At 43.5% G+C, this 72089-nt stretch overlaps 1 protein-coding gene across 1 annotated transcript; it reads left to right on the top strand.

Moving 5' to 3' along the window:
* The first annotated feature begins 21143 nt into the window (after positions 1-21143).
* Positions 21144-65660, top strand: LOC147895563 (calmodulin-binding transcription activator 3-like). Its single transcript, XM_087383279.1, has 10 exons — positions 21144-21881; positions 31235-31360; positions 31474-31589; positions 31986-32074; positions 33016-33061; positions 33175-33912; positions 53091-53654; positions 62421-63127; positions 63728-64325; positions 64910-65660. The coding sequence occupies exons 1-10, from the start codon at positions 21848-21850 to the stop codon at positions 65234-65236; spliced, it is 3345 nt and encodes a 1114-aa protein (XP_087239405.1). The 5' UTR covers positions 21144-21847; the 3' UTR covers positions 65237-65660.
* Positions 65661-72089: the final 6429 nt, after the last annotated feature.

Here is a 72089-nt window from a genome sequence, read left to right as displayed (position 1 = left end):
ACACAAGTTTTGGTGGGTACAGAACACGCTAATCTTCTTTTTCATTCATTTATATATGTGTTTGAGAGTGCTCTCAATGGAAGCAAGGATGGAAGAGGGAGAGAGAGAAACAGAGAGCCACACAAGTTTTGGTGGGTGCAAAACCACCCTAATCTTCTTTTTCATTCATTCATATATGTGTTTGAGTATTGTACATAGCCGGGTAAAGGCACAGTGACCTTTAACCCCCACAACCTCCCACTTAAAGGACAATGTGCCTTTAAGGGAGAACAATAGTGAGCATACTATCCAATGCCCATCAATACACGACAATACTCAAACCGTTGACTAGGTAGACTCTTCGTCAGCATATCTGCAGGGTTATCATCTATATGGACCTCGACAAGCTCTATGCGCTTGTCCTCAAGTACCTCCCTGAAGAAATGGTACTTGATCTCAATGTGTTTGGTCTTTGCATGAAAGACCGGATTCCGTGCTAGCTGAATAGCACTCATGGAATCACTATGCAATGTCGGTACACTTGTATGAATCCCCAAATCTCCCATAACCGATCAAGCCATATAGCCTCCTTGCAACCCTCTGTGGCTACAACATACTCAGCCTCTGTGGTACACAAAGCAATGCACTTCTATGCGCGAGACATCCACGACAATGCACCACCTGCAAAGGTGAACACATAACCAGAAGTGGATCTCCTACTATCCACATGCCCTGCATAGTCTGAATCTGTGTACCCAAGTACACGTATGTCTCCTCTACCAAAGCAGATGCACATCTCCTTGGTACCCTTCAGGTACCTCATGATGCACTTAATTCCCTCCCAATGCCTCTTTCCTAGATTAGCCATATACCGGCCAACAACTCCCACTACAAATGCAATGTCTAGTCTAGTAGCTATCATAGCATACATAAGACTCCCAACTGCTGATGCATAAGGAACCTTGGCCATCATGGCCCTCTCCTCATTTGATTTGGGACTATCTATATGACTCAGTTTCACATATGGAGGCAATGGAGTACTCACTGCCTTCCCCCCCTCCATATTGAAATGCTGCAATACTTTTGTAACATACTCCTTTTGTGAAAGCTAAAGGAGTTTCCTACTCCGGTCACGCGTGATGCGCATACCAAGAATATGACCTGCAAGTCCCAAATCTTTCCTTTCCCCTTCTTTTATGGGTCTATTTAGTCTACTTCCCATAGAGACAGTGCTCACAAAATTCAAAATCAGAGAAACTCAAATGTGGTACATAACCCAAACGGCATAAGAGTTTCATTCCATTCTGGCTCATGTGCCCCAACCTGCAATGCCACAAAGAAGTGCTTGGCTGCTCGGTTATTGCAACAACATGATCAAATACCCCTAATACATGTAAGGGATACAAACTCCCACACTTGGCACCCCTGGCCAAAAGCATAGAGCCCTTTTGAATTTTCCAACTTTGAAAGCCAAAAGTGGAGTGAAAACCAGCATCATCTAGCTGACCCACTGAAATAATACTCTTGGTCAACTTAGGCACATGTCTCACATGTTTTAAAATAAATACAGACCCATTTGCAAAAGAAAATTTTATGTCACCTACTCCCACTATGTCACATGCATAGTCGTTTCCAAGATGCACACAACCTGTCTTTCCACTATCATAAGTGGAGAACCATTCCCTATGGGGAGTAACATGGAATGAAGCACCAAAATCCAAAATCCAATCCTGGGAATATGCATCATTTGAAGTGATAAGCAACTCTGCAGATAAACTAGACATGAAGAGAACATCATTGTCACTATCCTGTGTGAATGCATTGATCTCCTCGATCTTCACTTTTCCTTTGTCCTCCCTTGGACTCTCTTCCTTTTGATTTGACCCCAATTTGCATTCTTTTTCTTATCCTTTTGCTCTCTTTTCAGCTTGTAGCAATCCTTTTTCATATGGCCCTTCTTGCCACAATGGTAACACTCAATGTTCTGTGCCTTGGATTTGCTACGAGACTTCCCTCTTTCTTGGGACTTCCCCCTGAACTGTGATCTGCCCCTTTGCACATTTAAGGCTGCATCTTGCTTATTGCCGTCCATAGACTTCCGTCTAATCTCCTTGGCCAATAAGCTACCCACAACATCATTAAATTTTAGCACTCCACCAGGTGCAAAGTTACTGACAGCTATACGAAAGGTATCCCATGAGGATGGCAATGAACATATGAGAAATATTGCCTTAGTCTCCACATCAAAATTCATCTTCTGAGCCTGAAGCTGGCTGAAAATAATATTGAATTCATTCAAGTGAGAAGCAATGGAGACCCCTTTCTTCATTTGCAGCTTAAACAACCTCTTCATGAGGTAAACTTTATTAGAGGCAGTTTCCTTTTCATAAGCGGCACACAGTTTCTTCCACAAATCTTCCGTAGTCTGCTCATTTACTACTGTGAAATAAACTGACTCTGCAAGATGAAGTCTAATAGTAGATTTTGCTAATGCATCCAACTCATTCCAATCATCCTCAGACATATTTGCAGGCTTAGCTTCAATCCCTGCCAAGGGTTTAATCTACTTCTTTTGAACAAGCACATCCCTTATTTGTTCTTTCCACAAAGAAAAGTTTGTCCCATCAAAGTTTTTAATGCTAAAAAACTCATTTTCAGACATTGAAGAGTATGCCATGATGCAAATGAAGCAAAAATCCCAAATGCTAGTGCCTACAAGAGAGAATCACACCAAATACCAGGTGCATCCAAATGTGTATGCCACAATAGAGTGAAAATATCACCAAAACTCATGTCTCAAAGCATCTAACTCGTGTGCATATACTATGCATCCATATGAGCAAATCTGGCCCAAAAGAAAATGCTGACTGTAATGGCAATCCAAAATGCCAATAAGTGCCAAATGACTCAAGCATAAACACCATCCACTAGCATATGCATTAATAATATCTCATCCAAGAGAGCATAGCACTAATAGCATCCCACAAGGCAATTTGGGCCTATCAGCACATCTAATAAGGATTGCAATGCATCCAAATGGCCTATAAATCATCCACTACAACCCAATGCACACCACAAATGAGCACACACTGCTCAAACTGCAACCAGAGTGATCTGCATAAGGTATGCTCAAGAAATCATAGTCCCACGATAATGATCGCTACTGAAAATAGAACCTGAGATGCCTCAAAACATGGGCGCCATTGCATAATCAGACTCAGCAAGAAAATCTACAAATATCTCTCCTCTACCAGAACTCCAAAATCCCAACCGATGAGTGAGAAATGGGAGTCAACACTTATCCACTGCCATGTGGCATAAACGTAAGGTTTCAAAACCTTAGAATGAAAAATGCATAACAGAGAGACGAAATTGAATACACAGAATCTATAACTCTAAAAATCCTCCACCAAATCGTGTAAGAACTGACAAGTAGGGGTTTTTGGGCATCCGAAATGCAATGGGACAGACGGTTTTGGAAACCGTGGTCTCAATCACTGGGTCCAACACACAGACTAAAAAACGTTTTTGGAAACAAAGCTATTTGTAAACTCCACCGGAGTGTGAATGATGAGCAACATGGAATTTTAAGACCTCCTGAGTCCACCGAAACTGACAGATCTGCAAATGGTTGCTCCAAACTTGAGTTCCAACACCCGGGCAGAAAAATGCAGAAACTGATACAATGAGTCAGAATTCCAATGAAATGATCCCAAATTAAAGAATGAAGGTGTTTCCAAGCTCCTGAAGTGAAGTGGACACCAAAAGCAAGCAATAGTTGCCTCTACAAGTCAATACGGAGTCTCTGTCATCGAACAGAATAGGGAAAAGCTCAAAAAACGACTTTTTCTTTGAAAACACTTAACAGGCTCTCAAAACCACTTCGCAAAACCAAAGTGACTTTTCCAAAGGTTCCTCCAAGTCTCTACACACTCGGATGCAAGTAAAGTCACCCATAAAGCTTCCCACAGAGCTACTCCTTCCTCCCATAGAGCTCTTGAGCTTTAAGCATTCACGCACGCTCAGCTAGATCACCCAGGCTCTGATACCAGTTGAGAGTGCTCTCAACGGAAGCAAGAATGGAAGAGGGAGAGAGAGAAACAGAGAGCCACACAAGTTTTGGTGGGTGTAGAACCACCCTAATCTTCTTTTTCATTCATTTATATGTGTTTGAGTATTGTACATAACTGAGGTAAAGGCATAGTGACCTTTAACCCCCACAGTACATAACCGGGGTAAAGGCATAGTGACCTTTAATCCCCACACAATCCATGGGTAGATCAGCACAATAAGAAGGGGGGCACATTAACCCCATGGTCTGTTAGATATCAATGCTCCACTCTCGTGTAACTACGCGGGAACCAGTTAACTCTACTTGTAAGCCCACCATATGAGGAGAAGGCATTTGAGTAGCTCAGTTATCCGGTAGGTCTTGGTTTGGACACCAGATGGGGGCCATGTGTGGCTTGATGGCTAGATGGATTAGATAGAGTTGGCACACTACCAACTAGGCTACATGCCAGTGCAAGAAGGCATCCCATGACTGACCGCACTCAGGGTAGGTGGAGCATTTCTCAGGGCAACCCACTCTCGAGTTACGGGGCCTGTTTGGAGCCCAAGATGATCCTGGATGCGAATGGCTACCATAGGTAAGTTGCTCTATTTTGTGCCATGTTCTAACATGTGGTCGGTGCCCTATTTCAGGACCAACCTCCAGTCGGCCATTTTGGGCTGACTGGGTCAGTCTCTTAATTGGGTCTAACCGACTACGATTGGTGGCTATATAAGAGCAAGCCCGTGAAGCCCATCATCATCATTAGCTACAACAACCCTGATTCCTTAGCATCTAGCCTTTGTCCTCTACTGTTTCTAGCATGCCATCGAAGCTTCTCACATAGGAGCGCCGGCTCGGAGGCAGCGCCATCTATTGTATTAGTTTTACAATAATCAAATTTTTTATTCTCCATACTATCTGCTTTTCTCTCTTGCATATGAGATCCTATTATCTGTTGAGCACAGACATTGTATTGTTTTCTTACATGGTATTAGAGCCTGGGCTCTAGCAAGAAGATTTGGTAGTGTGTTTCTGTTTGCGAGCAGATTGTGAGAGATGGCCTAGCCTGCAAGACTGCGAATCCCACCGTTCGGCGAAGCGAAAAATTGGACGGCACTAACTATCCACTCTGGAAGTTCAAGATAAAGACCATCCTAAGCGCATATGAGCTTTGGGATACTGCTACTGGGGTGGATGTGAAGCCGGTTACGAGATCGAATCTAGCTAATGTAGGACAACAGATAGTACCAACTACGGATGAGATTCTCACCTGGACAAGAAGAAATGTAGATGCGTAGTGTTCTATTGTCTGCAGTGTAAGTGATTCTGTCATGTCGTTAATTCAACATGTCACCACAGTGGAGGAGGTCTTGAAAAATCAGTATGAGACCACGAATCATACACGGATTCAAAATCTGGAGACTCAGCTCGCAAATGAGAAACTATCTGAGTCTGAAACGACAGAGAAATTCATCACCAAGGTGAAGAATCTATGCAATCAGATGATGTGATTGGGAAAGGCAGATTTTACATCCATCTGAAGCATGGGCCAACTTTCCTGTGCTGCTAAAGCCAAAACACTGTGAAATAGATCTTCATCTCACAGCTAAAGTTTGCTAGAGAGATACTGAAGGCATTTGGCATGGATGAGTGCAAGACAGTTGGCACCCCTATGGAGGTTGACGTGAAGCTCTCAAACAAGGATTCATCACCATTGGTGGACGAAGTGAAGTACAGAAGGCTTATGGGTAGTTTGATTTACTTGTGCAACACGCGGCCGGACATCAGCTTTGCGACTGGTGTACTAAGCAGGTTTTCCAATAAGCCCCAGGAGAACCATTGGAGAGCAGGGATGCGGGTGTTGAAATACATCAAAGGCACACTTGATTATGGCAGCACCTATACCAAGGGCAACATCTTGATCGGATTCTGTGACTCGGATTGGGTAGGAGATGTGGACAGCAAGAGATCAGTGATAGGTTACTATTTCTCACTTGGATCTGGAGTTGTGTAATGGGTCAGCAAGAAGCAACCTACAGTTGCTCTTTCCTCTACCGAGGCTGAGTACAAATTAGCATGTTTTGCTTCTTGTGAGGCAATGTGGTTGAGGGGGATTTTAGGGGGCATGGGTGCAGTGTCCTATGCAGTTATCATATGACAATCAGAGTTGCATGGCAATTGCAAAGAACCCTGTGTTCCAGGCTCGCACAAAACACATTGAGATTCAATATCACTTTGTACGCGAGCTCATCATGGATGGAGAGGTCGACTTGGTGTACTGTTCGACTACAGAGAATGCTGCAGACATCTTCATGAAGGCTCTTGGAAGAGACTTGCTAGAGAGGCATCTTCATCGACTTGGCATTGGGCCGAAAAAGTAAGTTCACTTTCAAGTGGACATTGAGGGGGGGTGTTAGATATCAATGCTCCACTCTCATGTAACTACGCGGGAACCAGCTAACTCTACTTGTAAGCCCCCCATATGAGGAGAAGGCATTTGAGTAGCTCGATTATCTGGTAGGTCCTGGTTTGGACACCAGATGGGGGCCATGTGTGGCCTGATGGCTGGACGGCTTCAAATAGAGTTGGCACACTGCCAACTAGGCTACATGCAAGTGGGGGAAGGCATCCCATGACTAACCGCGCTGAGGGTAGATGGAGCATTTCCCAGGGCAACCCACTCTCAGGTTGCAGGGCCAGTTTGGAGCCCCAGATGATCCTGGATGGCGAATGGAGACGGTAGGTTAGTTGCTCTATTTTTTGCCACAATTCTAACGTGTGGTCGGTGGCCTATTTCGAGACCGACCTCCAATCGGCCGTTTTGGGCCGACTGGGTCGACGGTCTCCCAATTGGGTCTAACTAACTATGACTGGTCGCTATATAAGAGCAAGCATGTGAAGCCCATCATCATCACTAGCTACAACAACCTAGATTCCTTAGCATCCAGCCTCTGTCCTCTACTGTTTCCAGCATGCCATTGAAGCTTCTCACACAGGAGCACACGGCTGGGAGGCAGTGCCATCTATTGTATCAATTTTACAGTAATCAAATTTTTGATTCTCCATACTATCTGCTTTTCTCTCTTGCATACGAGATCCTGTTATCTATTGAGCATAGACGTTGTATTGTTTTCTTACATGATCCACATCTTGGTATGAGAATTGCTAGTAGAAGAGAGTTGGAGAAGATATGTAAAAACTTCCTTAGCATTCAATGGGTCCAAGAGCTTTTGTAAAGAGAAAGAGAGAGGCTCAAGAGATAGGGTTGGCCCTCCCTTCAAAAGGAGGGCTATATATAAGACCAAAATGTTGACTTTGGTCTTCATTGTGTATTGCAAACTTTTGGGAATACAAGCTCTCTCATTCTCCCATTGTCTTATTGAGTTAATGCTTCTTGCTTTTCCATTTTCTATTGCCTTGTGATTGCAACTCATCCCCTTTCATCTCTCCCTCTCTTCCATACTCCCTCCCCTCCCCTTCTCTTCCTTCCTCCCTCCCTCTCTTGTGGGATCACATTGTCGCAATCTGGTAGGCACTTGCAAGGCACTTGCTTGCACAAGTGCTGCTCTCACAAGGAATTGTTCAAGAGAGTAGTCTTTGATGGCATACCCTCAAGATTCCCACGATGTGTGGAGTCACCCTAGACTACACAACATGCCAAGATCCATCTGCATGGTTGCATTGCAAGCAAGCATGTGCAAGATCTCCTTCTTCCTACCATTAAAATAACCATTATTCACAAATGATGTAATGGTTGCAACATAGCACACAATTACAAATACAAGACTTCATAAAAATATACTTCTTGAAGATATCTTGGCTAAGCCTATCATATTGAGCTTGTCCTCTATCACAATCTTTCCTTCAACTCCTAATTTATGGAGAACAATATGTTAAAGAATCCCTTCCCATTTATTGGGTTGGCAATGGATTGCATGTTATACCCTTTATCCTTCACCTTGTCTTTTTCCTTCTCCAATGCTTAGTATTTCATCTTCTTGCACTCCTCTAGAGCCAAGGATGTGTCCACTTTGTCCATCTCCTCTTTATATTTGCGTTGGTACTCCTTCTGCACAAGAACTATCGACAAGTTCTCTCAAGAGCATGTGGCCTTTACAAAGCATCTCCAAAGATAAATATATCTAAAGCACTTACCCTAAAAACTAATTGTGCAAGAACAACCAGTGACAAGTTGTACCATGTCTTAGTGGACTCACTCCTATCTTTCACAAGCATGGCCTCCGCTACTCTTTTATTGTCATTGGTGAAGTAGTGCATCCATGTATCTCTACTTGCCATGCCAAATTTCTACATCATGAATATGTCATGTGTTATTGTGTGTGGGACATGCAAATAGAAAATCCTACACATGGAGATGCAATGGGTGAGATGATTAATTGAAGTAGACATCAAAATCCAAAGCACAATCATCACATGCAAGTGGAATGATACATGTTTATCTCGGCAAGTGCGAATAGCACCTGTCCCTCCTGTGACCACTCAAACTTCAAGAACTTGCACTGCACTTAAATGTGTCGATGTGGGGAGGTTTCATATACCACAAGCTAGTACATTATAAGTATCCATCGGGGGAGGAAAAACACATGGTAGAAAAGAAATGTCACATACATTTGAAAGAAAAAGAAGGTACCTATGTTGATTTTCCCTAGCTAGGCCTTTAACTATGGTTGCTATCCCAAACAAGAACTTTTAACATTTCAAGTGCACCCACTCTGGTTTGGAATCAAGCTCATCCTCAAATTCCTAGTTCACCATTTTCCATAAGGGGGCGGTGCATTGTTGGTCCTCATTGGTCCATATGGACTCTGGCTCACCCAGACACCCCACATGACACAAGAAAGTCTCCTCGATTGTCTATGCATCCTTGTGAGTTAAACCTTTCCTCTAGAGATCCACCAAGGTGATCAGCAACTATCCTAATGGCCTCATTTATGCAACCGGCTTGCACAAGGGTATGAATGGCATGTTGGATGTTCTTTCACAGACAATTTGTCCATCACCTCCTGTAATAGATCCACCTTGATCTGCTTACCATACCAAGTACCCAGCTCTCTATGAAGGTGAATTTTCCCTGGCACTTTCTTGTGCACATCATGTGTGGCACCACTACTCTCTACTCTGGTTTTTTCATTTCCCTTACCCTAAAAATATGCTTGCACATCAAAGTTCTAGACCATGTCGAGATCTAGGATATCCTCCTCATGTAAAGGGTCCAAAGAAGAAATCTACGATGCAAGCACTTCATTTGAAGTGACCTCCAAAGGGTCAATTAACGTGTCCTACAATGTGGTATCCTTGGATCTGCAATAAGATTGCAAAGGATAGCGAGACCTTGAGCACTCCTCGATACCATCTACAACATAGAAATTGAGAGTGAGAAACATACCAATAATTTTAAAAAAATCTAGGAAAAATATTAAAAAATACCAACCTTATATATAAGAAGGTAATGCTGGTGAGGATAGTTATATATTTTTAATATAAGAAGCCTTCATCCTTCGATTTGTTGATGAGATAGCCCTGTGAAGATGAGTAACTACTAGTCTCAAAGAATGCATCACATCGTTTGGCACTTGCCATCTTCCTAGGGTCGGACCACTACTTCATTCGGAATGCCTTTTCTAGGAGCTCAAAAATAATTCGGACATGGGTGTCATTGATGACAAGGCTATGGTCATCTTCGTCTTATGAATCAAAAATCTCTTTGGCTAGCTCCTCATTGTAGATGGACTTCCATGGTAGTTAAGCAAATTTTAGGATCCAATTTGACGTGAGAATGCCAATGAGGACATCATCTAAGAAGTCTTAGATGGGGTGCAAAGTAGATACACAAGAGTTGTGCTTCCTCTTCTAGTGAGTTTGACGATCCACCATCATGATGAAGATGACTAGGCTAGATACAGGGAAACAAGGCTATGAGGAAAGCTATAGGTGAGGAATAGATTGGCTTGATGACGATAGGAAGCTAAAAGGGGTGAACAAAGGCGTAAGAACCAAAGCGCATAAGGGCTTAGAGGTAGCTATTGGAGACAATGAAGATAATAACTATTGCGTATAGTGAATTTGCAATTGGTATTGGTTTTGATAAGTGGATCTGCTAATCAACTGTAGTAGTTCAGAATTTGTAATTGCAACTCCTATCAAATTAGTGGTTCCATGGATCTCCCTTACTTTAGCATGATGTTTCAACATTAATGATCCCTCAACATTAATCATACCATGTGGAAAAATATCATGCACTTGGATATTAAACAACTAGCTGGCACACTGGCTTGTGAAAAATTCACCAAGGCATTGCCAATCGCATGATTTACTTTCGAGTTTCCTATGTGTGAAGAACTCGCAGCTTGGTATGGCTTGACTTTGCTTCCATTGTACAACTCGAAAAACACATTACCTTCCAAGTCTAGAAGTTGCACTATTCCATTGTCATAAACTTCCACCAACCAATATGGTCCATTCCAACCAAACTTAAAGTTGGTTTTGATAGGTCCCAACTTAACAATATAAAGTAATATAAGCATACTCTTCTTTAAATGCTTAGGCACAATATGCCGATCATGCCAGACTTTTCTACTGCACTGTATCACCATACTCGAAACCACAAATTCCAAAGGTATAATGGCTTCTAGGCCAAAGGCCATAGGAAAAGATGTAAGGTTGGTAGTAACCTTGTAAGCAATTCTATAAGCCCACAAAGTAGTGTAGCTTGATGTCCCACTCACCTTTAGCAGACTGCATTGTCTTTGTGAGGATAAGCTTCAAAGTCTCATTTGTTGACTTGGCTCGAGACTCGGCTTCACCATTACCATGAGCATAATAAGTAGTGGAAACTGTGTTCAAGATCTTGAACTCCTTTTTAAGTAACTACATCGCATCATTGAGAAAATGTGCACCTTGATCTCACTGACAAGTTGTAGAAGACATCCATACCGGCCTATAATATTTGTATAGACAAATTTAGCTGTGCTTCAAGTCGAGTTATCTCAGAGTTCCTCAGCTTCTACTGACTTCATAGCATAGTCAGTGGCCATGAGTATATACTTTTTTTGAGTGAACTTTGTGGGTTTAAAAGGATGAACAAAATCTAAACACCAACATTGAAAGGCATCCCAAGGCTTGGTGGGTTGTAAAGGCATAGATTGGTTAGCCAATAACTATCCAGTATCAACGTTGACACACATCGTAATACGTACACCTTTTGAGCATCTTTGGACAATGTCTCCCACCATAAACATGCTTGGAAGACTTTTTGAGCAGTTAACTCACCTTGAAAGAGCGCTCCTGATGGTGGACTTGAGTGAGCCTCCTGTAATACCACTACCCATTCATGAGGTAACACCCATCGGCAAAGAATTGCATTTGTACACTGTCGATAGAGCTGTCCACCAATCAAAATATATTTCCAAGCCTTAAGAGCTAATTGCCTACGCTTACCTCAAGACATAGTTTTAGGGGATGTGCCTTGAGACAAGTGACCAACTCGCATATTCATTCTCACAATAATCAATTGTGAACAAATAAGCATCTGGTAATTCCATGGTAGCTCCTTGATTTTACTCAAGTACTAATAACTTGGACAAACAATCAGAGCCCACATGGGTCTTACCTAGTTTATGAATAATCTTGAAATTGAACTCCTGTAGCAGAAGCATCCAACGAACAAGCCATCCTTGAATGACAGTCTTGTTAATAAGATAAAGGCTTGATGGTCCATAGGACATAAAGGGATTCACGGTTAAATAATGCCTTAATTTTTGCACATTGAAAACCATTCCCAAAGCTTCTCGCTTGGTGGTGCTATAGTTTGGCTTTGTAGGTGTAAGTAATAGACTAGCATAATATACTAGATAGTCTAACCAACCATCATGTTGCATTAGAATAACACTCAATGCATAACCAAAGCATCCACATGCACATGAAAAATGACATCCCATCTTGGTTGTCTGAGAATTGGAGTAGCCATTGATCGGTTTTTCATATCATTAAAAACTATAGTAAACTCAACCTTCCACTCAAACTTAGCATCCTTTTTTGTTAATTCATACAAAGGCATTGCAATCATAGCAAACTCCTTGATGAGCTTGTGATAGAAATTCATAAACCCCACAAAAGAACATAATTTAGTTAAGTTTAGAGGTTCAGACATCTATTGGATGACTTTGATTTTACCTAGCTCAGTTCTGATTCCATCCTTAGAAATAAGACGACCAAGTAGAATACCAACTCAGACACAGAACACACTCTTAGCAAGATTCAAAGAGAAACCCACTTGTCTGCACCTTAGAAAAACCTTCTCAAGATATCCCAAGTGATCAATATCTGAGGGATACACACAAAAGTCATTAAGTAAATTCCAATGAGTTTAGTGAGGTAATCTCTAAAGGTTTCCACCATAAACTTTTGAAAAGTGGATGGGGCATTTCTCAATCCAAAAGGCATCACTTTGGTAACATAAGTATCCCACTATGTGATAATTGACCTTTAGGAGCCACTGTAATCTGACTATACCCACTATAGCCACCCATAAATGAGTACATCTCATGGCCTACAGCTTGATCTAAAATTCCATTAGTAAAAGGTATGGGAAATGGATTTGGAATAGTCTGAGTATTTAATTTCCAATAATCCACATAGACTTGGAAATTGCAATTTTTCTTAGGCACAACTACAATAGGAAAAATCCAATCACTTCGGTCAATGGCATATATAAATCCAGCTTGTGAAAGTTGATCCAACTTATCTTTGACTTGCTTGGCATAATTGGGATTCATTTTATACCTGTTTTGCTGGATTGGCTTAGCATCTGGAGCTAAAAGTATCTTATGCTGACATAGTTCAAGAGAAACTCCACTCAAATATTTATAATTCCATGCAAACACATCCTTATATCTGACAAAATAGATCCCTTGTTTGTCCAACTTGCTCGCTAGACATGTTGGCACTTACCACTACCATGGATGGGTGCTCATGTGTTCCCACATTCAACTCTTATGTAGTGGAACTAATTGTTCACTTTTGAGATGCATGATTGTTATTGGTACTTCAACAACCTCTCTTTCTCCCTTAACGTCCTCTATAAAAATGCTGGAAAAAGATCCTTCTATTTAGCAATCTGTTCATCTCTCAACTTCTCCTTGATGTCTATAGCTACTTGAAAAATGTCTATCTCACCCACCACAGGAAGGATATGCAACTTCATTAACTAGGATTCACCATCTTGTGGAAATGGATCTTTGACTTCTAAATTCTTGGGGTGACAGCAACTCAAAACCTTCCAAGGATTGGTCGGTATACACATATCTTGACCTTTTGTCTTAATAGTCATCTCCTCTATACCCCAATCATGGAGCACTTTTGCACTTTTCAGCGAAGATCTCCCCAATAAAATTGGGTAGGCATGCTGCTCCATAGCGATCACAATAAAATTGATTGTATAATAGATGTCACCTATCGAGATGACTGCATCTTGTAGCATACCCTTATGATTAATTGGTCATTGATCTACCATACACACTTGAAATGGTGATGGTTTATATGAATTAAACTTCAACGTCTTCCAAATTTCTTTAGAAATGATGTTCACTCCTGATCCTCCATCCACTATTACACTTGGTATAGTTTGCTTCTTAATCTTGATAGTGAATGCTGGAACTTCTTTGTCCACAACTAGTGTACCAATCACAGGCATGGTGGCTTTGGGTTTGCTTGGTGGATTCCTTAATCTATTGAGGAAAGAAGTCACAACAACAGTATGGAGCTATTTGCATCAGCTCGGCAAAAGTTAGAATTATTCTTGAATGTTTTCCATGCTCAAGCTAGCTCTGCACCAGTTTCCTGTGGCATAACAGATTCTGCTTCTTTAGAGCTAGAGCTCAAGTATTCTCCTTGCTTAGTAATAGAGTGTTGCAATAGCTCAGACATTTCAACTACTGGTGCTTTTCCTTTCAAATCCCTTGTGATATTAGTTGCCAACTCCTTTTGTGCCTTCCAATTGATGTCCTTACCCAAAGTGTTAGTGTCTTCGACTATTGTCACTACCCCTTTTGACCAAGTACTTACTTGAGCATCAGTGTCACTCTCAGCATCCTTCTTCTTCACTTTTTTTTCCAAACCCTCACTTTTGACCAAAGCAATAGCTCAATTTAGTAGATCATCATAGGTTCTGGTCGGATTGACTATCTTTGGCTTGCGCAATCGACCTGGGTAAGACAACCTGCTTTTTTTTTTTTTGAGTTCATCTAACTCAAGAAGCACATCGGGTATAATACATGGCCCGAGTCATCATGGCGGTGGAGGACTAGCTCCATGTGGACCGATTTACAATTTTTGTAAAGGATTTTGAGAACCAGCTCTGAGCCATCAACACGGGGCAAATCCATTGCAAGCTCATCCCCCACCTTTGTATTCTCCATCACAGGTTAATGTAAGGGTGAGTGCCGTGGCCCAACGCACTTCCATCAAGAGGAGTGGGGACCTCGAGAGTAGGTGGGCAAGATAAGGAACATGAGGAACAGGACGAGCAGAAGAAAGAAGAGAATGACCAAGAGGGATAGGATAAAGAGAAGAGAGTTGAAGGCCAAATAATAGCAAGATGAATAGGGAGAAGAAACACAAGAGGAGTAGAAGTAGGATAAAGGCCTAAAGCATGAGCAGCAGAATCGCTAGGCAGGTGAAAAATAGGGTGATGAGAAGCTAAAGGGGAACAATGACGAGGACACCTCTAAGCAAAACAATGAGGGGGGGAATAGCAAGGAGGGAACTGCTAAGGATCAAGAGCAATTGGAGGGGAACAGCCACAACAAGGCACCTCCAATACAAAGGAAAATGATAATGGGGACAAGACGGGGACACGATGGATCAGGAACCACCAAAAGAGGCCATGAGCCTATGCACAGAGCCTAGCAGCAAGGGATTAGCTTAGGACTCAGTCCTCTTACCTTACCTCCACCACTTCTTGATCCCCTCCAGGGTGGAAGGTGGCTATCGAGTGTAAGTCTCTACAAGAGCAACTCAAGGGTGTAAGGGCAGTTCACAATGAGCTCCTTAAGGCACATGTTCAATTGCAATAGATGCACACCATGCTCCAGACCGATCATAACAACCTGCAATGTGAGTTGGAATGCCAGAAGGACCTCACAAACAAGGCCCAGGGCACTGTGATGTCCATTGCTACAAAAAAAGTGAACATGTAGCAAGCCATATAGAAGCTACAGCAATAGGTTGCAGTAGCAACAAGTAGGCAGCATCAAATGGACCATAGCAGAGTTGAGGCACTAGAACCAATGAGGGATGAAGTAGCACAAGGGCAAACACTATGCGAGGAGAATGAGCAGCTCCAAGCGAAGCTAGAGAAGTACCAGCAACTCCAGCAACTTATCAGCCTCCTCCAAGTGCCCAAAGAACATTGCAGCCTACCTTGTAGATAGCCACCCAATCATGATGGAGGTAATGGACAAATAGGTGGCCTCCAACAGTCAATTACAAGTGAGCACGTAGGAACCTCGAGCCAACATTCCTTGGCGAAGGGAGGGACTTCACAAACAAAAGGGTCAGAAGGGGTCATGGCCCAAACACTAATGATGTTGCATTCTAGTCAAGAGACACATATTGAGCAAGCAGTACAAACGGACTTAAGTTTTCATGTATCAGCGCAGATCTAAGTTTTGGTAGAGGTAGCAAAAAGGAGGGGCAAACCAAGTAGCTTGTAGATGCCAAACCAGTTTTTCCGTATGAAGGTTTCCCAATTGTGTAGCTACCACGAAAGTTTTGTAGCATGTTTTGAGTAGGGAGAAGATGCCCGTTCCATTATAGGGTTTATCGTCGATAGCTAGTAGCAGATGAAGTGTTTACTGTATCCTCCATGCACCAAGAAATTTTGGAGCTTGTACAACCTATTATCTCCGTTTATGACAAGGCCATTCAAGACTTCAACCATTTTGTAGAGGAGCACGCTAAGTGGAAACACAACATATTCAAAGCCAAGCACAGGTTGATTCTCGTACAAGTGTGGTAGCTACCTAAGCCTACCATGGCTGAGTTACCCGTCTACTTACGATAAGCTTTTACAAGAACTCAAACAACTAAGTGGTAGTCATGTAATAGGAGCACAGTCTATGTGTGATAATATACATGATTTATGTAAGGAGATGGGGATCAAGTGGACCGCAGGTCATCAGCCAGGTGAAGTGGTATCACACAAATTTTGAGACATCTAAAGACTTAGTCTCGCGGAAGCCTGGACCCTAGACTAGATTGATAAACCTAAGTGACCACCAATGGACATCAGTAGTGTCTATCCCTGGCCACCAAGGGGCAACATTTTGAGCCACCGCGTTCCCCTCCTCGACCACCACCTACAAATGAAGCTAGGCCATGTCCACAACCTATTCATTTCTGACATCCCATCGGACTATGGCACTAATGACCCCATGGGTTCAATCAGTGAGCATCCACCTTCAAGCAACATCTAGTCCCTGCCAATCCGTGAGGACACGAGCAAGGATAAACCAAGGTAAGATGTTAGCTCGAAGTTAGGCTAACTTGTGCGTGGTCACCGGGCATTGACCTAGGTTGGGGAAAAGAAGCAATGGAGGTGGTCAAGACTCATTTTGCAGCAAGAGGTGCAGTTGATTCTGGCAAATTGACCTATCTCTTAGTAGCGATTGGTGCACCGAGTGCAGACTCAATTAGAAGGCAATTTTTTAGGTAGAAAATTTGTAACAAGCGAGGAAGAGAACAAGAGAATAGTGTTCCGAGTTCTCTTCCTCCTAGCTGAGTTGATAGGTTAGGGAGTGTTGATTGCAAGCCGATGTGTATCAAGTTCTAAAGATGGCATAAGGGCCTCTGAGCCAGGTAAGATCAAAGCTATACAACAAATGCATGAGCCTTAGAATCTAACTCAATTTCATTCTTTTTTGGGGTTTATTAGCTTCTATCGAAGGTTCATCAAAGACTTTGCTAGGATTGCAGCACCTTTGTATGAGTTGACAAAGAAAGATGATAAGTTTGAGTGGAATGCCGAGTTGACTGTCGTTTTCCATGAGTTGAAGAGCTGAGCAATGGCTACTCCTATTCTAAGGCAACCAAGGTGGGATTGATATTTCATGTGCATGTAGATGCTTCCAAATATGCCGTAGGTATTATTCTGGCTCAGCCAGATGGTCAATTGGACTATCTAGTATATTATGCCAGTTGGTTATTGACACCTACTGAGTCCAATTATAGCACCACCAAGAGAAGCTTTGGGAATGGTATTCAATGTGCAAAAACTAAGGCATTATCTACTCGTAACTCCTTTTGTGTTCTATGTGGATCATTAAGCCTTATTTTATCTTATCAACAAGACTGTCATTCAAGGACACGATGCTCCTACTTTAGGAGTTTAACTTTAAAATCATTCCTAAACTAGGCAAGAGCCATGTAGGAGTTAATAGTTTGCCCAGGCTACTAGCACCTAAGGATAGCCAAGGAGTTAATATGGAACTGTCAAATGTTGAACTCTTTGCAATGGAATATTATGAGAATGAGTATGCCGAGTTGATTTTATATTTATCTAAGTTTCTTGACACAATTCCTTGGGATAAGGCTCAAGCAAATAGGCTTGAAGGCTTCACTTGGATCCATTAGGAGGACATTTTCAAGGTGAGTTAACTACCAAAAAAGTCTTGCATGCAAGTGTATGGTAGTGGGAAACCTTGTTCAAGGATGCTCAAACTAAGTGCACACAGTGTGATGTCTGTCAATGCACTGGATGCCTATTGACTAATCATTCTATGGCCTTGCAACCCACTCATCCATGGGAAGCTTGTCAAGTCTTTTTTGGTCCCTTCAAACCAGCCAAGTTTACTCAAAATAAATACATCATTGTCACCATACTAACTATGATACTAAGTGGGAAGAAGCTAAGGCACTCCAAGACAACTCAACTTGGAGCAATGCTACGTTCATTTTTGAGAATATCATACACAGGTATGGATGCCCTTTGCAACTTGTCAGTGATGACCAAGGTACACATTTACTTAATGATGTGGTGCAGTGTCTTAGGAAATAATTTAAAATCATGCATATGGTCTCCACTACCTACTATCCTCGTGGAAATGGTGAAGCCAAGTCCACAAACAATAAACTTAAGCTCATCCTCACTAAGATAGTACAATCAACTAAGGGTGAATGGGATACAAAGCTACATTCTACTTTGTGGGTGTATAGGACTGCTTACAAGGTGACTACCAATCTTACACCCTTTCAAATGGCCTTTGGCTTGGAAGTAGTTGTTCCCTTAGATTTTATTCTTTCGAGTCTCTACATTGCCATTGAGCATCACTTAGATGAGTCAGAAGCAATCAAGGGGCGATTGCAACAGCTCTGCCATCTGGATGAGTTATGTCTCTGAGCAGCCTAGTCACAATTGGTTATCCAATGTAGGAGAAAGGCCTACATGATAGACACATTGTGCCTAAGCATTTGAAGAAGGATATGCTCGTGTTACTCTAAAATGCTAAGTTGGGGCCTATCAAAAAAAATTTCAAGATGGGTTGGAATGGACCCTACTGGCTAGTTGAAGTCTTTGACAATGGATTTACAAGGCATGCATTCTCCAAGTTGTACAATGGAAGCAAAGTAAAGCCATACCAAGCAGCAAGTTCCTCAGACAGACAGAACTCAGACATGGACCACTTGGTTGATAGTGCCTTAGTGAATTTCATGGAAGACAGAATGCTAGTTAGCTGTTTGGTCATAGTAGAGGAAATGCATCATATGCCACCACATGGTAGTATTAACATTGAAGGCACGTTAATGCAAAATCATCATGCTAAAGAAAGGGAGTCTCATGCAACCATTGATCTGACGGATGCCTAGTTGCAAATTCTGTTTGACTACATCTGGTTAGGGACTCTAGTTTTATTATTGTCAATTACTCTCTCAGTATACTATTGCCCTTACCTCTTTGTCGTTATCTTCATCATCATCTATGGTAGCTACCTCTTTGTACTTGCTTACAATAGCCTCAAGATTTTTGTCGCCCTTCCTACTCCATTTGCTACTGTGCCAGCTCACTTCCTTTGCTACCCAACCTTTCTACTAGTCGTCTCTTTCCACACTAATGCCTACATTGTCTTCCAGAGAGCTGAGCACACCCATTGACAAAAGAGAAGGAGAAGATCTTGCATATTGCCTCCACCCAATGATGTTCTCACAGGATTCCTACAGGCAAATGGGTTGCTAAAGTTTGCCAGCCTGTCATGGAAAGAAGTTTGGGATGAGGAGCTGGTGGACAAAATCTTGGACTTCTATGATGAGGAAGACCACAGCCTCATCATCAACAACACTAATGTTAGGATTAGTTCAAAGCTACTCAAGAAAGCCTTTAAGCAAAAGCATCAACACACACACACACACACACACACACACACACACACACACGCACACGCACGCACGCACGCACGCACGCACATGCACATGCATGCACACACATTACACACAGGCAACAAGGCCATAGGGAAGGCTTATTTTTATTTGTTTATGCTTTTTCATGTGAACTATCAATCAAGTATTTGGAAGGCTCTAAAAATTTCTCAAAGTTTGAGATTATAAGTAAAATCTTCCCAACTTTGAGACCCAACATAGCGGGTCTCTAACCCATTGTAGATAGGTCATGGTACTGGTAGTATTTAAATGCCAGAGAAAGGCAAGAGATGTAGTCACTAAAAAAATTGTAACATTAAGACAAAGAGGAAAGAGATGTAATCACTAATAAAGTTGTAAAATACTGCTCGTACAATCTACACTCATAGTGAAGAGAGAGGAAAGAGACACCAATCTATTGGCTACATATGCACTTCCTTCTATCAACAAAAAGAACATGATACAATATATACTAAACCCTAATGTGGTTTCCCTAAGACCATGAGGACTATTTAGGCTTAGATTTAGGTCCCTCCAAGAGTTCTTTATATCCCTCATTATCTAAGTCATACATACAACATGTACATATATGTCCTACTATCTGTACATAGATGATGACCATGCCATAACACATACTTAAGACTCCCCATTAGTGGATGGTCTCTATAACAGATTGAGATAGATAGTTTTTTAAAATTCCAAATTCTCATGAACGAAGGATTTAGTGAGCCAATTTATTTATAGCTTGATCCTTGTAGAAATAGTGAACTTGATAGATACTTTCTTCTTCCACGTGATGTCATGTGAAATGATGGTAGCAGATCTTGATATTCTTTGAATAGGTCCATCACTTTCATCAGGTACCAAGTTGACCCTTGCTTTGATACTATGTTAAATGTGAACACACAACTCACACACTCTATACAAATAGTGAAGATGGGGAAGAGACAATAAACAACAGTCTGTACAAATGTACACTTTCTTCTACTAACAAAGAGAAGCATAATACAATATACATTGAACCTATTGTGGGTTTACTTAAGTCCTAAGGACTATTCACTTTCATAATTAGGTCCCTTTTGCAAAAGTCTCTATATTCCTAACCACCTACCCTAATGTATAGAAACATATACACATATGGCCCATGATACGTACACAGATGATGATGAGCATGGTAGATGTGCTTTGAATGCGATGGCACTCTAGAAATCCCAAAAGATCATTTGAGACTCCCCAAGAAGAGCCAACGCAGCCAAACTTGCACACTGAAAATGCGATAGTTGCTTCTTATTGGAGTCATCTCGTCTTGAAAGGTTTCAGGATTCTAGTTTTGCCATTGCTTCCTTGAATATATTTTGATTGCCCGATCTTTGGACTTTGGAAGTTGCGTATTCAAGGGTTGTGCCAAAACGCGCCACGTGTGAGGAAATGAGGCCTGCTGCCAAAAGTAGGATTCGGCAGATGTTTCCAAAGTGGCGATTGCTCCTCCTAAATTTGGCTGCCACAAAACGTTAGTCTTTTGTTTTTGGCAAGAAGAAAAAGTACCCTGCTGCAAATGCGTTTGAGAGGCTGCCCAATCCAATTACAATAGCTGATTTGTCAAACACTTCCACCTGCGCCATAAACTTTCATCCTGTAAGCTCAAAAAAAAGTCAAGGCTGGGTGGGCGGTGACTGTGACCTTCCTTCGATGATCTCACTGTCGCGATTCGGTTTGTCCCTTGTAGTTTCGTCTCTTGCTTAGTACGCGGAGCAGAGGAAATTAATCCCTGGAGAGAAAGCGTGACAATTTTGAAAATTGAAACGCCACTGCCTAACATATCTCAAATTGGGTCCCTCTAATTGTTCCAGATCGCGCAACCTGGTGGGTGGGTCTCTTGGTTCACAGAAAGAGGAGATCCCAGCGGGGATTTGTGGGCATGTTTTCTATTTCTCACCTTCAATCGTCTCACTTCTCATAGTTTGTTTCCCACTGCCATCCGCTCTGTCCTGTCTCCGCAAGCGCCTACAGCAAGCCCGTTAAAAGATTGATAACAATCATTAGCCTGGGGCCGGCTCACTAAAAAACTAGCACTTGCCTCTCGCTTGGCTTACCTGGGTTCTTGAATACTTCAACTCTTTTCCCTCCGCCGTTGTCGCTTTTGGACCGCAACCACTCCATTTGCTGCGCCCTCTGTTTGCAGAAATTGAGATCGAGGATGTCCTAGCTTAAGCTTCTGCTTTATCAATGTGGGATTACGGGTGAAGTGTCATTGATTCGTCCTTCGTTGCAACATTTCACTTGGTGCCTTTGACAGTCCACCCAGAGAACAGATCAGCTTCAAGAATTCCACTCAAAGAATCGCATCACACAAATCAGGCCTCAGATTATCAATTACACTACGAAATGAGCCATTACGGCGTGCTTCCGGGCCATCCTGGTGAGTGTCAAGCTGTTGTTAAAATTGCGAAGCACAGAGCATGTTTTCAACAACAAGGACCACGAGTATGTGGAGTTTTTGAGATACAGTTTATGTCATGGGCTGACGTTGGAGCATGCGTCAATGCGATCGATTGCACGTCCGCACGGAAGTAAAATACTTGTTTTTCCTTATTTGTAAAGACTGACTATCGATTTCCAGAATATACAGATTCCATTATCTAAATTTGAAACCAATAGTGAGAAAACCGAAAGAGACACAGCCCCCTCCAGTAAAGGCTGAGAAGAGAGCTGCATCTTCTGTTTCGGAAGGTTCCTTAACACTACTCCTGTATGAATAACTAAATGAATCCAGTAACATGCCCAAACTCATCCTCTAAAAACACAACACACAGTGCAGGGTTAAGTCATTGTTGTACAAGTCTTTAGGTGCGTAGCATTCGAGGTGCATTAGGTGCGAGCTTCGGAAGAATTTTACTTTTGAAATTTTAAGGTGCGAACTTTGGAAAAACTTATTTTTGAAATTCAAAAAAAAAAACAGGAGGGAAAATATTTACGTGACATGTAGAGAAGCATAAGGCATACCTAGATGACCTGCGACATTTACATACAGAATGGTCATGAGAGAATCTCATAACCAGGCACTGAAATGGCGCTAAGAGAGGGGCTAAGAAATTGAGAGAAGGCTAGGTGGTAAAGAGAGGGCTGAGAGAGATCTGAGATGTGGAAGCAGATATGGAACGCCAGGAGGAAGGAGCTACGGTGGCATCACGTAAGTTTTGTCTCTTTTTAAAGGTGCCTGATGGAAGCATCTTATGATTAGGTGCGTTTCAAAAGGCATGGAATGCATTGAACGGCACCTTACGATAAGGTGCACGCTTTGCATCAACCGTGGTTGAAGTATGCATAAGTTCCGCTGGAAGACGTGAGACTTGATCAATACTGAGACTATATTTGATAGCCAATGAGTAGATCATGTTGTGTAGAGACAACTGAAGAAAGAAATGGAGTTTATGGTTTTTAACCTTGTGACTATCATGAGAATGAAACTGCACTATTTCTGGTGTTTTCAAAGGATTAGTTTGGGCATACTACTAAAATCATCTAGATATATGTTCCCATTGGATTAGCAGACATGCTGTTGGAAAATAGAGGATAGAATCACTCACACCTCAATTCCTATCTAGCTCATACAACACTCTGAAAAACTGAAAGAGAGATAGGACAGAAACTCAGATATATTCCTCCACAAAAGTGTGAAGCTCAAGGATGAGCATGTACAAACAGCCCGAGATGCTGTCAATGATGCTCAGCCTATTCCTCTCCCTATGCGCTTGCGTGTGTGCAAGGCAGTCTGTGCCGGTGATGAGGAATGAGGAGGGAATGAGGGCTTTTTATAGGACCCCCTCAAACTGGCCGACCAGGGAGTTGGCTCCTTGCCCAATGCACCGACCTGCCAGCCCACCAACCGACCAGGCTGGTTGGCCTTTACTGGCTGATCTGGCCGGCTTGGGCCAGGCCTATATAAGGGCCCATGAGCCCTGCTCATGGGCTGCTGTTGCAGCCAAACGCTGCCCGTATACAGGTCCAGGAGGCACCTAGGATGCCATGCCATCCTTTGCTGCTGCGCGGGTTCCCTACCAGGTAGGTCTGCTGTCTTTTACCTTCCCCTACCCCCTATGGTCTTCTGCCCCCTTGTCCCCTGAAATCGGGGGCTCACAGGTGGGGTAGTGACCTTCTAACACCCTCTCTCAATGACACAACTGTGGGCCGATCCCCATGCGTAGAATGGCTCCCTGGGAAGCGCCTTCGTGAAGACATCTGAGATGTTGTCGTTGGTCGGATAGTATATCAACTCTATGACTTCTTCGTCAATGAGTTCTCGAACAAAGTGGTAGTGTGCTTCGTCCGTGCGTGAAACATGGGGTTGTTGGCGATCACTATGCAACTCTGGTTGTCGCACATAACTTTGGTTGTCCTCCAAGATCCACCTGAGCCACAATGCTTAACATGTCGCTATACATGCAGCCTTGTACTCCGTCTCTGTAGATGAAAGGGCAACAGTAGGTTGTTTCTTACTTAGCCATGACACGGCTCCTGAAGAGGGTAAGAAACAATATCCAGAGGTCGAACTCTGGGTATCAATGTCACCTGCCCAATCACTATCACAGAAACCTCCCAACTCAATGCCCCTGGTATAAGTGATGCCATAGGTGCGGGGTACCCTTCAAGTACCTTAGCACCCTATCTGCGTCCCAATGAGCCTTCTTGGGTGTGGCAGAGAACTGATAGAGCAATCCAACTGCGAAGGAAATATCTGGTCGGGTATTGGTGAGGTAAAGCAAACTCCTCACCAAGTGTCGATACATGTTGGAGCATCAGAATTCGAGATGTATTGTCCGTTTTATACAAATCCTTTAGGATAGCCCACACCTCTACAGACGTCTTGGCTATCTGGATGTGCGGAAGAACAAAGTCCGCCGTGGTCCCAATGATTAATTCTAGGGAGTGGGCATCTCTCTCTTCCCAATTCTCATGCTCTTCACCATCCACTGGAATGAGAATCTTCCCCTTGTCCAATAAGTCTTCCGGTTTTGCCTCCACCCCGTTGTTAGCTTCCACAACTTCTGGGCCACAAGATGGCTTCATATTTTCATCTTCCAGATTGGGTAGTTTGACCCGTCTAGCTTCCCTGACTCTCCGAAGTGCGGGATTGTGAATGAGAGGAATCTAGAGGAGGAGGAAGGAAGAGAAGGGGCTGAAGAGGCAACAATAGAATCTTTGTCCTCCATCCTTGCTGTAATAAAGAACAGTAAACTGAATTTATAGCGGAGAACTTGACCACACGGCAAACCTGATTGTCGATTGGAGTCGCCTTCTTGTAGAGGTACTCCGATCTACAGCTGTGAACCTAGCTCTAATACCATGTTGGAAAATAGAGGATACTGTCACGGGGGCGTGAAATTCTAAGTACTTTAATGTACTACAAGACGGTGACAACTTTGGTTTTAAAAGTCCAAGCGTGGGCTTAATAATGTGTAATTAAACGCGGCATGGTGCCTAGCACATAAGCGTAATTAATCCCTAGGCCCAAAGGCATTCCAAGGAATTAAAAGAGTGGTTGTTGGGAAATGATGATGTGGCATTTTTAATGGGCCCCCTAGAGGGCCATGTACCTTCAGTGGCCCCCTAGAGTTCCAGGTGGCTCTAGTGCCTTCTACATGCTCCTTTGCCATTCCTGGACCTTCCTGGGCCTTCTAAACTTCACATGTGTGGTTTTTTCTCTCATCTTATCCCTTTGTTGAGATTTTGGACTGGTTTTTCAGCCTCCTTCAGCTGAATTCCGTTTTTCTTCATAACTCCTCACCCGTTTGGATTCCTCGACTGCCGTTTGGCCCGATGGCTTCTCCTCTACCTCCCCTTCATAGTGATATGCTTTTCCCTCCGTGCGTTTGGTAGAACGGGCAGAGCTGAGCACTTCTTTTGCTGGTCGAATTTGCAAAAGTGGCTTTTTTTGGACCTTTTTGCTTCTACCGCCTCCTGGGCCTCTCCTCTTGCAAAGCTACAACTTTCTGTTGAATTTCGAGTGGTCCCACGCGCTGGTTGACTGGCTTTTCTCAGTTTTGGAGGACTTTCCAGCGATGAAACTTCTCCAAAACCTTCTCAATGCATTCCTCTCTGAAGCATGCTTCTTTTGAGCCCAAGAACTCCCACTTCTTCGCGACAGAAGTGCTTCTTTTCGCATTTTTCAGTGGAATTCTTGTTGGTCGGCTCTTGTAAATGCTTTCTTCATGCCTTTGCACTCCTCTTTCGCTGAGAATGCAATTGGGCATTGGCTACTATGTCCTCTTGGCGATTGAGGACTTGGTTCGAGTTTTCAGGGCTTGGTGAGTTGTGATTTTGCTACTGCAATTTCTTTTTGCCATAAGCTATTGGTTGGCCTCGTGTGCCGCCTCTTTCTTGGCTCACAGGTGCCCAGGCAGTGCTACATGAGTCATTCTTTGGTTGGGTACTTTGCTGATTTTATTTTGGAGCTTTGAAAAGCTTTGTGAATGCCATCTACTCAAAGAGAGTGCAGCTGGGGTGCAGTGTGATTGCATCTGGACAGCCAATGGAATTGCACTTGGAAAAGAGAATGCCTTTGCGTTGAGCCTGTGGGTTAAGTGCACTTATGTGATGGTGTTCTATGCTTGAAAGCCTTGCGAAGGCTTAGTGAATTGGGGCTGCGTGCTCAGTTGCAGGGAAGGTCTCCCAGATATAACTTGTAATCATTTCACTGTGAAAATGGAGTACATGACAGGTACAAAGCCCTCACATTCCTTCAACTGTTTGATGCTGCATTTCTTGGGGGTTTGTTTACAGAAGCAAGTAAGATGAGGAAGGTTGCCACATTTTTGAAAGGCAATGCACTTAAGCGGTACACCAACCTTATGCTTCATGGAGATGCACCTGCTACTTGGTTGGAATTTAAGCAAGTGTTCTCTTCTACTTGGCTTACTCCAACTTTTGAAGTTGAAGTACTTTCACACTGGCATGACTTGTCATACAAACTTTGCAAGAATCTTGATGATTACACCTAGAGGTTTTGGGATGTTTTGCTGCCATTGAGCTCTTACAGGCATGTTTCTTTGAAAGAGCAAATAGAGAGGTACTGTTGTGGATTGCCTAGTGAGCTACGCGATTATTGCATCAAAACCAAGGTGGGTTCTATGACTCAATTAATTGAGAATGCAAGGACAGCATATGCATGGATGCAGGAGAAGAATTTGGGCTTTATGGACAGCAAGAAAGAAGACAACAAAAGGGCTGCCAAACACCAGGATAAGGACATCAAATCTGAAAATAAAAATTATGGCAAACGACCGTTTCAAAAGGGAGGAAAAGCCCAATTTAAAGCTGGTCAAAGGCGTGGACAGCCTAATCAACAGCCCCGTACCAAGTTATCTGATGAAGAGAAAAAGTCACTCATGGAGCAAAACAAATGTTTTATATGCAAAGGAGAGGGACACCGCTCTTATGATTGCCCATTCAAGAAAAGAGACAGGTCAGATGATGATAAGAATGGTGATAAACAGGCTGATCGGAAGGGCAAAAAGCCTAAACCTTCCGCAGGACTTCTTCCAGATGTGATTGGGAGTTTGCCACATGCACATGATGAAGAGGAAATGAAAAAGATTGAGATGTGCAGAGCATGGGGAAAAATCAGAAATCAGAATTGTTTGTTTTTCTTTGATTCTGGGGCAAAGGCAAATTTCATAACTCCTGATATGGCAGGAAGGCTTGGCATCAAGCCTGAGGAAATGGGGCCATCCGGCATGTGTGATATGGCCAACCCTGAACTCAACACACCTGTCACTCCTATCATTGGCAAGTTGAGGATGCATATCCAGGGATATCAGGATGCAGAGGACTTCTACATTATGCCTTTGCCAGAGTGTGATGCTTTGCTTGGGATGCCTTGGATGTACAGGGTGGGGGCTGATGTGCAGATGAGAAACAAGAAGATTTCTTTAACTCATAGAGGCAAAAATCATGTACTTGATGTAAAGTTGAAAGGGGAGTCCATCCCTGTGGTTTCAGCTTCTTGTATTTCCAATGTAATAAAGCGTCATATTTCAGCGTACTTGATTTTTATCAAAGAGGACAACCAACCAGTTCAGGAAGGCTCTACTCTTTCTGAGGGCTGCTTTTATTTCAGATTTTCAGGATTGTTTCTCAGATGCACTTCCTCAAGAATTACCTCCCAAGAGGCCCGAGGATCATCAAATTGATATAATTCCAGCTTTTGAAGAGCTGAAGCAAAAGTTGTGTTCTGAACCCGTTATTATCTTGCCAGATCTTGCAAAACCCTTTGCTGTAACTTGTGATGCATGTGGAAACAGCATAGGAGGTGTTTTGATGCAGGATGGCAGAGTGGTTGCATATGAGAGTGGAGTTCTCAAAGATGCTGAATTGTACTTGCAAACATACGAGAAGGAAATGTTAGCAGTGATACATGCTTTGACCACATGGAAACATTACCTTCTTGGAGCTGATTTTTATGTGCAGACAGATCATCAGTCACTTAGATATTTTCTCACGCAGAGAAAATTATCTGAAAAGCACATGAGATGGGCTAACTTCCTCTCAATGTTTCATTTTCAAATTATACATGTACCGGGTAACAAAAATGTCGTGGCTGATGCACTTTCCAGGAAACCACAGCTTGAAGCAGTCTCCAAGAAACCCAGTGTTTCAGCAGTGAGCATTGCTTACAACAGTGTGTTAGATGTGATGAAAGATCAATATGTTAATGATGCTGATTTTTCAACTATTTATGATCAGGTTTCTGATGGTCAAAGGCATGATCACTATATGTTGAAAGAGGGTTTCATTTTGATGCATGGACGACTCTGTGTCACTGATTAGATGCGACAGAAAGTCATAATGGAAAGTCATGCTCCTCCATATGCAGGACATAGGGGAATTATAGCAACAATTATAGTAGTGGAGCAATACTTTTATTGGCCATCTTTGAGGAAAGATGTGGAAGAATATGTGAGAACATGCATGGTTTGTCAGAAAGTAAAGTTTGACAGGCAGAAGGCACTTGGGTTGTTACACCCCTTTGCCAATTCCGGATAGACCATGGCAAAGCATAGCTATGGATTTTGTGTTTGATCTTCCACGTACTCCTATTGGACATGATGGATTGTGGACAATAATTTGCAGGTTTAGCAAACAAGCCCACTTTGTGCCAGTAAGAAAGAAAATTACAGTAGATCAAATGGCCAAATTGTTTTTGCAGCATGTCTTCAAGTATCATGGGATGCCTGAATCCATAATCAGTGATAGAGATTCGAGGATGACCAGCCTCTTTTGGAGAGGACTGTTTGAAAATATGGGCACTACGCTGAATTTTTCGTCATCTTTTCACCCTAAGTCTGATGACAATCGGAGCAGGAAAACTCTACCATCTTGGATATGTTTAAATGCTATATCTCAGACCACAAAAGCAAATGGGAGCATTATTTGCCTTTGCTGGAATATGCTTACAATAATATGGTGCACACATTCACAGGTAAAGCACCTTTTGGAAAAGTGGAAGGTGCCAGAAAGATACCTCCCATTTTGCATACCAAAGAGAAAATCTTCGAAGCTGATCGTTTTGTGGAAAGCCTTGAAGAGGCTTACAAGAAGATCAAATATGCCTTGCAAAGAAGTCAGGACAAGCAGAAAAGAGCAGCAGATAAGCACCGCAGGGAATTGGTATTCACAGAAGGTGATTGGGTTTTGCTACATTTTCAGAAGGCAAGGCTGAAAAATAAGAAAGGCAAGGAAAGGTTGTACACAAAGCTGAACATGCGTTACTATGGTCCTTTCCAGGTTTCTAAAAAGATAAACGAGGTAGCTTACAGGCTGAAGTTGCCTCCGCATTGGAAGATACATAATGCCTTTCATGTGAGCCTATTAAAGCAATATCATGGAAATATTCCCGAGGATTTACCTGATGAGGTGCAGCCTGAAGTGGAAGAACAGGATGAACTTCAGGTCCCAGAGCAGATTCTAGCACACAGAGATAGAAAGCTCAAGGGTAAAGTTATCCGTCGCTACTTGATAAAGCACTTCTTTTGCTGGTCGAATTTGCAAGAGTGGCTTTTTCTGGACCTTTTTGCTTCTACCGCCTCCTAGGCCTCTCCTCTTGCAGAGCTATAGCTTTCTGTTGAATTTCGAGTGGTCCCACGCGCTGGTTGACTGGTTTTTCTCAGTTTTGGAGGACTTTCCGGCGATGAAACTTCTCCAAAACTTTCTCAATGCATTCCTCTCTGAAGCACGCTTCTTTTGAGCTCAAGAACTCTCACTTCTTCGTGACAGAAGTGCTTCTTTTCGCATTTTTCAGTGGAATTCTTGCTGGTCGGCTCTTGTAGATGCTCTTTCTTCATGCCTTTGCACTCCTCTTTGGCTGCGAATGCAATTGGGCATTGGCTACTATGTCCTCTTGGCGATTGAGGACTTGGTTCGAGTTTTCAGGGCTTGGTGAGTTGTGATTTTGCTACTGCAATTTCTTTTTGCCATAAGCTATTGGTTGGCCTCGTGTGCCACCTCTTTCTTGGCTCACAGGTGCCCAGGCAGTGCTACACGAGTCATTCTTTGGTTGGGTACTTTGCTGATTTTATTTTGGAGCTTTGAAAAGCTTTGTGAATGCCATCTGGAAACCACTCAAAGAGAGTGTAGCTGGGGTGCAGTGTGATTGCATCTGGACAGCCAATGGAATTGCACTCAGAAAAGAGAATGCCTTTGGGTTCTTGAAAGCCTTGCGAAGGCTTAGTGAATTGGGGCTGCGTGCTCAGTTGCAGGGAAGGTCTCCCAGATGCAACTTGTAATCATTTCACTATGAAATATAAAGAAATACCGAAAGGGGCGCCACGGTGTTTGGGGCCAATCGGGTGCACTTGTCTATGTCTGTTGAGTAGGGACATTCTAGCCTCCATCCCTTTTTGAGTGGTTTTGTTTGTGAACAAATGGGTAAATGCCAAATGGTGATCATGCAATGGTTAATGGTTGTGATATATGCTTTGTGAGCTGTAAATAAGTGCTGAAGTGATTAAAGGTTTAGTTCCACTGCCCTCTGAGTGATTAGAGGCCGGTTTCAATGGGGCTCTCTGTGGACCATACCAATGGCCCAACATTTAATCTTAAGGGCCCCTTTGCCCCCTCTTTGGACCAAACAATTAATTCATCCCCAAGGCATTAATTCCTAGGAGGGTGTCCCTTGCACGCCTACAACTGATGGCCTTGCCCACATGCATGCTAAAGGTATTCACTAGTAAATTTCACAACAAAAAATTCACACCATCGTGATAGAAATTTATGCATTGTATTTCTGTGAAGTCGTGGATTTTATAAAAGTATTCTATTGAATATGGGATAAAGAGAATACAATTAATGTCGGGGTTAATTTTTGTTAGTTTAGTTGACTAATTTGCTAAAGTGGGTTATTGTGGACGCACTGTGATAATAGAAATGCATGATGACAATCAATCCACTAATGTATCTAGTGGATACATTTGTTGGATGGGTCCCCCCCCGCCTTTAAGACCTTTGTTATCATGACCTATTATTAGGTATAACGTGTGCCTGGTCTTGGATCAACCCCGAAATCGAAACCCTGAGTTGCAGATTTTGATTTTATTATTTGACGGCATCCTACTTGAATAATCAGTGCCCAAAGAAATCCTCTGTCTGGCGTTGGTGTGTATTGCAGTGATGATTTAACTGCATCACATAGATTAATATTAGCTTTGCCAATCCCACGTTTTTGTTGTCTGGCAGTATGTCATACCTTTTTAATTTCAGTTTCAATTTAATTGCCAGATCTTTTGCTTTCACAAATACTCCAGGAAGCGCAGCATCGATGGCTTCGGCCAATGGAAGTGTGTGAGATCTTGCAGAACTTTCGAAAGTTCAAGCTTGAAAATGAGCCTCCTCAAAAGCCACAGGGTAACGTGTCTATCATTCAGCATTTTTAAAGTGATTTGTTTTGTTTAGTTTATATATGTAAAGTTGTCGTTTTGTAACTGCTGCCTGTCCTAAACATGTAATGATGCTTGTAGGTGGGTCAATGTACTTGTTTGATCGCAAGGCTTTGCGCTACTTTCGAAAAGATGGTCACAATTGGAGGAAAAAAAAGGATGGGAAGACTGTAAGAGAAGCACATGAAAGGCTAAAGGTATGAATGCAACTTTTCGGTTTGCCTCTTTCACTTTGTCAATAGGAAGAGGCGTGATAGCAAAAGTTTGATGATTCATGCTTTTCTGCCATCCTCTTCATCAGGCAGAAATTGTGAATTGTCTCTCTTAAAGCTCCTTCAATTCTAGTAGGATCAGATACTACATTGTTGGATGAAAATTACTCACACAAATTGGGGTGTTTACTTAAGTCTTAGATGTGATCACTGTTTACATGCCCCCTTTGAAATTGACATAAGATTAAAATGTTAACGTAACAAACATAAGTTGTTGATTCTGTATGCACTACCATGCAGTCAATATTGCAATCAGTGGTGGCAGTGTAAGGTATTCTTTGTTAATGAGGCTTTATTTCATTAAATCATATGTATTGCCAGGCTGGAAGCAAAGAGGTGTTGCACTGTTACTATGCACATGGTGAAGACAATGAAAACTTTCAACGTCGGAGCTATTGGATGCTTGACAGGTAAAACTTTTGGACTACAGGATAGTAAAGGACTATTCTGAAATGGAATGATGAATAGAAAGAGCATGATCAGCAGTTGTACATGGTACCTTTTCCTTTTGTTTTTACAAACTCCATTTCAACCGCCTTTCACATTAGGTTGATAATCGTCTCACACTGAGCAATTTTTTTATGGTTTTTAAATTTTAGACATAATGGGTTGTAGCTAGTCCGTGCTATGTGTGATGCAGTTTATGGTTTTCAACCTTAAAAGTGACTATCATGAGATTGAATTTGCACTAGTGTTGATTTTTTAGAAGATGAGTTTGGGCATGTTCTTGGTTCCCACCATGTTACCGGACATGCAAATTTCACCTTGTGAAATTTTTGTCCATGTTGCAGCTTGCTGATATTGCGATAGCTTCTATCTATCTTAATTGGTGCATTGCCCTATCAGCTATATTTTCTAAGCATTTTTGTGTGTAGATGCTCATTTGGGAGAGACTAAAAGGAAATTGAACAGTCTTCACAAGCAGTTGTAGCTTGATTGAAGAGAATACGGACTACTTTTTGATTAGCCTTCTCTTGTAGTGCTAGCCTTTGTCACAGCTGAGTCTTCCCTTCACCTCCCGAGTGCTGATAAAAACTCAGTACGATGACCTTTCTATAAATGGATGCTCAAGTAAGTGTGGGTGTGTGGATTTGTATATGTAAGAGCATATGTTTATACTATGGTCTGCACCCACGATTGGGCGCTGATAACATGGGGTGGGATGTCATAGTAGCTATTCCCTGCTATGTGTGATGGAGTTTATGGGTTTCAACCTTATGCGTGACTGCCATGAGATTGAAACTGCACTATATGTTGATTTTTTAGAGGATGAGTTTAGGCATTTTCCTGGATTCTTCTCTCTCTCTCTATTATATATAATGGTTCGTATTGGGATTTTGTTTTATTGCAGGGATCTTGAACATATTGTATTTGTTCACTATAGAGAGGTCAAGGAGGTAATTATTTTTTCGTGTTTTTGTATGGTTTGAATGAATAATAATCATAAGCATTGTGAATATCTTCTTCACGCTTTATCACTTGTGTAACTTGCACATTTCTCATATTGCAGGGAAATAGACTGGGTCATATCCGTTCTTCAAATGGCTATTTTGTGGACTCTCCATCACCGAGTCAAGAAATGACAGAAATGCCCTCTTCATCACCTCAAAACTCTCCTTTGGTTTCTCCTCGAGCCTTTAGCGAAGCTTCAAGTCCTAATGCATTTGAACAGAATGGGGGTATTCTCTTCCCACAGTATGATGACCGTGACTCTAGCGATGATGCTGAACAGTGTCTACCCCCTGATCTGGAGGATTATCCTGATCTATTGAATCCAGCCCTTGACTGTGTATCTACTACAATGGCACTGACTGAAGGAGGGATGAATTTGGTAGTGACAAAGGGAATCCCCTCAATGCAGGGAAATGACGTTTCAGCAAAATATGAGGATGGCAGTTCAGAACATCAATATAATCCCCCGTCCCTTCCAAATGGTTTTGATTCATGGAAATGGACTGAACATTCTAAACGCACCAGAAGTTTTGAAACCCCAGGAAGCTTTCCAGGATTTGAAAGACAAGAGGCCTATTCACACCCTTGGACGCAAGGCCAGTATTCTACTCCACAACAGCTCAATCTGCTTGCAAAAACTGAGATAGTGGAACACCCAGGAGCAATAGGATTTTCACAGCTCTCTGTGGAAGGTTCATTTTGTACAGGACTGGGAAAAGAAACGTTGAGATCGCCATTGCTTAATGCACGACATCAGGGATTGTCTGAAGCAGAAGCTTATAAATCCAACAGTGAGGTCTTTTCTTGCAGCCCAAAACTCTGATATTGTTCTGCAGTACTGCAAAGAGAAAATCTTGCATCTACTCGTTTCTGTTCTCTCTCTCTCTCTCTCTCTCTCTCTCTCTCTTTCTCTCTCTCTCTCTCTCTCTCTGTGTCAGTTAATTAAATCAGTGTGTGTGTGTCACACACACTTTTTTTGGGGTGAAATCCATGCAATTTTATATTACAATAAGCAGTTCTCAGAAAAGGATCATGCAATTACCTCAGAAAATGTCATTATAAGACAAGTGAGCAGGAGAATCTATCTGTCGAGCACACAGAAAATAATAAAATGATTGTCATACTGACATCCGAAAAAAGCGAAACTTGGAGAAGGTGGGATCACCAAAGACTCAATGATTTTTGTCCTTCCATATAGTCAAGACTGCCCAATAACGAACCCATGTGAAGAAAAGGTCAAAACCAGGTCTAAGTGGATAGATCCCAAATAGCCAAAAATGCTTGCCAAAAATCCCAAAGCAATCATTTTTGGCTGATACTATTGTGGCCAATTTGTACAAGGTCTTGATGTCTCCATACTGGGTATCAAATAGGCCAATCAGATTTGGGCTATGAATTGTAATCTCAAGTTCTGGTGGAACAGATTGCGGCAGCTTTGGAGCTGCAAATTGCCTCTTTGTCAACAGGTTTTTTTGTGGCAAGAGATGCTTGGTGTTCTCACTTTCGGTCAACTGCTAGGACGAAGACATATTGCCCCCGCTGTCTGTCGCAGATGTCTGGCTCCGAGGGAATCCTTATCTCCCCTTTTTTGGCATTGCCCTGAGACTCGAGAATTTTCACTCTTTCTTGAGCAATGTCTCCAGGCTTGCGCGCGTGCACAGAAACACACACATGCACATATACTAATAGGGGACCTGCACATTGCTTGCTGCACAACATGATTGTCCCCAGTTCTTGGAAGCAATGGACATAGAAGCAGCAACAAACCTGTGTTCATTGCACGTTGTTGTGTCACCAACGCACCTTCTCCAGATTTTCTCAGAAGCTTCTCCAAAATTCAAAAATGGGCGGGATGGTGGGTGCAAGTGTGTTGGGCAAGGCTTGTGGGGGGGAGTTACCATGCGGCAAGCCCTAGCACCACTTCTTGAGTTGCTTCTTCATTATTTTAAAACGTCATTTTTGTGAAGGTGACACGTGTAGAGAGAGGAAGCTCCAGTCTAGAGAGAGAACAACGTTATACACACACAAGAAAATCGCTGGAAGCCGTGCAGGTCCAAAGTGATGCGAAACTGTCTCCTTGGGATGGTAGCAAGAAGGGTAAGCCGAGGAAGCTATACTCCTGGCAGCCAAGAAACAGCCCACTGGTAGTGAGCCTACCAAACAACGCCATAAGAAAAGCCACTGTTTGAGAGGAGTTTACTATTCCAAATTCGGTGTTAAGGCAAACTTTCACCAAGCTAGAGGTCGTCAAGATGCCATATACAAAATGATAACCACTTTTTAAATCTATCCTGCTGAGTAATGAAGCTCCACTGAGCTGATCCAATACGTCATCCATACGTGGTATGCAAAATCTAATTTTGATGGTCGGCGTGGTAATCCATGCACATCTGAAAAGAGCCATCTTTCTTCTGAACCGAGCAAAAAGAGAAGAGCTGGGCTGAATTAGCCCTTTGGACAGCAAGTCCTGTACCTGGACTGTGATCTCCTCTCTTTGTGTGGCACTAACCCTGTAAGGTGTCCTATTAGGTGGCTCACTCCTTGACATAAGCTCTATCTGGTGGTCCTCTAGTCTCTTAGGGGGTAACTCTCCTGGCATAGCATTTGAGAACCAATCTTTGAAATTTTCAAGAAACGGAATTATTCCTCTTTTGAAGCATTTAATTCAGCATGCAAATTTAAATCTCTATCCTTAATAAAAACTGTAATACGCAAAAACATCATACTTTATTGCTTTTCCAGCAGAAGTATTTGATACAATGGGGATGGTCTCCCCTTTGTTTTTCACAACAATCCGCTGGTTTTTTCCTTTATATACAAAATCCAACACCCTCTCTAGGAGGGATAACTTTACCCCCTATGATGAAACCAAGTTATACCAAGTACAAGTCATGATGCTTGAGAGGCGAATTGAAAAAGTCTTCCTAGCGAATCCCTTGCGGAGTGAATATGTAAAAAAATCTTGCAAGCCAAGCATTGCAGAATCAAGCGCGCCTCGGGACAGTCACCCTAGAGCCTGGGGTCCCATGCTCCCAGGTGGAGAGGAGGGTGTAGATGATATTCTGCTAGATGGTGACCAAGGTAGTTGAGGGTGGAACCGGATATTCACCCATCACCAGACTGCAACAAGCAACCCAAATGTTTCATGCCATGATACTGGCTACTACCTCCCATACGCTGTCCTCCGGAGGAGAATGAGGAGCGAGGCTATTAGGAGGGACCACCTCATGGAGCTCTATCCTCTGAATGCTTTGACCTTGTATCCGGTAAATTGGGGAGACCTCACCAATCTAGAACTTGTGTCCTCCCTCAGCCAACTAGGCGACCATCCCAGTGTAGTCCCTTTGAAGGCTCTGCATACGGGTCATAATCCTGAGGGCTCCCATCCAAATCCTCGCTGCGCTACGACAACTTCAGAGGTAGTGAGGGATTGCTCCTGAAAACCAACAGAGCAACAATGACACTGCCCCTCCACCCGCATGTGCTCCAACCACGGGCCGATGGGCAAGCCTCCATGGGTGGCCAGCCAAAAGTAGGAGATCTTCCTCGGCCGCAAAAACTGGACCATAACTGCATCCAAAACGTGGAATGGACCTCCTGGGGCACTCTCTAAGCCACCCAATGCCTCTCCCTCGAAGGTGTCCAAATCGAAGAGTTCATTGAAGCCTCTTGCCAAACCGTGTGGTGTAGGAAAAGGGCACCTCGTCCACCTGCTAGCAAGGCCGCCCCTAGAGGGCCAGAACCACTCTCCCAGATCCCACTGGACCTCCCTCAAGGGCCTACCCTCCCAAAGCCAGAGGCACCATCTGGGGGCATCCTACTCTCGGATACTAGGAGGATGAAAGTGCCACTCCTTCCCCAAAGGTCCCACCACTCTGATCATCTGTCAATGAATCCCATATAGACTCCCATCTATCTATGGGTCTCTCTCAGTGAGTGCCTGGAGCAAGCCTCTAGGTCCTACATAGAAAAAACTAGGTTGTGTGCGCTGCATCATCATCCTCAAGGGGACACAAGTCCGAGAAAACTGACCCAACTATTTGCTGTCCATCCACACCGAAGTCCCTACCACCAAGACTCAGGGATGGCTAGGTCAAAGGAAGGGAGCCCGTGTTGAAGATCTCTTGGAAGGGTAGGCGGAAAGGGGTGGAGATGGTCTCCGAGAAGTTTCAGAAGAAGGTTGGATCGAGCGATCCTCGCCAGGACACTTTTGGGTCGAGAGAGCCTTGATGGCTTCCCAAAGCTCCTCATCTGTGAAAGGATCCTCCAAAATCCTGCACAAATCCTGCAAGACTACCGTCAGAACGTGGTCCCAAACTAACTCATTGGCCACAAGACAAGCTAGAGTCATCCTTTCCGTCTGAAAGTGCTGGCTGTAAAAACTTGTGATCAGGTCTAAAATCTCCTGCAGATCAGTGTGCATGATGCCTTGTGGATCCCGTAGACGCTGCAATTGTGTGCCTGCCGATCCGGGCCCAGTAGTTTGAAAGAATTGCTTTGTCATCTTGTCCCCCTCTTGTACCCATTGGGCTCGGGAGGAGTGATAGGAGAACTCAGCCCGCCGAATCTCCGTGTCCTAAAGCTCAAGGCGCACGCTCTCAAACCTACCCCACTAAGCCACTAAGATTCTGGGTCGTGCTTCGTGAGCTTCTCTATGGAGGTGAGGTCTCTCTGCAGTGCCCACTCGCACTCCTGAACAACCCTCCTTCGTCTAAGGGCATGAGCCTGCAACTCCTCATTGCTCCTCTGAATCGCGTCGGCCACCCACGAAGCCCAACCCTTGCAAGGTGCCGTCTCTGACTGCTACCAAATCTCTGCCAAATCTCACAAGGTGTTGTCTTTGACTGCTGCCAAATCTCTGCCATGACCTGCTGAATGTCCCCATCCTGCAAGAGGTCCTCTGGAATGCGGACCCCCTTTTGGGGAAGACCTTGGCGGGGCTGCTCTAAGTGGTGTATTGCTGGAGAGTGGTCTGACATCGTGATGCTTGCCAGAATCCTGATAGATTGCCTCTGTGCGGTGCCCAGTCCCCAACGTAGAAGCAGTCTAGCCTCTCAAGCAGTCCATCATGTCTCCTGTGTCCAAAAGAGAAGAGGAGGCTGCCAGGTATCATGCTGAACTCTGGCTCTCGCCATGGGTCTCCGCCACTGATGATGAAGATGAACTGCTACCTGGTGCTCCGCTCTGCTGCTAGCATCTCAGAGAAAGAGGCACCGCCTTGCTTGTCCTTCCCAAACTCCAGGTTGTGGAAGTCTCCTTCGACAATCTAGGAGTCTACATCCGGAAGACACTCTGTCGGCCTCCTCCAAAAGGCCTGACGGTGCTGCCTGCACATTGGGGCATAAACGTTCAAGATCCCAATCTTGGACTCTCCCATCCTAACTCCCATCCAAACTGTCGGTCCTGGGATAAGCTCACCTTGATCATAAACCTCTGGAGCCATTGTCTGTGAGACCGAGATGCAGACCCCTCCGCTCTGTCCTACTGCAGGGGACCACACCTCCGGGCCTCTCCGCGGGAGGAGGTGGTGTCGCCGTCTAATGTCTGATGCTGAGAACATATGCTCTTAAATCAAAAGGATGTCCACTGCCCACCCTACCATTGCCCTCTGCAGCTCCTGCCGAAGGATCGGGTACTTCGGTTGACTACGAGCACAATCATGGAACCCGTGCACGTTCCAACTCACTATGGTCCAACTCATGAGGACGGGGATGCAGAAAACAAGGCTCTCCTGTGAGTGGGTGCTTGTTCCAGAAAGAGTGCCTTATGTGACTTTGTTGAGGGTTTGGAGGGCAAGTAGTCTGTGTTTGTACATCGATGTATTAGGGTGGACACCGGCTCAATGCCAATCTTACATGCCCACTTCATCACGAAGGAGACTTCCACCCCGAAATAAGTCCGCACACTTCTGGAGTGGCTAATAGTATGCCTGATCAACCTTGCCTCAAGCGGCAATCTAATAACTCCTACTGCCAAACCACACATCGGCTTCTCCTGCGTGAAGCACCGCTGAAAATTCACCTCAGGACCATGGGCGTGCCAAAGGTCCAGTCCCTGTGGTCCCATCCACTCATCCATCATGCGTGAAATTTGATATCCCAGCATAGCTAAACTTGAGTTCCAACACCCGGGCAAAAAACGCAGGAACTGACACAGTGACTCAGAAATCCAATGAAATGATCCCAGATTCAGGAATGAAGGTGTTTCCAGGCTCCTGAAGTGATGTGGACACCAAAAGCAAGCAATAGTTGCTTCTACAAGTCAATACGGAGTCTCTGTCATCGAACGGAACAAGGAAAAGCTCAAAAAACGACTTTTTCTTTGAAAGCTCTTAACAGGCTCTCAAAACCACTTCGCAAAGCCAAAGTGACTTTTCCAAAGGTTTCTCCAAGGTCTCTGCACACTCAGATGCAAGTAAAGTCACCCACAAAGCTTCTCACAGAGCTTCTCCTTCCTCCCACAGAGCTGCTGAGCTTCCAAGCATTCACGCACGCTCAGCTAGATCACCCGGGCTCTGATACCAATTGAGAGTGCTCTCAACGGAAGCAAGAACGGAGGAAGGAGAGAGAGAGAGAGAGAGAGAGAGAGGGAGACAGAGAGCCACACAAGTTTTGGTGGGTGCAGAACCACCCTAATCTTCTTTTTCATTCATTTATATATGTGTTTGAGTATTGTACATAACCGGGGTTAAGGCACAGTGACCTTTAACCCCCACAAAGCGTAGGACGGCGGTGATCTACCTAATGAATCTGGCTACTTTTACAATCCAAGTGCAATTCTACCGATTTACACTTTTTGTCCTATTGACTCCTTTGCACCAAGCTTGTCTGATCACATACCATTGCTTAAGTTGTCTTCCAAAACTTAACCTACGAACCAGGGCAAATTTTAAAATTCGAGGCTTTTGGTTATAATCCTCAATTTGGAATTTGATCCATGAGAATCCTTTTCCCGGAGAATCCTTTTATTCATATTTTCTTTGAACATTGGGAAAATTTGAGATGAAGCTGAAGAAATTGGTGGAACAACAAATTTGGATGTTGAACATGTTGAAGATGCTTAAGTGAGCGAGCATGAACTAGTAAAGAATGCTCCTTGTTGGAAATCTATGAGCCCATCTCCACTTCCTCGTAGTTGATCATCTTCTAAGTCACCCTACCTCAAGTCCAAGATTAACTTTGAGGACTTCATTGGAAGAATGATGAAGAGGCAGGAACAAATGATGGAGAAGCTGAAAGAAAGAAACAAAGAAAGTTTATTAAAAGTCTTCGGAAGACCAAAGGGTCTATGAGACTAAAAGAAACCTGATACAATGATTGAGGGGTGAGCCGCTAATCAGGCATCAACACCCATGATGAGTACAAAAAAGTCGAAAAGTCCATAATCATGATCATAACAGCTATATATATATATATATATAGAGAGAGAGAGAGAGAGAGAGAGAGAGAGAGAGAGAGAGAGAGAGAGAGAGAGAGAGAGAGAGAGAAACTGTCAAGGCAAGGTGTCAATCTCGAAAGGGAGGCGTCGCCATGTGAGGCTGTCATGGTGGCATAAAACTTGGCATGGGACGCTCATGCCTATCGGCATGTGTGGCCTGCTCTGGTCTCCTAGCAATGGCCCTACGGTGACAAGCTGCATTGTCACCCCTATGGGTCTTGTCTCCAGTCTAGTGAGCATGGAGGGAAGGTCTTCCAATATTATTTGTGCAATTTGATACCCTGTGGAGGCGAATTGGAGTCTCCAAACTAGGTGTATACGGGAGCTCACTACACTAATCGAACCCCCTTTCAGGGGATGCAAGATCACAAGCATTACCTCCAGGGGTAGAGGGTAAGAGTCCGGAATCTCTAGATAATTCCAAAGTCCCAATCTTTAGAAGTCCCACGTTAAGGGACGCCTAGGTGGAAATTGGGAGCTGCTGATTGGGAGGATGAGCCCCTTCCCTCTGGCTCCCCCCCCAAATGGAGAGAGGAGACGGGATGTTGCGATGAGAAAGCGGAAGGAGGTGCTTTCTTACCCTTGCCCGTTGGCAGGGGAGTCGAGGCAGTGGAGGGGGGGGAGGTTGAAGAATCTGCTAAGGAGGTGGAGGGGGGGGCGGAGGAGGAGGGGGGGGGGGAAGGTGGAGGGAGGGGGATGGGTAGTGAGGGTGACCATAGCAGGAGGGACGAGGGGGCGGGGGGAACCCAGGAAGAAGGGGGGGGGGGGAGAGTGGAGAGGGAGAGGGATCTGGGGGGAGTATGGGCGATCACAACCCCCTGCTGATCAAGCTCGTCGGGGCTCTGAATTTGCTCCTCAACCGCTGTCGGGCTAACTTTTGCAGCTTCCGCCATCGCAGCATCAGGAGCTCCTAGGGCTCGCTGCTGATACAAGGGTGAATGCGGACACTGGATCCGCATCTCGGGAGGATCACTTGGCTAAGTAGTGGCCCCTGCTACTGGGGGGGGTGGGTCTCCACGTATGGGCTCCTGTTGCTGCTGCTCCTCAGGTGTCTCTCGAAATACTCTCTCTCTCTCTCTCTCTCCATTTAGCCCTCTGCCTGCGGCGCTTTCAAGCCTGTTTGCTTGGTTTCTTTTTCTTTTTAACCTGGGTCCAGTCCCCTTTTGAAGGGATCACCTAGGGGGTCTGAGACTCCTGCTGCTTTTGTCTGGGGGGTGCTGGGCTCTGGCCTACTGACTCTGCCTGCTTTGTGGGAGTGGGGGGGGGGAAGCGTGGCCTTGGCCGCGGGGGCAATCTCTTGCTAGGTGACCCATTTGTCTGCAACGAAGACACTAGCCTGGTAACCCAGAAATCTCCACTTGCTGGCGAAGTGTATCTCCTTCAAGGGTCTCTAGGAGGATCAACTCTGGGAGGGACTCTGGGCTCTCAACCACCAATCTAATCATGGGGACCCCGTCATCTGCTACCACTAATGCGGCCAAATCTGGCTGAGACTCCAGCACAGTGCCAAATGCTTGACCAATGGAGAGGAGGATGGCTCTATATTCCTTTGGGAGCCCCGGGAAGCGGAGCGTAATTGAAAACGGGAAACATGATGTGTCGTGTCCATGTCCTCCACTGTAAAGCCATTGTACCAAGGGAAGAGGTACACCAAATGTGGGCCAAGGAGGATGGGGCTCTGCTCCACAAGTGTAAAGGCAGTATTGGGGGAGCTCAGTTGGATGAGGAAGACGCCTTTTCCATAGATGGGGACTGAAACCGGCCTCTAATCACTCAGAGGGCAGTGGAACTAAACCTTTAATCACTTCAGCACTTATTTACAGCTCACAAAGCATATATCACAACCATTAACCATTGCATGATCACTATTTGGCATTTACCCATTTGTCCACAAACAAAACCACTGAAAAAGGGATGGAGGCTAGAATGCCCCTGCTCAACAGACATAGACAAGTGCACCCGATTGGCCCCAAACACCGTGGCGCCCCTTTCGGTATTTCTTTATATTTCACAGTGAAATGATTACAAGTTGCATCTGGGAGACCTTCCCTGCAACTGAGCACGCAGCCCCAATTCACTAAGCCTTCGCAAGGCTTTCAAGCATATAACACCATCACATAAGTGCACTTAACCCGTAGGCTCAACCCAAAGGCATTCTCTTTTCCGAGTGCAATTCCATTGGCTGTCCAGATGCAATCACACTGCACCCCAGCTGCACTCTCTTTGAGTGGTTTCCAAATGGCATTCACAAAGCTTTTCAAAGCTCCAAAATAAAATCAGCAAAGTACCCAACCAAAGAATGACTCATGTAGCACTGCCTGGGCACCTGTGAGCCAAGAAAGAGGCGGCACACGAGGCCAACCAATAGCTTATGGTAAAAAGAAATTGCAGTAGCAAAATCACAACTCACCAAGCCCTGAAGACTCGAACCAAGTCCTCAATCGCCAAGAGGACATAGTAGCCAATGCCCAATTGCATTCTCAGCCAAAGAGAAGTGCAAAGGCATGAAGAAAGAGCATTTACAAGAGCCGACCAGCAAGAATTCCACTGAAAAATGCGAAAAGAAGCACTTCTGTCGCGAAGAAGTGGGAGTTCTTTGGCTCAAAAGAAGCGTGCTTCAGAGAGGAATGCATTGAGAAGGTTTTGGAGAAGTTTCATCGCCGGAAAGTCCTCCAAAACTGAGAAAAACCAGTCAACCAGCGCGTCGGACCACTCGAAATTCAACAGAAAGCTGTAGCTTTGCAAGAGGAGAGGCCCAGGAGGCGGTAGAAGAAAAAAGGTCCAGAAAAAGCCACTTTTGCAAATTCGACTAGCAAAAGAAGTGCTCAGCTCTGCCCGTTCTACCAAACGCACGGAGGGAAAAGCATATCACTACGAAGGGGAGGCAGAGGGGAAGCCATCGGGCCAAACGGAAGTCGAGGAATCCAAACGGGTGAGGAGTTATGAAGAAAAACGGAATTCAGCTGAAGGAGGCTGAAAAACCAGTCCAAAATCTCAACAAAGGGAGAAGATGAGAGAGAAATGTGAAGTTTAGAAGGCCCAGGAAGGTCCAGGAATGGCAAAGGAGCATGTAGAAGGCACTAGAGCCACCTGGAACTCTAGGGGGGCCACTGAAGGTACATGGCCCTCTAGGGGGCCCATTAAAAATGCCACATCATCATTTCCCAACAACCACTCTTTTAATTCCTTGGAATGCCTTTGGGCCTAGGGATTAATTACGCTTATGTGCTAGGCACCATGCCGCGTTTAATTACACATTATTAAGCCCACGCTTGGACTTTTAAAACCAAAGTTGTCACGGTCTTGTAGTACATTAAAGTACCTAGAATTTCACGCCCCCGTGACATACCCCTCTCTTGAAACAGCAAACCACAGTTTGCTGCCCCAAAACACAGGAGCGAGCATGAAATATAGCATAAAAGAGTATACAAGAAAGCCGCAGCTATAGTATACAGAGATAGTAAAAATATGGCTAGGAGAGGCATGCATCCATCCATATATACTGCTCAAAATCTATGCGATCCTCGGCGATCAATAGTCAAGATGCATCAATATCATGAAGTCTCACAGCAGAAATACTGTCAGCTCAGTATCTCGGATGAAACATACAGTGTCATCAAGCGACCTCATGAAATCACAGTGAGCCCGTCTGTACTGAGGGAGTGGAGGTGCTACCCCCCTCTCGAACATTAGGTAATGCTCCAGACACTCGCTCTGCTGAACTACCTGTAGGAGCCCGGACCGCAGTCGGCTCTAATTGGAAAGCATCAAGGTAAAGCTGCAATATCCCAGGTGAATCTGCCAGTTCACCTTCCTCCATCCATTTCGCATCAAGTGATGGGTAATTTTGAAATTTTACCAAGTAGCGACGGATAACTTTACCCTTGAGCTTTCTATCTCTGTGTGCCAGAATCTGCTCTGGGACCAGAAGTTCATCCTGTTCTTCCACTTCAGGCTGCACCTCATCAGGTACATCCTCGGGAATATCTCCATGATATTGCTTTAATAAACTCACATGAAAGGCATTATGTATCTTCCAATGCGGAGGCAACTTCAGCCTATAAGCTACCTCGTTTATCTTTTCAGAAACCTGGAAAGGACCATAGTAACGCATGTTCAGCTTTGTGTACAACCTTTCCTTGCCTTTCTTATTTTTCAGCCTTGCCTTCTGAAAACGCAGCAAAACCCAATCACCTTCTGTGAATACCAATTCCCTGCGGTGCTTATCTGCTGCTCTTTTCTGCTTGTCTTGACTTCTTTGCAAGGCATATTTGATATTCTTGTAAGCCTCTTCAAGGCTTTCCACAAAACGATCAGCTTCGAAGATTTTCTCTTTTGTATGCAAAATGGGAGGTATCTTCCTAGCACCTTCCACTATTTCAAAAGGTGCTTTACCTGTGGATGTGTGCACCGTATTATTGTAAGCATATTCCAGCAAAGGTAAATAATGCTCCCATGCAGCATCAAACTGTTGAAGGAATGTGAGGGCTTTGTACCTGTCCTGTACTCCATTATATGTATCAAACTTGACATGAGAACCACCATCCTTAAATTCTTTATATACATTTAATATTGGCTGTCCCAAAGATGGCTGTATATTTGCAGCATTCCCTTCACTAGGGAGAGCCATGCTTGGCTGAACATTAGGCATGGGAGCATATGCTGTGGCTTGCATGCCTGGCTGCATTCCCACATTGTCATACATGACTTGTTTTCTATGCCCAATTGGCGGTGAAATCAACATAGCATCAAAGAATGAATCTGTACCAAAATATTCAGGTTGCTGCCTCAAATATGGCTGAGGTGGTTGAGCCACATTTATGGACTGCACATTATTATTTTGAGGAGTAGAAATACCCAAACCAAGGCCTTGTGCTGGCTGCTCATACTGTTGCACTGGCTGTACTTTTTGTACCTCTTTCTTAAGTGCTCTTTTGGGCGATTCCTCTCTCTTGGAAGTCACTTTCTGAGTCATTTTAGATGGCTGTCCCTCATGGGAAATTGATGCATGAGTGTGCGGTCCGCCATGAGAAGCTGATGCATGTGTGTACTCACTCTTTCCGTGCTTGTGCTTTCTTGATTTCTTCTTCTTCTTGGCATTTGTTTGCACAATCTGAGCCAAATTTTGAGCCAGCTGAGTCAAAGCAGTCACTGCACTTGCAAGCTGTGCATTCAACATAGTAGCATCATCTGAGTCACTGCTAGAACTAGTATCACCGTTGAGCTCAGTTGTAGCTTCATGTGTGGCCTGCTCAAAAGGCATTTGTTGTGCTTCCTGCAGCTGTACACTAGCTGGATCATTAAGGCTTTCCTGCCTTCTCCTTTGAGGAGTTGTGGAGCTCTCTTGCTCATGGGTACTCACCATGTTTATGGTTGTAATATTCAGCTGTCAAAAAGTGCAGCAAAGATATCCTTCCACCAAACTACCGGGATACCACACACGAACCAATGAAACCAATGAAACCGGCCTCTAATCACTCAGAGGGCAGTGGAACTAAACCTTTAATCACTTCAGCACTTATTTACAGCTCACAAAGCATATATCACAACCATTAACCATTGCATGATCACTATTTGGCATTTACCCATTTGTCCACAAACAAAACCACTGAAAAAGGGATGGAGGCTAGAATGCCCCTGCTCAACAGACATAGACAAGTGCACCCGATTGGCCCCAAACACCGTGGCGCCCCTTTCGGTATTTCTTTATATTTCACAGTGAAATGATTACAAGTTGCATCTGGGAGACCTTCCCTGCAACTGAGCACGCAGCCCCAATTCACTAAGCCTTCGCAAGGCTTTCAAGCATATAATACCATCACATAAGTGCACTTAACCCGTAGGCTCAACCCAAAGGCATTCTCTTTTCCGAGTGCAATTCCATTGGCTGTCCAGATGCAATCACACTGCACCCCAGCTGCACTCTCTTTGAGTGGTTTCCAAATGGCATTCACAAAGCTTTTCAAAGCTCCAAAATAAAATCAGCAAAGTACCCAACCAAAGAATGACTCATGTAGCACTGCCTGGGCACCTGTGAGCCAAGAAAGAGGCGGCACACGAGGCCAACCAATAGCTTATGGTAAAAAGAAATTGCAGTAGCAAAATCACAACTCACCAAGCCCTGAAGACTCGAACCAAGTCCTCAATCGCCAAGAGGACATAGTAGCCAATGCCCAATTGCATTCTCAGCCAAAGAGGAGTGCAAAGGCATGAAGAAAGAGCATTTACAAGAGCCGACCAGCAAGAATTCCACTGAAAAATGCGAAAAGAAGCACTTCTGTCGCGAAGAAGTGGGAGTTCTTTGGCTCAAAAGAAGCGTGCTTCAGAGAGGAATGCATTGAGAAGGTTTTGGAGAAGTTTCATCGCCGGAAAGTCCTCCAAAACTGAGAAAAACCAGTCAACCAGCGCGTCGGACCACTCGAAATTCAACAGAAAGCTGTAGCTTTGCAAGAGGAGAGGCCCAGGAGGCGGTAGAGGGAAAAGCATATCACTACGAAGGGGAGGCAGAGGGGAAGCCATCGGGCCAAACGGAAGTCGAGGAATCCAAACGGGTGAGGAGTTATGAAGAAAAACGGAATTCAGCTGAAGGAGGCTGAAAAACCAGTCCAAAATCTCAACAAAGGGAGAAGATGAGAGAGAAAACCACACATGTGAAGTTTAGAAGGCCCATGAAGGTCCAGGAATGGCAAAGGAGCATGTAGAAGGCACTAGAGCCACCTGGAACTCTAGGGGGGCCACTGAAGGTACATGGCCCTCTAGGGGGCCCATTAAAAATGCCACATCATCATTTCCCAACAACCACTCTTTTAATTCCTTGGAATGCCTTTGGGCCTAGGGATTAATTACGCTTATGTGCTAGGCACCATGCCGCGTTTAATTACACATTATTAAGCCCACGCTTGGACTTTTAAAACCAAAGTTGTCACGGTCTTGTAGTACATTAAAGTACCTAGAATTTCACGCCCCCGTGACAGGGACCTCCTGAATGTGGTCACCCTCTTGTGTCAAGCTCGCCTAGATTCACTCTGGCACCTGTCTCCTTGTGGGTGTGAGGACCACAATTATGCCCACGATCGCCTTGTCTCGGAGGGACTGAATTGCTTGCTGTACCTGCTGCTTGTCGACGGGGGAAAGAAGGACCTTAACGGCTGTGGGATTCAAGGGTGCTGGTATAGAGCCCCTCTGGCCAGACCAAGGGTCACAGACCAAGGGCCACCACCAAGATTTTCTTTCTCCGAACAAGCACAAGAGCTACTGCTGCAGTGAGGGAAAAGATAAAAAAGGCGGGGTGAGGTGGAGAGATGTTAGAGGAGGAGGTGGAGAAGAGGCGAGAAGGGGAGCGGAAGAGGACAAGATGAGGGAAGGAGGGAGAAGGCGGGGAAGGAGGCTGGGAAGGGGCGGTGGGACAGTGAGGGATGGCAGGGAGGAGGGGGCGAAGAGGCGGGGGGAAAGAGGTGGAGAAGGCGGAGAGGAGGAGGCAGGGAAGGCGAAGAGGAGGCAAGGGTTTAGCAGAAGCTGAGGGCACCTACAAAAGTATTCATTTCAACTACAAGAATACATGATGAGAAGGCATTCCATGCATTATTTCTACTTGTAGTAAAGTCACATTTGGGGGGGTGGACCTATCAGTGTCCCATAGTATATAAAATCGAGCGCGGGGACAAATCACTTTCCCCAAAGTCTCTGCCAAGTCAGGCAAAGCTGGCGTGCAATATAACGGTAAATCCTTCATGTCTACTCAAATAGGGCATTTACGCCTGATAAGACTCTGGTAATCCTGCGTGGGCATCAAAGGATAGACATGTAGTAGTTGATCTTCAAAAAACAACAAGGATTTCCCAACAATGTTTCCCCCCCCCCCAAAAAAAAAAAAAACAAACAAACACACACACACACACACACACACACATATTTATACATACATATGTACGTACGTATGTATACATACATACATATGTACGTATGTACATACATACATACATATATATGTGTGTGTATGTGTGTACACACACACACACACACACACACACACATTTTTTGGGTGAAATCCACACACACACACACACTCACACACAAATTAGTTAATTAATTAAAATAGTATATACATATACGAACATGTATATGCATGTGTGTGTATATTCCACATAGACCCCCATAGCAAGAATCCCTCAGCTGTCTCTAGAGAAATACAATACTATCACCAATTGGTCCTACACCGGCACAATCATCCTCCTTTGATCCTCTACATCCCAAGTCTCCACCTGAAAGACTTCAACAGGATCACCATCTTGTCCTTCTAGCATCATGCAGTGGGCCAGCTTAGAGAAGCCTCCTAGTCACCTTCACTTGCTAGAAACTCGAACTCAACAAAAAATTTGTCAGGGCGCGAAGTCTCTGCAATGAGAAATTCCCCTTGTGTGTACGAAAGACTTTCACCCTCGAGTCTCCAACCAACTGAGAAAGTTTGTATAAACAGCCAAGAAACTGTGTCTAAATTTACTTGTTGTTGCAACAAGCCAAGCCAAGGATGTCTTGGAAGTACCATCATCTTTAGCATTCCTGTGTTAACTTTGTAAATATGCCTGCCCCCCCCCCCTTCCCCGAGGTTGAATTTTAGCTCATTGTGTTCCACCTTTAAATGAGCACTTCGAGCCGATGGTAAAGGGCTAGTCCTCAAGTTTGAAGATAGAGCAACACTTTCCATCCGCAAGTCCCAATATTGAGCAACAACTGTTATTGTGAAGTTCGGATGTCTCCTTCCAAGACTGAGCAACAACTGCTATCCTGAAGTTCGGGCGTCTCCTACCAAGGCCAAGCAACACTTGCCATCCTCCACGAAAGTCAAGATCAGTGCACCACTCCTTGATGTCTGCCATGACTACTGTCACCCTTGGGTCTGCAAACTCTTATCTCAGTGAGACTTGGAAGCATCACCGAAAAGTTCATCTCTTACCAAATTGGCATATTACCTACTCAAGCCCTTCATGGACGAGATTACTGTTGGCTTGTTTGATGTCGTGTTGGGCAAGGTGCTTTGCAGATCCAAGTGGTTACTTTTTGAGGGGGCAGCTAGATGGTCATGTATCAGATGGATGATGGCCTTGACATATATAGAGTCAACGAGATGATGGCTTTGTTATGTACCTGTTGATGGTACTTGGAGTGCACAAGAAAGTTGGGATGTTCATGTTTAAAGATTTGCTACACTATAGATGATTGGTTATGCGTGGATGGAACCTTTGTTTTAGGACGGCTAGCCAATGTGGTGCTGACCTTGAAGAACAGGAGCTGTGAAGAGGTGGACCATAAATCGAGTACGTCTTTGAGTGGTTCCAGAGAGTTTTTAAGATTTACACGACTTGTATATGCTCTCATAGGAAACATAGCTATCATTGATCAGCCTGTATTAAGGAAATTTATAATGCTTTGCGCCATGAGGCCCAAGGGCAGAGAAGTTAAAAGTTAACACTAGAAAACATGCAGCATGTTTTATGCAATGTCCTCCGAAATAGGAATATATGCTACTAGCTACTCATCATGATCTGATCTCCTCCTCCTCCTCATCATCACCATTGTCTGCAAAGTCACTATCAGACGATGAAGAAGACCCGAAGTCTCGCTGACTATGTTGTCATCATCGTCATACCTAGGCTCCTGATCCACCACCTCTTCAAGAGCCTCCATCTTTATATCCTCCTGTGGCACCAAAACAAGAAGGAGATTAGAGAGATCACCACCCTATGCCCATCTTCGCCCTTATCAACGTGTTCAGCCCTGACCTAGTAGAACATCACCATCAGAAACAATGACTTCTGCTCATGCAAGCATGAGGATGAGTCACACGCCTATCTAAAGTCCCCAACTCTCTATGAAGCTGAGCATATATCTCCCCCTACCCTGCATCAACTCAAGCAACATCATCATATGGGGAGTGAGCTTGATACAATCTGTGCTCACCTGCTTCGTCACAAGTTACAACTTAGCTTTGATCATATCTTATCCAACAAACTAATGTTTAAACAAAATTGGTCGTACCTGCATTGATCCATCTAATGACTTTAGCTTCTGTATAGATTGTTGTGTGCTTAATCAATCTTTTACCCTTATATGCACAAGTGAGTACACACTCCAATCCCTCTCACAAGCTTTTGCAAAGCAATCCTATCATGCACAAATAGGCCACATTCCTTGAGTATTTTCACTAAGTCAAGTACAATTTACCTGGAAAATGTGCACAATGCTCACCTAAGAAAGGGTGCGGATTGTAAATGCGTGCAAGTTTGGAGCGTTGTGGCTGTACGTCTCCCACCACTTGATGGGCTTCACACTCCTCTCTCTCCTCCATGAGGTAGCTTGAGAGGGCTGACCCAAGGGAATGTTGATAGGTGGAAAACTATATGCATCAGCATCTGTGCTTCTTCAATGAACAGAAGAGTCACATAACCATCTCTATGAAAAGGTAAGATTCAATAGTAAGAAAGTTGAAGAAAGTACCTATTGGCCTCAAGAGATGTATCCTTCAATAACTCCATGTCGATCTTCATTGTAAATTGATGAAGAAGTCTGAAGATCCAATGTACATCCTTCCATATTTGTGACCCACAACTCGATGAAGAGAGGTCACAGAGTGTCAACAATACACATATCCTTTGGTAGCCCTATTCTCAGGAAGCTGTGAATCACTCATCACTCTAAAGAGACAATAAAAAAGGCAATTCTTGATCATTAGAAGGCATTCCAAGACAATAAACATGTAAGCAAACTTTGTCTTGGAAGGTTGTGTGATCTCTAAGGTACTATATATCCTTAGGATTGAAATGGCCTTTACCTTCTTTTTAAAGGGTGACACAATCTGCTTGACTTCTACTATCACCAAACTAATCCAAAAGAGCTCTCTCATAAGCAATGGGCAGTGAATGGAGTCCACACAATAGTTTTGAACCTCTCAATCATCTTTTCAATGCTCCTGCAGATGCTTGCATTATTAGTCACAACTTGCACTATGTACAAGCATATTTATTAAGCTACTCCTTTTGATGTCACTCAATCCGCCGGAAAGCATAGTACAACCGAATTTGATCCATCCTTCCTTGATATGGGTAATAGTTATTAATCTTAAACAATCTCCTTATCCAAGACCTTATTGTTCATGCTCTTATATTCGACTTCATCCCAAGACCCACATGGGCCTACTACAGCCAAAAATTCTAGTTTAAATGTCATATGCCCTGCCCAAAAAAGATCATATAATGGCACAATCAAAGCTGTTATTGCCTTTTGCCTTTGCAGGCTATTCTTAAATGGATGCCAGATCACCAGGGTACTTGTGAGCTTGAAATGGCAGTTATGAATCTAAAAGTGTATGCCTATTTTGAATACATTCAATGCAACCTTCACCTCTTTTTAAATTGTGTTGAAGAAGAACAGTACATTGGCAAGAAGCTAACGAGGCTTTGAATCAGAGGTCTCTGTACGGAACTGAAATAGGAAAAGGGAGCCTGCACTTTAGTGGTCCATAACTCTTACCTTCATTTATGCCTCCCCCTTGTCCCCATTCCCCTTTTTGTCACCCTTTTCTGACCTGTCACCTACCCTTTTAAGTCTTCTAATGCACTTCTACCTGCTAACTCCTAACCAGCCAGATATTTCCAATTTTCATCAATCGCATCTACTTGCTGTTCAACTTTGGTTTCTTCCAGGCCTCCCACCATCTCCTTTGCATCTCGTGATCTTTCCTAAAGCTTCCTGCATCCTTTATCTGAATGCTCCCAAGCACAGCCCACCAGCCCTTCTTGTTTGTAGCTCCCCACAATAGGCTTCCCACACACTTTGTTGCTGCCCAAGATGCCTATGATCCTGTATAGGCTCCCTCCCTAGGTGGCTGCAACCAAAGCTGCTTCAAGTGACCTTCATACACTCGAAACACAAATTCACACTTATCTGGTTATTCCCCTTTTTGTATTAGTGCTTCCCTCTTTCACTATCTTTCACTCATCATCACGTTCATACATTGTGATTATGTTACTATACAATAATTCAAACATTTTAAGTCAATGTTTCTTCTTACTGTTCTAGAATGCAATGCTAATGTCTGCACAAGTTTTGATGCTTGCAACGATTTCTCTTGAAACTGCAATCTGACTTTGGAATGCAGAATTTTGCTTTGGTCTTTGCATGCTATGTTCCATTAGCTCATGCATATATTATGTTTAGTCTGTAGGTGCTGTCGAATCCATCTAATTGCATATGTAGACATGGTATGACATGCACCTGTGCATTTTTATCATAATTTCGGCAGTTTTCTGTTAGCAATTATTCATGACCTCAAGCTCAAGTATGCCATTTATTGCTACCTTGTCAGTTCAAAGATGTGGAAATATCATTGCAAAATGGTAATGCAATGATGGCATCCTAAACTTCGTTTGCATACAAGATGTCATCTGCATCACAATTTCTTGTTTAATTATATTTCATTTACACATAATTCAAGGTTTTTACAAAACTTCATCAAATCTCTGTGAATTACCTTTTGTACAGAAGGGACAGCAGCACTCAAATGCATTACCAGGGCAGGTGGTTGTAGAACATGCTGCTTTAGGATCTCAAAAGCCTATGTGGATGCAAAGCAAGGAAGCTGGAAGTAATATGCGTCAGGATTATCTGCAGCAATTTGACGTAAGGCAGCAGCAAGCTGCTCAACAACAGCAAGAGCCTGTGTTACAAAGCGAACCTAGCAGGTTTTTCATTTCAAGCACCAAAGATGTGTCCCACTCACATGTCTATTCTCAAGTATTCCGGGATTTCCAGGCTGATAATCCATTTCAGCAAGAGGAACAGGAACATCTCAAAAAGCTTGACAGTTTTGGAAGATGGATTAATGAAGAAATTCCTGCTGATGCTGAGAGTCATCCCCTTACGGTCTTGCAAGACTCCAGCACATATTGGGCAGGTGCATTTAATGGGAAGACAACACATGAAGTTTCTAGTTTGTCACAAGCGATGCAACTGGATGTGGGTCTCAGTCTTTCTCTTGTCAAAGAGCAATGCTTCAGGATTGTGGACTTCTCGCCAGACCATGCGTTTTCAACCGAGGAAACCAAGGTAGGTCCTTTCATTCCATTGCCAAGGATTTTAGTATCTAGAGTTTCTCTTGCAACAGTGATGGGTGATTGTGATCGTAACAACTGCATTGAGTAGCTTTTCTTGTCAGTGCACGTTATCATTTTTTAATATACCATTCACCTTTGAAGGAGTGTAAAACTCAGCATTCTAGTGTGAGTTGTACACACACACACACACACACACACACACGTTTTTTTTAAGTGAAATCTTTTATTTCTGTGTGGGAAACCCCAAGAAGAGGTAAAAACCCACCAATAAGTACAAAGGAAAAATTTACAAGTAAAGCCTTAGAGCAAAAGTCATGAGGCAGCCAAGTAAAAAGTTACAAGATCAAACTGGAGGAGGATCAAACACAACATCCACACACACACACACACACACACACACACACACACACACATGCTCATGATGATGTTATTGTACATCTAAATAATGGACGTGAAATTGGATAGGTGGGACATTTGGTCGCAAGCTTATACATGGTAGGCTTAACTTTAGCAATAAGCATTATTTATTGATAGGAGGCCACTCATTATGACTTTGGGTATTTTTGGCCTTATGCATCATTGGCGATTCGACCTAACTATAAAGCAAGGAAATACAAATTGTGTTGTCATTCGTGAACACGACTGTGAACGTGAGTGGACGATTAGAACGAGCAAAATATGGATGCTATTTTTTAATAAAAATTGTGAATGGGCACCATAAGACGTATAAAATACCTTTTGTGGACCTTATAGAGCATTGGTTAAAGGATTAAGCATGATGGTTTATGAAAATAAATGAGCATAAGCTTTCCACGAGTCGGTTGAATTCCGACCGACTTAGTCGGCTTACAAGGGCTTGGGACTATATAAGGAGGTAGTTTGATCTACTTATTCTAGTAGTCCTACTACACATTCTTGGCGACCTTCCGAGAAAAGAGCGGACATCATGAACATTCTTAGGAGTAGGCCAGTTTCGGATTACCTCGACCTTCTTGGGATCCACAAAGATGCCTTGAGCTGAAATAACATGTCCCAAATATTCGAGTTGGGTCTTGAAGAACTCACTCTTCTCAATGTTGATGTAGAGAGAATTTGCGCGGAGAACTTCAAAAACTTGGTGAAGATGTTGTTTGTGCTCATGTAGGGATCTGCTGAAAACGAGGATGTCATCGAGGTAAATGATGACGAACTTATCGAGGAAAGACCTGAAGATGTCATTCATTAGTGTCATGAATGTGGCCGGGGCATTGTTTAACCCAAAAGGCATGACGAAACATTCATAGTGTCCATACTTTGTTTGAAAAGTTGTCTTGTACTCATTGCCTTCTTGTATGCGAATTTGATGATAACCTGAACGAAGATCAATCTTTGAGAATTGTGTTGCGTGTAGAAGTTGATCGAAGAGGTCATTGATGCAAGGCAATGGATACTTGTTTTTGATAGTGAGCTTGTTGAGGGCTCGGTAGTCGATGCAGAGGCGCATTGACTTATTCTTTTTTTTCACAAGTAGCACAGGAGATCCGAAAGGGCTGCGACTGGGCCGAATGTGACCTTTGTCGAGTAGTTCGGTGACCTGTCTTTGGATTTCTTCATTTTGAGTGTAAGAAATCCGATAAGGAGGTTTCGACGGTGGATTACTGCCGGGAATAAGTTCGATTGGGTGATCCATTGGTCATCGAGGTGGTAACTGCTTTGGCAATTCCTGTGGAAAAATATCCAGATAGGGCTGGAAAAAAGGTTGGTTGAGGTATTCAGGAGGATCCTTTGTTAGTGTCTCCTCTACTGCCGTAACCAACAGAAGTGAAGTCTTTACTTGACGTTTACGAACCCACTTCTTTACTTGTAGGGTAGAGGCAACTGGGGTTGAAGGACAGTCCCTAGAACCAGTTAGCTTAATAAGTTTTCCTTGGTGGACAAACTGGATAGTATGGCTGCGAAAACTGATTGATGGATCATAGTCGTAGAGCCACTGTTGTCCAAGTATGACATCGTACCGAGAAAGAGGCATGATGTCAAAGTTCAACTTGTCCGTATAATGTTGGATGCGAAAAGACAAGTTTTTGATCCTGGTGTTGCACAAGAAGGTAGTTCCATTTGCGAGTTCAATCTGATAGTCCATGAGACTAGGACTGGTGGTCAACCGAAGTTTGTCGACCATAGAACTAGCTAGGAAGTTATGAGAGCAGCCACTGTCGATGAGGATAGTGACCGTTGTTCCACGAATCGATCCTTGAACACAAAGTACTTGAGTGGCCAGGGAAGGTTCGGGGTTGCTGGCAAGGCTCAGGTGGATGGTATTTGCCATTCGAACAGCTTTGCCTTTCTTGTCTTGTGCTGGGGTAGCATCTTCTGTTTGGGAAGTGCTAGGTTCCATATTGGAATTTTGCTTTGGTCGCTTGGGACAATCAAACCATCTATGGTCGCCTGTACAGATGGTACAAAGTCCTTTTGTGCTGGAGTTGTTCTTCTTGTCAGTGGCCGCACCTTTATGTTGGGGATGATGGTAATGACTTTGTGAAGAAGAAGAGGCGCGATCCTTGAAGGAGTGCTTCTGTTGGAATCCAGCATATGATTTCTGAGACTTGTGGGGATCTTGAGACTGTTGTTGACCTTGATTACCCGAGTTTTTTCTAAACCTGGGGTTATCTTGAGGGCGAGCACCTTTGGCCATAGTAGAGTTCTGTGTTCGATTAGCACTCTGCTTCCCTGTGTTTTGGAAATCTGTTATGCGCTCTGCGTAAGCAATAGCGCCAGGTGTGGTGGTGATGTTTGCTTTAAGAACATCAATGCGTAACGAGGGATTTAGGCCTGAGATGAAAGCATGAAGGCGATCATCATCAGTTAAACCATCAATCTCCAACACCAATGTGGTGAACTGAGAGATGTAGGAAGACAGGGAGCCTGTTTGCTCCAACTGTCGGAGTTTTGAGCGTGCTTGGAAGTCCGCATTGGCAGGTATGAACTGCTTACGGAGCACGTGTTCAAAACGTTCCCAGGTTAACACACTTTTGCCGTCCTTTAAGTGTCTTTGCCACCTTAGAAAAGTTGTATCCTTGAGGAGGGAGGCTGCTAAGGCAATCTTTTTGCCTTCAGAGAGGTCAACAGTATCAAAGTACATGCGCAATTTTGCGAGCCATTGGTCAACTGTTCAGCGATTGCGTTGACCAGTGTAGGTTTCTGGAAGTTTAATGTCAAGTCTTTTAGTTTTGGAAGCTTGGAGTAAATGGGAGAGGGCATGGAGTTCAGTGTTTTCTACCTCTTGTGGGAAGGAGTCCACATAGCCATCTGGTTGCGTCACGTCATCCTCTATATGTGTGGTACTGCGAGAATCTTGGAGTTGTTGGACTTTCTGGACCAAGTCGGAGATGCTGTCCTGAAGCTAGGAAATTTGAAGTTGCAGTAGTGTTTCGCCTTGTATGTTGACTTCAGGGGTCTTTTTTGGACTTGAGTCGCTTATTTCCGGAGAGGCTGCACGCGAGCGTTGCGACATATCTGAGGTCCCCGTGAGAAAAGCACGAACCTGCACTCTAGTTTGTACCATTCTTGGAAGAAGATTCGGGCTGCTCCCTGAGGTTGCTCATGTTGGAGGGGGTAGGCGAGGCAGGATGGAACCACCCGTGGAAATCTGGTAAAGGAGGTCCTGTCTGAGGTAACACTGGTGATACCGAAATGGGTGTTATAGCTCGTGAGAGTACAAGAGTAGGTCACAGAGTCCACGGATCTGAGAAGGGATAAGGAGCTGCTGTCGGGAGTGGAGGATATCCAGGAGAAGGAGTGCCTTCAGAGTGTAAATACTGTCTTGGGGAAGGTACAACCTGTATGGGAGGATATCTGGGAGCTGAAGGAGGTGGAGAGTACCCTGGAGATGCTGAAGCTGAGGGGTAAAAATCTCTCCAAAAATGGACAGCAAACTCGTGAGGAATATCGGGTTCTGGGTATCTTCGTGTCTCGTGGAACACAACCTGGACTGTGCTGAGGAAGTAATGTAACTGAGGTGCCTCACGCAGAAGGTAGAGGATGTGGTCCAGATCACTAGGAGGGCACGTGACACAGAAGACCCACGATGCCAAAGCTCCGAAATGGGCTGGTTGTGCAATATGAACACGATATTGTGTGGTAGATGATGCCTGAGGTGTCCTTGAAATGCCGAGTGAATTACGAGGGGTTTCCATGCTTTAAGGGAGCGTCTTTCATTTGCTGTAATTAAATAATGACAAGAGAATCCTTAAAAGTAGAATGGAAAGAATCCACCTGGCATTGATTTAATCTGCCAATTTGTTGCGTAGAAAAGGCCTGCAGATCTCTGTCCGGAGGTCCATGTTGTAGTGGGTGGCGAGGAGCAGATCTGGGCCTAGCTGGTCCAGAACAGCAACAGCGCGCGTTTAACAGGCAGTCTGGATCGCGGTAAAGGGGCTGTATCGCTGCTGATCTGGCAGGTAAGATGGCGAAAAAGAGGGGGCAGACTGCGTATGGCGAAACAGGCTGCTGGTATCCAATTCTGGATCGCGATAGGGGGCTGGCGAACCAGGCTGCGGGCTTCCAAGGGATTTTTAGCGGCAGCAATGGCAAGGCCTGGCAGGTAACCAGGGCAGCAAACTGGCGAGGGCAGGGCAGCAAACCGGCGAGGGGCAGGGGCTGCTTATGGCGAGGGGGCAGGGCAGCAAACCGGCGAGGGCAGGAGGGCTGCATAGGGAGGCGAGCCTGCTTGACGAAGTCTGTACGGGCGTCAAAAGGTGCGTCCCTTTTTTTCGTTTGTGGCTGCCTATGTTGGGTGGTTGCCCAAAAAATTAAAGGGTGGGTTTATTTGACCCTTGGGTAGTCTAGGGTTAGACCTAAGGTATGGGGCTGGGTTTTTTTTCTTTTTAACCCCTCTAGGTACCCTTTTTATAATGTGCTTGGTGCCAAAAGGTGTGCCTATTCGAAGGGGTGTGACCCTTGGAATAGGTGCACCTTTTCATGAAGGGGTGTATTCCTGTTTTTAAAAGGGGTGTCCCCACATGAAGAGGTGTGTCCTTTTTTCCACGATGGGGTGTGTCCCTTGGGTGAGGAGTTCATCAAAAGGTGTGTCCGATGGTGGAAAAGGTGCGTCCCTTGATTTTGGGACAGCCCAAGCACATGAAAAGACACGATTTTTGTCGTGTCCATTCACATCAACTCGTGATGTGTGGGAGATGGAGAGGCCATTGATGACTTTAGGCAGGGTTGGCGCCAAAAATTTTTACGCTCATTCTCTCCATCTCTTCCATGCACAATGTGCACGGATATTCTTCTAGCGGAAAGAGATGTATCGGATAGGCGCTAGAAGGTGGAGGGCATTACCTACAGGCAGGAGCGAAATTTGCTCAGATACCACTGTAAGAAATCCTAGATTTACTATATTTAGAAATGTGCTAAGGAACAGAAAGGAGACTGAAATAGCAGAGAACAAGGAATAATTGTATTGCTTGAGTGTCTGTAGTGTGTCATCCATACAATTGGGCCTCTCTTATATAGAGAGTGAAGAGTCACACATGAAAAGGTGTGTACTCCAAAGTGTATGTGCATGAAGAGGTGTGTACCTCTTCTGAAGGGTGCGACCCTTGATGAGAGGGTACATTAGAATAGGAGTGTCTCTTCAATAGAGTGTCTCTTGTGAAGGGTTGTGCCTCATAGGAAGTATCCCATCGAAAGGGCATACCCTTCCACAAGTGTCCATTCATCAAACCATCCATAAGTCTAGATATAGAGAAAGGAATACGTCACAGATCGTGACAGTATGCAAGCTCAGGAAAGCTTTGTATGGGCTGAAGCAAGCGCCTCGTGCATGGTATCATAAGATACATCAGTATTTGCTGTCCCAAGGCTTTGTCAACACTCATACAGAGCCAAATTTATATGTTATGCAACAAAAATCAGATTTGGTCATGCTTGTGCTTTATGTCGATGACACCATACTCACTGGCAGTAATTTGCAGCAAATTGCAGGAGTGCAGTCCATCCTGTGTCAGACCTTTGACATGACAGATTTGGGCCTCTTTCACTACTATCGTGGCATTGAATTTTGGCAGACCCATGGGGGGATTTCTATGTCATAGACCAAATATGCCAAGGGGTTGTTGCAGAAATTTAAGATGGAGAAGTGTAAGCCTATGGCCACTCCATTGGAAAAAGGACTCAAGGTGAGTAAACATGATGAGGCTGAAAAGTTTGATGGTACTTTGTACAGGCAGCTGGTTGGTAGTTTGATTTACTTATGCTCTACACAGCCAGACATTGCCTATGCCATAGGGCTTCTATCTCAGTTCATGCATTGTCCCACAGTCACGTATTGGAATGCAGCGAAGAGGGCACTCCGTTATGTACATGGTACACTTACCTATGGGCTGCATTATGCTCCAGATGGTGACATTTCTCTGAGTGGCTTTACAGACTCAGATTGGTCGTGGGACATAGATGATCGCAGGTCCACTTCCGAGGCTCTGCATGTATCTTATGGCTCAATAAGAAGCAAGACCGAGTGTCTCTCTCCAGCAGTGAAGGAGAGTACAAAGCTGCGAATTCAGCCACTATGGAATGTATATGGTTGAGGAAGCTTCTGCATGACTTGCATCATGCTCAGGATGGTGACGCAACTCAGATCGTCTATGACAACCAGAGTTGCATTGCTATTAGAAACAATCCTGTATTTCATGCTCGCATGAAACACATTGAGAATCACTATCATTATGTGCGGGATTGCATTACAGATGGCTTCATCGACCTCGCATATTGTTCCACTAAGGACAATGTGGCCGATCTCTTCACTAAAATCCTGTTAGCGCCTCTTTTCACACGACATCGACATGACTTCGGGATACGAGATATACAAACAATGTCAAGGGGGTTTGTAAAATGACATTGTTTTCTTCCATAGGTTGCTATATCCACATGTGGATGAATTTGTGCAACCATGGTACTTTAGGTACTACTGAGACTAGGCTCTAGAGTACTTCAGCCATATCATTGAGGGGGGAGTTGTAGAAATATCTACAATGATATGGTGTTGTAGGCCATAAGTCAACTATATGGTTGACCGGTACTTGGGTACTATATATACGAAGTACTGTATTGTTTCATTTGAACATTTCAGTTGGAGTTTTCACTTGTGTTTACTTCTTGTTCTCTTGTGTTCACAACTCTTCTCCATTCTTGTTCCTACAAATTCCAATAGTGGTAACCACTTATCCCACGTATGTTACCTCGATGAGACATATCCTCCAAGCATATCCGCTAATGTCTGGTTGACTATTTCTGTCTGACCATCCGTTTCAGGATGATCCTTACTACTCATCCCAATTCAGTCCTTACTGCCTCAAACACTGCTTTCAAAAAATGACTGGTAAATTTAATGACCATGTCTGATACTATGGATCTGGATAATCCATGTAGACATAATATATGTTTAATAAACAAATCCGCCACCTGCGGGCCACCAATAGACTCCCTAGTCGGAATGAAGTGAGCCATCTTGGTAAAACAATCACCACCACAAGGATAGTATATGTACATTTTTTAATATTTATGTAAAATTCAAATACTAAATTGAACCTCTTAGACCTCAAGGCTTGTCCTGGTGTGGAGCGTGTTCCTATAGGATATTCTCAATGCATTCAAGATTACATTTATGTTTTGAGACTTTTGAGTGGAATCTGTGAAGTCCAATGGCATGCACTTAATTTATTTTATGATGTTAAGTTTGTTATTTATGTTCCCATACATCAGTATATTCATTTAAGGTTACTGCAAGCACAAACTGTTTTTGAAGACTAAAGAGTCTAGTCTTATTGAAAAGATCAGCACTTTGTTTAAATGCAGGGCTTTCTAAAGACTGTTTTGTTTTTGACACAATGTCAGATATATTTGGGGAGAAAAGTTCTATGTTGTGAGCACTTAGGATGTGGGGATGACAAAGCATCTTCACCAATAGCAGGAATCTCAATAGATCATATGCTGCACAATATTCGAGGCTTTGGTAGATGCCAAGAAACTTGTAGTGTCCAATGTAGTGCTACATCCCATGATATTTGATTGAATAGAGGGAGCTTTTAGGATGCAGTTGTATTTCAAGGGCCTACACATTTTGAGCTAATGTTCACTAAAATCTTTGAACAAACTCTTCAAGGGCCGACACATTTTGAGTGATGTCCACTAAATTCTTTGAACAAACCCTTCAACATATCCACCAAGAAAAGTGTATTAGCTCCATATGTCAGAATCCCAATTGTTTCCATATTGTTTGTAGTTTATGCTGCTAAATTTGAGATCAAACCATTTCACACATCAATCTATTCAATTTTAAGATCCAGGGTTACAAGTTCAGCTAACAGTCCATAGACTGTTTCTAAAGTTAAAGGGGCTAGTTCTATTGAAACATAATCATCAAGTACAATAAATGCAGGGCTCTCTAATAGGGAGGGTATGTGTCCTGTCCAAGGCTGTTTTGTTGGTTCTCACTTGTGGGTAGCTTGATGTTCATATCTCATCCAACGTGAATAATAGCAAGGATTTTAAAGATCTGTTTATAACTCCAAGCTGGCTAAAAGACTTAATTGTTTGCTTGAATATTTCTCCTTCTGAAACTTCCTGAGCGTATTTTAAACAAAATCAAGAAATCATTTTACTTTTTGATGGATATTTGAAAGATTCAAGTAAATACTTAAGTGAAGTATCTGATCACTACGTCTCTCTATGTCTGTCTATCAACTTGGTATGGATTTGTAATGGCTAGTTGTTCTTGCAGGTTCTTATTACAGGGGAATTCTTGGATACAGAGGAAGATCTGTCCCAGTGTAAGTGGTGCTGCATGTTTGGTGATATTGAGGTCCCTGCAGAGTTGGTGTGTCCTGGTGTATTCAGAACAAAAGCCCCTCCTCATGCACCTGGAAAGGTTCCCTTCTGTATTACCCAAGGTGATACAGTTGCATGCAGTGAAGTAAGAGAGTTTCGATACTGTGCAGATTCGAAGACATATCTCCAGGACTTTACTTCGGTTGAAAACATAAGGCTGAAGGACAATGAACAAAATATGCTGCTTCAAATACGTCTTGCAAGATTGCTTTCATCTTGTACCAGGGAGATCTCCATTTCTCAGATTGACCCATCTGATTCATCTCTTTGTTCTGGTAAACTCAATTCATCCACAGATAGCATCACTGATGAGTGGATACAACTTGAGGACTTTTTGGATGGTGGCAATCAACTGTTTTTAGATGTGAAAGAGCAACTTCTCCAGAAACTTCTCAAGGAAAAGCTACATGAATTGCAACATTGTAATGCGCTTGAAGGATGTGGATGCTTCTTGGATAGTCATGGCCTTGGAATATTGCATATGGGAGCTGCACTTGATTATGATTGGGTTATAGGTCCCCTTTTGTCCAGTGGTCTGAACATTAATTTCCGGGATGCTCGTGGATGGACTGCTCTTCATTGGGCTGCCTTCTGTGGCAGGTGATAATCTAGACTGCTGTTTTTTTGTGTTCTGTAGATGTAGCACAAAGTAATGATATATAATATAAGCTGCTTACATGACATCTGTTAGGATTCATATCACAGCTTCTTGTGCAAAACGTCAAACTTGCCTGGAACTATTTCCATTAAATTGAGATACCAATAATTTTGCCCAGGGTTAGGCGCCATTTTTGTGTCTTATTTTTCTTCCCTCAAAAGTTGGCCTTTGAATAGCTCTCTGGCCAGTGTCTAAGGAAGAGAAATATTTTTTAGTGATGCCTTATAAAGCAGAAGTCTGTCTTTTCACCTGTTATGTTTATGCTAAGCTCCATCTAATCAATGTTCAGAATCATAAAATTCAGGTTTTGTTCTTCAAGAGGCTTTCAGGAATTTGTATTGCTTCTTATTTCTGACACATCTCATAGAATGGTGTGCTCTCTTGCAGCCCTTCATCACTTCTAAAGGATAAAATATCGATGCCAAAATTTTCTGATTCTTGTGGCAAACAGCTAGAAGGGTTTTGTGAAAATTGCATAAAGGTAATTTTAGAAATTACTTCTGAACCTCTAATGGTGTGTTCTATTTCCCTATCATTGATAGAGAGAAGACTGTGGTGGCTCTTCTGGCAGCTGGTGCTGATCCAGGAGCAAAGACAGACCCCAAACCAGATTTCCTGACAGGGCAAACGCCTGCAGATCTCGCTGCTAGCCGCAGGCACAAAGGGATTGCCGGTTATTTGGCAGAGTCGTCTCTTACAAGTCTTTTGTCTTTATTAGCTCTTCAAGACTGTAAGATGGACAATTTCTCTGTAACTCAGGAAGATCAAAAGGCTGTCCAGACTGTCTCTGAGAGGACGAGTGTCAAGCAAGGTTTCAGTGGGTCTGAGGACCAGCTGTCTTTGCAAGATACCCTTGCTGCTGTGCGGAATGCTACGCAGGCAAAGGCCCGCATCCAAGCAACATTTCGTGCATATTCCCTTCGTAAGAGACAGGAAGAAGATAAAGGGAACAAGGATGAATATGGAGTCACTGGTGAGCAATTACTATCTATCATTGCTGCCAAGAAGCCACACAAGTCTCTCCAAAATAATGGGGAGGAAATATGGCAGTCTGCAGCAATCCGTATCCAACAGAAGTTTCGTGGCTGGAAAGGTCGTAAGGACTTCCTTCTTTTTCGCCAGCGTGTTGTGAAAATACAGGTATGATCTCTACACCAAAAGGCACATGGTATAAAACAAAGGGTGCGGTGCCCATTAATATGAAATTGAACTTTTCCTTCTTTTTACAGCCACGTTAAAAGTCTCCCTCAGGGAAACAGTTGCATCATCTTTACCATGTTTTGAGCTTTAAAAAGGAAGAGGTCGTGCTGGGCTCTAGATCTTCATGCGTTGGCACTCCACTTAAACTGCTATTTGTTCTGATGAAAAACAATGATGAAAAGGTTGTGTTTGTGGCATTCCCTTTAAAAGTCTCAGAATCAATGAGGGCTTGTAGTCTGTTTCCTGTATTGATAGCCTTAGTTAAGGGCTTCTTGTGCTAAGAGAATCTTTTGACTTTTGATCATTATGTTTCTTTCTAAGGAGTTCCCTCGTTTACATCTTTTTTATTTCTTTTTTAAATCTATGGTGAGTTCCCAAGAAGGGTATGCAGTTGATAATGACAAAATCGAGAAAGTAAAAATAGGAGCAGAATGGTATTCACAAAACTGTATGACCTAAAGACGACATCGTGATTTTAGATGAATGTCTAATGACAGCATGTGAAATTATTTGCTTTGTCTTAGGCCCATGTGAGAGGACATCAGGTTCGCAAACACTATAGAAATATTATTTGGTCAGTTGGAATTTTAGAGAAAGCAGTTTTACGATGGCGGCGGAGAGGCAGAGGTTTGCGCGGTTTCCATAACGAGACCCGTGTATTGGCCAGAGATGACTGTTGTGCAGTTGATAGTGATGGAGATGAGGACTTTTTGAAAGCTGGGAGGAAACAAGCTGAGGCAGGTTTGGAAAAAGCTCTTGCACGGGTGCAATCCATGGTTAAATCCCCTGAAGCAAGAGATCAATACCGGCGTCTTCTGGACGACTTTCAGAAGGCAAAGGTATCTTTATAGAAAAATTTCGTCATGTTTCCTGCATCACATTTTCAAGGAGAAAAGGCTTCTAGGCGACTCTATTATGTGCCTGCTTGTTTCTGATATTATGCTTGCATAGAGTTGATTCTGGCAAGACATTGTGAGTAAGCTGCTAATTGCATGGAAAGTATCAGAAGCTTCCTCTTCAAATATGTGTGGATGAGGCCTTCATTTTGGATGACGCCATGTCAAAGTGGTGATTGACTCTTATTGCAATTTTTTATTTCGTTTTTGAAAGAGAGACTTTTAATGTCAGGCTTATCACTATTTTTGCAAATTCTTCTCTGTCTCTATGAACTGTTACGGTAGCAATAATTTACCCTGCTATCTATGTAGATATTATGTGGACTTGAACATGACAAGAAATGCATGCCCATAACATGATACAGTGGTGTGATTTGCAATGAGCAAGAGTAAGATTGATGATGGCAACGGAATGGACTTGATTTCAGAGTTTTCACTATAAAAAATAATGTTTTTTGGTCTATAAAAGAGCAAAGAAATAAGCATATGGTTCTTTGTCCAATATAGGGCTTGCAACATATGTCTCTTGCCAGGTGCCACACCAAGTCACAGATAACATTGCATGCTTATGCTCTTGATTGCAACAACTGATAAAGTTAAAGCTAATCATGATCTTCCATGTAGAATTATGTTGCTGTGAAGATTCCGAGTATGCTATTAGGTGCATATGAGAGCATCCTTTCATCATGCGGTTGTTTCTGGTCCACATGTTCATTTTGGTGGGGGGAATTTATGCGATTCTAACCCTTGTTCCAAGGAGCATGCAAAGAATGGAGATGATTGTCACATGTCAGTAACAGACATATAAACAATTATACAAGTCAATTTAAATTGTGATGATGCTGCAATTGTAATCTGCCCTTCAGCTATCTCAAATAGTATTACATTATGCATCAAGTTCTTTGTTAACTCACTTCGGCTGGTTTTTAAGGTGATTCAAATATTGTTCATACAGGAAAGAAAGTATGGCTTACAGCACGAGGCTTAGGCCATGTGCAAAGCTCAATATGCAAATTATTGTGGGCTCCTGAAGTCACATGGATGTAAAATGCTAATAAGTTTCTGATTTTTCTTTTGCAACTCTCTCAGGCTTTAAGAATAATTATGATAACTGGGCATTGTTTTCAAGGAAAAGGGAAAAATCTAGTGCATAGGCCAGCAGGAACATTTGGACCAAAAATTGAAATGACAAAGGTCGAATAGGTGATTACATATGCTACTTTCTCCTTAACTACAACAAGCTGCTGTGAGTTTCACCTTCAAAATGTGTTTATTGGCAAACATTTACTCCACTTCATAGCCACTCTTTCAGCCTCGTCCTGATCTGGAGTTAGGAGTTCGTTGCTGGGTTGCTGCTGCCATAGAATATTGATGTGTTTGTGTGTATAGGGTGCGGCTGCTACATGGTCACGCTGTAGTCTATTGTTGTCGTTGTGGACCTGTAAGGGGTTCAGGTGTGGGTAGGTTAGCTATGCTAGTACTCTCTCTCTCTCTCTCTCTCTCTCTCTCTCTCTTGCTCGCTTGCTCTCATGCTTAGAGTTCTTGGATGTTCCTTCTAGGCTTGCACACACAAGAGATACCATGCCCACTAGTTTGGTTGAGCTACTTCAGTTGAACTCCCAGTATCTGTTGATTTCAAGAACCAATACTAATGCTCCTTTTAGGTTACAATGCAATCTGGAGATGTATTTGGTTTGGGGATTAGGGTCACCTAGCCCTTCAGGATTCTAATTGGGATTGCAAGAAGAAGCATGCTGACGTTTGGGCTTCCTTTGCAGTGGTATTGTGGAATCTCTTAGTAGATGCAAATGACTACTTGGGCTACTTAAGTCTCTCTTATTAGCTTCTTGATGTCTCTCAACATCTTATTCAGCCAAAATCGACCTTTTGACCTCCCTCATGTACTCATTTATTTGCAACATTTTTCTTCACAATATCCCTCAATAATTCTCATGTCTCAGCTAGGCCCCCTTCTCGAGCACATGTGACAACTTAGTATTGCTTAGGAAAAGGTGACAAGTATAGAGAGGATTCGGGTTATACTCAGAGCATGACCTTATCAGTGGCAATAACTCCTCTAGCAGTCCCTTGTTATTCATGTGTAGGATCTTTCACCATGAATGTTTTTGGCATAAATTTGTAGCTTAAGCCAAATGATAGCATCGCCTCTTGGTCCCTTGTTCAATCTCCCACTCACTAATTGTCCTTTGTATCAACTCACCGTGGATACTATAGCCAAAAGTGAAAGTTTGATCAATCTCACTCAAACAAATAGAGAAGAAAAGACAAATCAAATGACAACATTACCAACCCATGTCTACAGATATCAACAACACATTCATGGATTGTTTCCCAATGCATCATTTTGAGGCCGCCTTGTATAACCTATCCTTGAAGGGGGTCCATTTTTGCAATAAAAATGAGCAAATATTTCCCACAAATCTACTTTGTCCAATTGGTACAATTTAGCAGCTTATCATTTTTGAGGAAGGCATTGAGATGCCATTGAAGATTGCAAGCTTCACATGCTGGTTGAGCAGAACATACATGATCCACATGCTACTTGAGGAGAACCCACGTTAGCTCTTGAACATGATCCATTGCAAGTTCTCCACATGGTACTTGAGGAGAACCCCTAATATCTCTTAACATTATCCTTGAAGAGAGCCTACCAAATAGTTTTGGTAAATTGCTGGCTACCACCAACATAAGATGAGCCTTCAAACCTCAACCAAACATAGCTCTTAATTGTTAATTGGTAAATTGATGGCTACCACCAATATAAGAGGAGCCTTCAAACATCAACCAACAAATGGAGAAGAAAAGACAAATCAAATGACAACATTACTGACCCATGTCTATAGATATCTAACACATTCATGGATTGTTTCCCAATGCATCATTTTGACGCCGCATTGTATAACCTATCCTTGAAGGGGGTCCATTTTTGCAATAATAATGAGCAAATATCTTCCACAAATCTACTTTGTTCAATTGGGACAATTTAGTAGCTTACCACTTTTGAGGCAGGCATTGAGATGCTCATTGGAGATTGCAAGCTTGACATGTTGGTTGAACAGATCATACTTGATCCACATGCTACCTGAGGAGAACTCACGTTAGCTCTTGAACATGATCCATTGCAGGTTCTCCACATCGTACTTGAGGAGAACCCCTAATGTCTCTTAACAATATCCTTGAAGAGAGCCTGCTAAATAGTTTTGGTAAATTGTTGGCTACCACCAACATAAGAGGAGACTTCCAACATCAACCAAACATAGCTCTTAATTGTTAATCGGTAAATTGTTGGCTACCACCAACATAAGAGGAGCCTTCAAACATCAACCAACAAATAGAGAAGAAAAGACAAATCAAATGACAACATTACCGACCCATGTCTACGCATATCTGACACATTCATGGATTGTTTCCCAATGCATCATTTTGAGGTGGCCTTGTATAACCTATTCTTGAAGGGGGTCTATTTTTGCAATAATAATGAGCAAATATCTTCCATAAATCTACTTTGTCCAATTGGGACAATTTAGCAGCTTACCACTTTTGAGGAAGGCATTGAGATGCTGATTGCAGATTGCAAGCTTCACATGCTGGTTGAGCACAACATACATGATCCACATGCTACCTGAGGAAAATTCATGTTAGCTCTGCAGGTTCTCCACATGGTACTTGAGGAGAACCCCTAACATCTCTTAACATTATCCTTGAAGAGAGCCTACTGAATGGTTTTGGTAAATTGCTGGCTACCACCAACATAAGAGGAGCCTTCAAACATCAACCAAACATAGCTCTTAATTGTTAATATTGATAGCAGAAGTGAAAGAGGGAGAGAGAGAGGAGTGCAAACAGTATAGCTACATATACACTAAGTGTATTGGACATGAACATTAAGATATACATGTGAACCCCTTAGGGTTAGGGTTAGGATTTGCCCCTATGCCCTATGTAACATCAACTTGTCAAACTTGTATGCTCAATTGTCATGAGCTGAAGGTCGTTTGATGCGTACATGGCTAAACATCCATCGGCATGGGATGTAGCATTTTTCAAAGGCTCGTCGAGAAGGAGCCAACACAGTATAAAGGCCTATAAGCCTGAAATACAACTGTGAATGCATAAGATGTCCCTGAGGCATATGAGATGTCGAATGCTGATGTAGGGAATACTTGATCTATAGTCGTGGATCTAACCGCTAATTTGCATCAAGTATGGATTGTATACGACAACCATAAGTGCATGATGAAACAATGAGTCTCCCCAGGTTGGGCTATGGCTGAACCTGATGATGTCTACTGCGCTACGGCAAGATCACACTAATGCATAAGTATCCTCATGCAGAGGAATGATCTTTTGATTGGAAGAGGTGGTGATCTCACTAGATCCAAGGGTGGTGCATGCAGCATGACTGAGTCGATGCTAGAATGTCTTGAAGACTAATCTGCTGATCTGTGCTGCTCGTGGAAACTATGTCCAAGGATGTGATGAGCTTTGTATCAGAGGTGAAAGCATCAGTGAGACAAATGCTGGAATGGAATCACTTGAAGAGTTGGATGCACTGTGGCATATATCTCTGCATGCTATAGAAGATGTGAGAGGACTTATCTGGTGAATAACTGCATGATCAATGGTGAACTCTTGTTGAGTATCTACATTTGTGGGGCAAAGGATAGAGTCAGATCCATGCATGAAGGTGATGGCTGTAAATCACTAGAATTAGTCTATGTTGATGTAGATGAGACTACCTCATATTGAGGACTTACCGTTAAATTTGCATGATGTTGAGGGCTTACTGTTGAATGTGCCTTGTGCTAAGGGATTACTGAGAAGTGTGTCTCATGCTAAGGGCTTACCAAGAAATGTGCCTCATGGTGAGTGCTTACTATCGAATGTGCCTCGTGCTAAGGGCTTACCAAGAAGTGTGCATGATCAGAAACTGCAGGCTAATCCATGCTAACATCTAAAGCATCTGCATCTAATTTGTCAAGGCCAATGAGGCTCGAGACGGCATCATATACTGGTACATACCTTGTGGCAATGAATGGTCGAAGAAGGTTCTCATTCCACTCACGAATCTCGTCCAAAGTCATGATTGGTGTATCATCAATAGTGTGATGTGAATAACTCCATGCTGGAGGCGGTTTGGTCCTCTCTGCAAGAGGCTTACCTATGTACCGGCGTGAGTGTCTACCCATGAGAACATTGTAAAAGGCTGCCACTAAGGGGCTTACGCTAAATGGTCTAAATCAAGTTATGTGAGAACTGTGTATGCCAAGGATCAAGCCTATAGTAGAATGATGACAACTGCGTGTTGGGATAGCCAAAAGCTATACAAGGCTGATGTGTGTACGTTGAAACCAATGCCAAGAAAATAGTCAACAAATGTGACTGTACATGGGTGGCATGTGTGTGTGCAAAGGTGCAACAATCTTGAATCCGAGGAGGAAGATCACTTTACTAAGTGTCACATTGAGTGATGAACTGCCAAATGCCAAGAGAACTGAAGTGGTGTCTGTGTGTGAATGTGTATACCGATGATAGATCCGATGGGACTGACGCTGGTGGGAACTAATCGGGTAATGTGGCAATGGCTTACTTGGCTTGGTGGAGTTGGATCTCCTCTATACTAGTGCTAGTTTACAACTAGACTAGGTTTTAGTTCATTCATTTTATGTGCTGGATGCGTTGCAATGGATCATGAGGTGGTTCCGAGGATGACTATTTGGTAATGTTGACCTATGGAAAAGTCAAATGGCAGATATAAGGTGCTCAACATGTAGAGCATGATCTAGTGAGCATTTTTTCTTTTTGGATCACCACGAAATTCCTCTTGGATCAAAAGTTATGGTTCCCGGAAGGATGAGCCAAACTTTGTCCAAGAAGGGGGTCCAAATTGATGATGTGGCAGGGTGATGACATGGCACTGTGTGTCACACCACGAAATTCCTCTTGGATCAAAAGTTATGGCTCCCGGAAGGATGAGCCAAACTTTGTCCAAGAAGGGGGTCCAAATTGATGATGTGGCAGGGTGATGACATGGCACTGTGTGTCACATACTGTATGCACAGTGTGCCTGTGAAAAGGCAACTATGTTTAGAAGGCACATGTTGACTGCGCACTGCCACATGTCATGATGACATGACACCTGTGGATAAGGTTGCCATGTGGCATAATATTAACCAACCACCTAACTCATGGTTTAGCTAAACTTGACCATGGTTAAATTATAGCTGACCTTGAGTTAAGATAAGATAACCAACCCTTTACACCACTACCACACCTTGGCTAACCAAGGTTGGTCAACTAAAATTAACCATGGTAAAGACTTATTCTACCACGTGACTTTTTCCTATGGTGTGAGAACCTTGGGAAAGCAGAAGCGCCTGCGCAAGAAGATCGTTGTTGTCATCGACGAGGGAGACGCTGTGGAGTTAAGCTTGGAGATGGGTATGATGATTCCCTTATAGTCATTGCCCATCACCGACGCCTTCTGTGTATGGAGTTGCCAGTGGAGGTCGTCTCATTGGAGTTGCAGCTGTGGGTTGTTGAGGGTGCTCGTTGTTGAGGAGCTATTGTGAAGGAGTGGGCATCATGGGCATGAAGTCGTGAGCCATCGGGTGTGGTAGAGCCACTAGCTGGCTATGGCGTTGGCAAGAGCGCATTCGGGCCCCTCGTCTCTCCCCCTTATGGTTGTTGATGAAGACTCGTTTGGCCTATAGGATCACGTAAGTAAATCCATGTTGTTATTGCTGAGCCCTGTCGGTGGGCTGAAGTTTGTTATAGGGAGCTAGAG

The sequence above is a fragment of the Dipteris shenzhenensis genome, chromosome 13, assembly GCF_047967505.1.
Source record: "Dipteris shenzhenensis isolate YYH24624 ecotype China chromosome 13, Dip_SZ_1.0, whole genome shotgun sequence".
Classification (NCBI taxonomy): domain Eukaryota; kingdom Viridiplantae; phylum Streptophyta; class Polypodiopsida; order Gleicheniales; family Dipteridaceae; genus Dipteris; species Dipteris shenzhenensis.
The sequence above is the reverse complement of the archived record's forward strand: the minus strand, read 5'-3'. Positions and strand labels throughout refer to the sequence as shown.

Coding starts and splice junctions, on each gene's coding strand:
- LOC147895563 (XM_087383279.1), top strand. CDS start 21,848: ATGAGCCATTACGGCGTGCTTCCGGGCCATCCTG. Junction 32,075..33,015: donor AGCTATTGGATGCTTGACAG/GTAAAACTTTTG, acceptor GTTTTATTGCAG/GGATCTTGAACATATTGTAT. Junction 33,913..53,090: donor CTTATAAATCCAACAGTGAG/GTCTTTTCTTGC, acceptor CCTTTTGTACAG/AAGGGACAGCAGCACTCAAA.